We start from the raw sequence: 61,900 nt of genomic DNA on the forward strand, positions 1-61,900 counted from the left end.
ATCTGGTCCATCGTGTGTCTACTGTGTGAGTGTCGAGGGCAATCTAGAACTCCCAAGTGTGTAGGCACACTAGCAGCTGACAAAGAACATCCTCATTGCAATCTCTCAGGAACAATCACAATGGAAGTCATACTCAAAGGACTCTCGCAGTTCATGCTGTGTGAGGGGGATGATGGGAGAAATGTCATCTGATACCGTGATCTAGGAGATGGGGGGAGAAAGAGGTGGCATGACAACTGATCTGAAATTTCGTGGATGTCCACACAGAAAAATTCAATTGGAACCCAGTTGCATTCTCAGAATACACAATGTCATGAATTTCTGCTTTCATAAAGAATTAACTATACCATTAAAATGTATTTTCAAAGGATCTGACATTCAACACATTTACCGTACAACAGCAACATAGCATGGTAAATGCTAACTGTGAGAAATCTATGAAAAAACCATAGTTGATGCTCAGGTTTTGATCTCATGCGCAGTACTATCCCCTCAACCTGTCTTCTGTTGCTCTGGGTTTCTGTGGTTCACACATTGGTCATTCCGAAGTTGAAATGAGCTGCTGTTCTTTTTCTCTTTGCCTCAAACACTACCTCATACAGAGTGTTGCTTTGATAGTTTTCCTTCACCAACTATATGCTCAGAAGAAATCAATACCTCATTTTTAAGCCTCCAGTAACACTTACTAAGAATCTTCTGCCAAGACATTCAGCAGTAGCTATATGAAAACCCAGCCAAAGACCAACAGCATATATAAATATCTACTGATGCCAACGAGATCCGATTTTAGCCATAAACACAATTCCAAATAAAATGATATACAATGCAAAGACACACAATTCCTTATACATACATTCCTTTTTAGGCAGTGCTGGTCATTAAGTGACTAAGGCTCACATCTTGGAAGGTTCTTCCAGTACAAGAAGTCCTGTGACAAATGGGTTTGTAAGCCTTATTTGCTAGCTGTAATCAGACCTGATAGTCATTTACCAAATTTTCATCTAAACGAGTCAGATTGCCTTGACTGCACAAAGTTATTTTCTCTTCCTAATGAACTAATTGGGTCAGCAGCTGGAAGAGGTTGGCCCTGAAGAGTTGCTTGGCAACAGGGTCACTGTGGACCAAGCCTGTTTGAAATGGAAACCTGCAGTTGCTGTTCTGAAAGCATTCTGAGATGAGCGACATCATTTCCCCCGATACATAAAAAACACAAACTCCATCAACTGAGCTTCGCTGATCTTTGTTATGAAATGTTATTTATTGATATCACTGCTCGACACAAATACATGTATTAATAATTTAACAAATATGTTATTTTTTTGGGTGAAACAAATTAATATATTTCATGATAAATGGCAATGTTAATTTGAAAAGAGGAAAAAATAAATTTTAAGGGCTACAAAATACATAACAAAAAAAATAACTTTGGCCATGTCCAATTTATTTAGTGCAATGGATTTCAGAGGGGTGCAAGCACTTTGCATTAAACTTCAAAATGAGGTGATGAGTGTCACAGGCTTGTGTAATGCAACTAAAGTTAAAATATTAATGGTGACCTTTATAAATATGAGAGAAAAATTACATAAACTTTCAGCAGGAACTACAATAAATTAGCCTTAATGTGCCTTAATATGCTAGCTGTGCCAAAAGGCATCCAGCTGAAGGTGATGCATGCATGAACTAAATTATATCTATTTAAATTATAAACAGTCAAGATAAAAGCATGTTTTTTTAATGATTTTTTTTTTTTATCATAAAGTGATAATTTGTTTTGATATTTTTTGGTGTTGAGCTTGAGGCAAAAATATTCTGATAAGAGGTTTCAAATCATTCACAAAAAACAACAAAATGTTAACACAAAAAACAATGTATAACGTCACAAAGACCTCTAAATTTCATTGTCCATTAATGGACATAACTACTGAAGGCACAGCTTTCTCAGGAGAATATTCATCATAACCACATTGAAATACATTTAGTATATAAATAGTCTTTAGATCTATGCACCAAAATAGCTCAATAAAAAATTTGTAGAAAAAAATAAAGTGATAAGCACCATTGGCTGATAAATAGTACTCATCTCTGGTAAAATTAATATAGAACATTTTGAAGTTCCAAAATTGTGATGCCACATATGGTGCTTTGAAAACATATTATTAAAATTTATTAAAAACATCACCATATTGTGTTATGTAACATCTTATGATCGCTACTATTATTAAAGTTTTAAAGAAAGCTCTCTGAACCACAGAGCCAGCTTACAAAGCCTCTCTGGAGGCCCAAACTTCCTGACATGTATTTTATTGTTTTGGTCCAACGAACCCATCAAGGCGAAGGCAGAGCTGAAGATCAGCAGAAAAATCCATCTGCTTTCTAGAGTCCATATTAACTTGGCTTAAGCTTACACTTTTATGGTGTCAATTTGTCGACATCTGCAGCTTGTCCACCCTCTGCTTTATCCACAGAAACACTTGGTTGTGTCTCCTGGGTCTCCACAGAACAGGGCGATATAGAATTAGTGGAAGACCCAATCTGGTGGGTGTCTACCAGCAACAACATGGGAGTACCGCTCCTTTTCAGACCCGCGCTCATGGAGACGTGCACCTCTTCTGGTGTGACGCCCAAATCCGATGGCGACTTGCGTTTGATGCGCTCGTATGTCTTGTCCTGGCTCTCTGGGAAAGTCTCGCTGTCCTGGAACCGTCCAAACAGCCAGATAAAGAAGCCAAAGAGAGCAAAAGCAGCCAGGCTTGGAATGAATGCCAAGCACTTCACGTCCAGGCTGGCACCGACGTAGCGGCTGTGGAGGAACATGTCTCTCTGGACGTAAGTCAGGTTTGTGTAGGGGTCTATGTTACTGGAGCGCCAATCCCAGGTTAGTGTACTACGGTTAAACTGACCAAGAGTGTCCGGCTCCTCCACTGTGAAGATCTTTTCTCCTGGGCCAACATATTGACCATACTCATAAGGCTTATAGAAGATCTGATTTTTCCACATGTTGAGGTCAAGAATGAGAACCAAGAAGATGATGCCATAGTTGAACCATTTACCTGCAATATATATGAAAGGAGTCATCATAAAGAAATGAAAAAGTGCAAACCACTAAAAGGAAATTCATCCCTTATTAGTGACATTACAGTCTGCTGAATTGACTCACTTTTATTTGGGGCAATCAATCATTACACAAATTACAAGACAACACCTACACATACATACATACACAATATGAAAAAGAAATAAATGATCAATTCTAGCAAATAAGTTAAATGCCCATTGCATAATTCATGTGAAATGGTCATTAAACAGTCTAATGGCCTCAGGCACACAACCTGCCTCGGACAGTCCAACTTTGGGAGCAGCGGTAATGGTGACCCAAGGGCAATAGCTCAAAAGCAGAACGGAGGCTGCGGGAGGGGTCATTAACAATGGAATGAAACTGACGTGTGTGTTTTAATAGGTTGCAACTTAGAAAAATCTACTGTCATCTCTCTAGCTTTTGAGAATCAAAAAGAGAAAAAAGAGTAGTTACCATGTTTGACAGACCAAAGTGGCAAAGAACTTAACCAAAGAACTTTATCTGCATAATCTTTATTAAAATATTCTAGTGGTCTGAAATAGAAAAAGAAACCCTGAAGCTTCTAATTATGAAACAGATGGGTTCTGTGGGATTTGAAATAAACATATTCTTCTCCAGGAGTCTCCTTTTTAATAGTCTTTTTTTTTTTTTTAATTTAGTCACACAAGATTCATAAACGAGTCACACGAGGCTCATATTCTCATAAAGCTAAATTGCAGTGCAACACATTAGGATTAACAGTCAGATGTGAATTGCTGAGCATGCAACCCAAGAGGGAACTCTTGACTACAACAGCTGGCAGTGCAAAAACCAGAGTGAGCCTAAGATGGAGTAGTACATTTAAGAGTGGCGGATTAGAATCAGTTGGCTCTTGGGTAACAGTCTTTAAAACAAATGCCATGTTTAACTGAAACTAATAATGCGAATTGAATATGCAAGTACATAACATGCATTTCAAATGACATCTTCAAATGTAATTATAAAGTGAAATATCAAGTTTCTTAATATTCTTAATTGTTTACTGAGAACATCCATGATTCTTCACATAACGTTTAAATACACAGACTCCTGGGTAACAGACACACCTGTGATGTGTATATGATACTCCTCTTTGAAGATCCGTTTGCAGACTGGCAGTTTAATCTTCAGCTGGGTTGTGGACAGGCCAGGTAAGTTCATATCCAAATCACCCATGAAATGGGGAAACTCCCAGTCCTATAGCATGAAGAGCATTCATATGAACAGAGGTTGCTGCAGAGAGGTTTTATACTCTACACATAATTGAGAGTACATGTGATAGCTAAAGCATGAAACTAGTGTAAGAGCAATAAGCCCAGAGGACCTTGTAAAATAAAAGGAAATGATTAATAAAAGGAAACGATAAAAGGAAACGATTATTTCACTGATTAGAAAGTGAAGTTCTCGGAAGTCTTTTCTTTTATGTGAAGTAATAGTACTTAGAAAACCAACTTCTCATGAAAGGGTTGTGGTCTGTTCCTTGTTCATCGTTATTACATGAGATGATGTCAAATTTGCACATTCTCCTTCCCCTGTCAGCAAAAACCCAATCAAACCACACATGATCTGAAGATCCCATTAGTTGCTTATGAGCTCTGACGATGACTTTGATACATTACTGTGGATAATTTGTATTTGATTGTGGGGGAATTTGTGGGGGAATTTGGGAAAGAATAATGAAACAAAAATGATTACATATATATTTTGACTGTAGACACCTTAGAAACATTGGGATAGACCTAGAGTAATTAGAAACCTTGGGATAAACTCCCCATCCAGCTAACCCAATATAACTGCCTTGACTTCATTCTTTACATCCTACAAATTAAACATGTATTTTCAAAATTCTTTGTTTTGATATTTAAAATGATATGATGGCAGTCTCTCCCTCCTCCCTCCCTCCTCCCTCCCTCTCTCTCTCTCCCTCCTTCTCTCCCTCTCTCTCTCCCTCCTCTCTCCCTCTCTCTCTCCCTCCTCTCTCCCTCCTCTCTCCCTCTTTCTCTCCCTCTCTCTCTCCCTCTCTCTCTCCCTCCTCTCTCCCTCTTTCTCTCCCTCTCTCCCTCTCTCTCTCCCTCCTCTCTCCCTCTTCCCTCCCTCTCTCTCTCCCTCCTCTCTCCCTCCTCTCTCCCTCTTTCTCTCCCTCTCTCTCTCCCTCTCTCTCTCCCTCCTCTCTCCCTCTTTCTCTCCCTCTCTCCCTCTCTCTCTCCCTCCTCTCTCCCTCTTCCCTCCCTCTCTCTCTCCCTCCTCTCTCCCTCCTCTCTCCCTCTCTCTCCCTCTCTCTCCCTCCCTCCCTCTCTCTCCCTCCTCTCTCCCTCCTCTCTCCCCCTCTCTCTCCCTCCTCTCCCTCTCCCTCTCTCCCCTCTCTCTCTCCCCCTCTCTCTCCCTCCTCTCTCTCTCCCTCTCTCCCCTCTCTCTCTCCCTCCTCTCTCTCTCCCTCTCTCTCTCTCCCTCTCTCTCCCTCCTCTCTCTCTCTCTCTCTCTCTCTCTCTCTCTCTCTCTCTCTCTCTCTCTCTCTCTCTCTCTCTCTCTCTCTCTCTCCCTCCTCTCTCCCTCCTCTCTCCCTGCCAGCTTCATCTCATTTAAGTTAATGATAACTATCATACTTAAAAAGACCACTAAAGCTAAGAAATAAAGAACACAGAACAGAATCAAATGAAAAGTCCTGTAAATTCAGCTTTGGCCAAAGGCTGCAGAGTTTCTGCAATGACCAGGGTCAACAGTGGGAATCTCTGAATAAAGTATCAGCTGCGTCACACAGCGAACACAGACAAAGGTGACGCGAGACATTTCGGTCTCTGAGGCCTTGCGTTTTATTGAATGGGCTTGCGTTAGAAGGAGCAGATCAGGGAGAGCTACGTTCCAGTGGTAAAGGGCTAATTGAAATCGTAAATAAGGCTAATAAACATGCTAGCGAATACACAAGGCAGCAATCCTGGATGGGTCTGTCCGAATAAGTGCAGCGTGCAGAAGAGAAATCAAGGACCTGTACACTCTAATGCAAAAGAAGGTGACATGGTGTAGATAGTACAGATACTCAAGGTCGATATATAGATGTATGAGAGTAATGAGACAGCGACAGAATGATAATCAGAATCTGTCAGATTTAAAACGTTAGATGAGTCAGAATAAATTCTTTGGTACATTGTTAGGCATGCAAGAATGCACTACTGGGCTTAAGTATATAGGAGTCAAAGACCAAATAATTATTTCAGTCACGGAAAAAACAAATCAAGTTCTCTATGGAGGATGTGTCAAAAAACTACCAAAAAGACTAAGGATTGGACAAAGGCTAACGTGTAGCATAGAAACAGATTAGAGAAAGTGTAGAGAAAAAAGAGAAAGGAGCTGCTCTAGGCCAGCCAGTCAGTCACCTGACCTGAACCCCACTGTGCATGAATGTCGTGAAGGTAAAGATCCCCTGAAAGGTGCCAAAAATGGTGGCTTTAGGCCTGGCAGAGTGCCAGTGACCAGTGATGGCCGTGGGTGACAGACTTCAGGCAGTCATTAACTGCAAAGGATTTACAGCCAAGTACTGATCCTGACAGTTTTATTTAAGGCCAGTGTTGTCTGTTTATCTATGACCCACACAAATGTGGAGACTATGTAAAAAACATGATATAGATTAAAATTCCCTCAAACTAAAGCTGACATTCTGCACTTTACCCAAGTTACTGTTTTAAAAATCAGGTTGCCACAGACATTTCCCTCTTGAAAAGAAACCACTGACTATACTTAAAATAGTCAAGAATAACAGCATATGCATGAAACTTCTGATACATGTGCAGATGCATAATGACTAACATGGAAAGAAACAGTTCATTTATAATACCTTGGTAAGACATGAAAACAGTTTCAATTACATCTCCAAGTATTCTTGTGTGTGTGTGTGTGTGTGTGTGTGTGTGTGTATGCGTGTGAGAGGGAGACACAGAGTGAGGAGAAGAGAAAAAGGGAGCAAGCAGACAAAGAGAGAAAAAAGTCATATTTTTAATAAGTCATCTGGGAGGGCAATGCTGCACCTGCATGACGATGAGGAGGTCAAACACGAGGATGAAGGAGGCGAGGAAGGCCCTAGAGACTTCGTCACTAGGTAGGAAACCACGGTTAAGATTATCCCAGCTAATCCAATCCGTACTAATGACCAGTACCACTACAGATGTCAGGGAGATCAACACTGTCCTAAGACAGATTGAGAGAGATAAGGGGAGAAACAGAGAGAGACACAAAGAGAGACAGAGACACAGAGAGAAAGTGAGTCAGAGAGACACAGAGAGAGACACAGAGAGAGAAAGTGAGTCAGAGAGACACAGAGAGAGACAGAGAAACAGAGAGAAAGTGAGTCAGAGAGACACAGAGAGAGACACAGCGAGAGAAAGTGAGTCAGAGAGACACAGAGAGAGACAGACAGAGAGAGAAAGGGAGTCAGAGAGACAGAGAGAGACAGAGACACAGAGAGAAAGTGAGTCAGAGAGACACAGAGAGAGATAGAGAGAGAGAGAGTGAGTCAGAGAGAGACACAGAGAGAGAGAGGGATTAAAATGTTTTTGTTTTCTATTTCTATACATTAAAAAATATAATGTGGTAAACATTTGGATTTGTTTCAACTTGTCTTTTATTGCAGTAGTTGAGGGAGCCACGGAGTGAGAGAAAGGCTTATATGTTCTGTGCACTCTCATTACATGCTGTTCATTAAGAATAAGAGACTTGAATTAACTTTGCATGGAGGAGTCAGTGGAAAATAAAAGAAACAACAAATAAAACTTAATCTCAAAATAAAATAAACAAATAAACAAACATAGTAGCCTACTTAATCTAGAATACTATGTACAAGTTTTAATATTGAATATGCTATCAAGCAGTCCTCATTTTATAATTTGTCTGGTTTTGCATTAGCATGCAATCTTAATGATTAAATCACAAAATATACATGAAGGTTTTGGTTAAGAGGAAAGCAATCTGTGCTGTCAGTCCTGGTAAACACATCTGTACAAAGTAAATACAAACTGAATAATAAAATTATGATTGTATGATCATTTATTCATCATCGCTATACAATTGAGAGCACTGAAGGCACTACTTGTAAAGCAACCCAGACTCCAGTTCCCACACTGTTGTCTACAGTCCTCCATGCCTAGCAGTGGGGAAATGGCAAAATCAGGTTTCACACACAAGCTCCCTTCTGAGGCAGGGCAACCAGAGCAGGACGACACCGGGCGATGCCTGGGAGACAAGCTAAAGCTTTGTTCAGGAGAAACCTGGCTGTGGTGAAGTCTCTGCCTACTTCAGTCAATCACAGCTTTAATGTTCCACTTGACCAGCGTTTCCTAGCCCACAGCCCTTTAGTGCTTTCTCTGCTACAACACATGTTAACTAATGAGCTAATTACCGAGAGCTGAGTCAGAGAAAAACAGCAGGACTGGAGCGCGCTGCAAGTCGGAACAGGAGGCACCGCACCAGACTACAGCTCGACGGCAACACAAAGCCGAAGTTCTGGACTCCAGCTGAGGACCATTTAAAGCTGGGTTAAAGCAGGACAGACCTGGACCTGCATGCCATGACCCTGCATCACTGATTTGCTTCATTAATTAAAGGTCTTCACGGACAGGCATGGACGGTGCAGACCAGCACAGACCCAAAACGGTTTGTGCGGTCCTTTTCAGTTAGATGTACCCCAGCTGACATGGAAGAACACCTGCAATATCTCAAGCGCTTTTCCCATGACATGGCTGTCAGGTTTCTTCACTTCCCTCCAAATCCCCCATCTGAGGGAGAGTGACACTGTGCAGCTCACCAGAACAGCATGATCCTGTTGGTGCCCTGCTTCCAGAAGTGTCGAGCAGCTCGTCCCCAGTCAGGGTACAGAGAGTCCTGGAGCATCATGTCCGTCACCTGACAGGGAAGACAGGCATGCATCAGGAAATCTCTACAACTGTTCACAGTAAAGACAACAGCAGTTTACTCGCCTATTTCATTGCAGGATACAGGATACTGCAGATACTGGATGTTACCTGCTTCATTATTAATAACTGTACTATAATGGCAACACCAGATAATGGCATTAAACTCCCATATTAGTAATATGGCATGGCATGTCATATTTTGGTACTGTACACAAGTACAAAAATAAGAAAAATATAAATAAGAATATCTGTTGAACAGTGTTTTTTTTTTATTTTTTACATTTTTTATATTAATCCTTAAATGTAACAAACCTCAAGCACTGGAATGAGACAGAAATACTGACATCGGATCAAGCGGTGTCATATTGGTGCATCCTTCACTGAAATGCTTGCAGTATATTATATGCATTTATTAAAATCCATTTTCACTTCTTTTGCCTTTTCTACAAAGATGATGTGCAGACAACGCAGGCAGATTTCACAGTCAGAGCACGCTTCTGCTGTCAAAGTTTACTGCTGTTTAGGAGAAAAATATCACCCTGGAGCAATCAGTAAAAGTAATTAAACCCAGGCGCATTCCCATCCCTTCTTGTCCCCTTCGCTCTGTCTCTATGCAAATCTGGCCTTTTCAGGATGACACGTTTAGTCCAAGGTTACTGTGGCGATAGATGAGAGTGGCCTGTGGTACCAGCTCACCCCCTCAGCTGGGCCACAATGGGTCAGCCCATCGCTCATGCTCCGGCCAGCAGTGCAGGGGCAGCCCTGGGGCCCCGGCTTGGACCATGACATGTCCCCGCCCTCCACAAGAAGAAGAACAAACAGCCTCGTGAAGATGGGCAGGTCGTTGGGAAAGAGCCTTGTTGAATTAATGGAATGTAAAAAAGCCTAAAGTAATGTCTCGATTCAGCACTTTCAGAGTGTGTATGCCCCCTCCCCAACATTCTCTTTCCTCTCTACATCAGGCATACTAATATAATGCAGGCAGCAGAGGGTTGTCAGAGCTGGACACACACACACACACACACACACACACACACACACACACACACACACACACAGTTCAAAGTAGCAGGGCTGCTCATGCTCTGTCCTCAGCGCCCTCCCCTAGGATCGTTTGCCGACAGCAGGTGGGTGGAGGCACTGCAGCTGCGATGAGGATGGAGGAGCTGGGGGCAGCACGGCTGACAGTGCTCGGGAACTGGGGTCCACTGGTCAAATCACCCCCACTTGAGATCATGTATGAACTTTAAAAAGCATGCTAAGTTCATCCTGAGTTATTGTCTCCATCTCCCCAGCCATACTCAGCTCATCCCATAAACCCATTTTTCCCTAAATTAAGTAATATTTATAAAATCAAAATGTCTTAAAGCTTTTTTAAAACTAATGCGTCCTTTCATCTGAAAATAACCTTTCACTTCATCTTATTCTTTTTATACTATTGTATCAACTACACAGAATAGAGCGCATGTTAGAAGCATCAATGGTCCATATAAGTTCCCACAAGCAGACTCAAGAGAAGGCCCATCCAACTGTTCTTATAGTGTAAAGAACAGCTGGGCCCAGTTAAATGCTAATTCCTGATCATTCCCAACTGCTTTACTGCTGGGCTCCCAGTGGTGGGGTTCATTTTAGCTGATTAAGGGGGATGTTACATGACAGGTTCATGTGAGTAACATCAGCAGTGTACTACATTGCTCTTCCATTCTCTCTGTTGCTCTGCAGAACTCTTGCAAAAGCTTGCACTGGCTTGTGAGAGTGAATTCTAAGAGAGCAACTGTACTGTTTCATGTGCTCAAATGTGGAGAGTGCTCCAAATATGTTGGAATGTAAGAGTTTGTGTCAAGTGGTGCGGCAATGATAACAAAGACTACCAGATGCAAACTAGCAGATGCAAGTTTAATGCCACCTTACCATCCACGCTGTCACAAAGTCTCCCAACCATGTCCCGACGGCTGCCATTTTCATAAAGCTTTCATTCCGTATTCCCATGTACTCTGTGACCATGTGATGGCTGCAGAGAGAGAGAGAGAGGAAGAGAAAAGAAAGAAAGAGTGGCCACTGTGCTGTCATGATGTCACACTTGATCAATTTTTATCTACCTCTACAAGCACTGAGGCACAAACGCTTTACCTGCTGGTTCAGGCCGAGTCCCAGTCGGCCTTACCTTGACTTCACAATCCCTCAGCAGGAAATCACTTCCCATTGCACAGTGCAGGTGTCACACTATCTCTTTGCGATGAGCACTGCGCAAGGTAACAAGTTGCTAATAGCCAGGAGACCAAGCTGTAGACTTTCCTGGACACATCCAGGAGGCTCGTCAAGCAATTTTAGGACCAGTGCAGATGCTTTTAGAAACTTTAGCCCAAAGTGAATGCAAACATTTAAAGCAACCCTGAAGTTTGAAAACTTGCCATACTCCACTGCAAATTAATCTTGTTTATGAGAAATCAAGGGCTAATGAGGCTAAACTAAAGAGAAGCGGAGCTGGAGGTTTTGGCTGGATGGCTTTCGGATTTGCAGAGGTCCAAATGTGTGCGGGTCACTCTGGAGCAGCGAAATTCTGCCACCTGCACCCTCCTCACTGCCATTGTAATCTCATTATCCTATTAATGAGCACAGCCAGATTTAACGGGCTCTCATCTTAATGAATGCCACGAATCCCTCCCTTCCTTCTGCCATTAGCTGAGAGGTCCTCCTGATAGCAGAGCATTACATGCACTCAGCCATCACTCCAAGATGTGTGAATTATTAGAGCCGAGAAAGGAAACTGGGATTATTTTTTCAAATAAGAAAATAATTGTACCCATTCTCCTTCTCTTCACTCATCCGTGTGTCGAGCTGTGCAAACATCATAATGCATCAAACTATTTGGAGCAAAGGAGTGATCTAACTGGCCCTACATTAGATTCCATTTCTTGAGTGCTTATTAGTGTGAACAGGAGGGGGCATGGTTCCAGGCACTGCCCATCACCATGATAAAGGCCGGTGAGATTAGAAGGTAGATTTGTCACAACGTTAATGTCACTCCAGAACACCTTTCCGGTTTTGGAGCAATGCCAGTCACCATAACGATCTCACAGGGAGTCCTTCAGCGAGAGCGGAATTCTGGTCGATAAATCTGGGGTGCTGTCAAGCCTGCATGTCATGCTTAAACAGCACAGGAGCCAGAAGCAAGAACAGGACCTCCCTTTTTATGCTGGGCATGTCATTTCTTCATTGTCGTGTTACAAGAAAAAACCAAAGCAGACAGTCAGGATCTGGGACGCTGGTCTTCACTGTCTCCCATGAACTGTCCTTTCCTATTTTCCTTTATCCTCATGGTCCCCTTCACCTTCTCTTTTTCTCTCCACTCCTTAGAATCCCCCCTCCCCCTGCCCCCACCCATGACTAAAGTCTGGGGCTTTGACTTATTCATGATGGCTGAAATTTTAATGCTGTACAAGGCGAGTGACCTAATGAGGGGGAATATGGGGTGCTGAAACATCAACACAAGGTTTCCATCACCTCCCCCAAATCCCATACACCCACACAAGCATGAAATGGTCTTATTTTGCACCTATACTTCCCAAAGACAAACACGGCATCCAAAAGTCAGTAGCACGTATCTCCTCCTATGGTGATGCTCCTCTATGTTCCCGTGAATAGACCAAAGTCCTGGCTGGCTGGGAAAAGCCCATTGTTGAACTGTACAGCAGCTTTCTGGGGGTGGGCCAGTCGCATATACAAAACTGCACTTTGCGTGAAGCTTCTGTTTGCCACTGAATTTCTGCAGTGGCCTTTCTGTTAATTATGATCTTCAGTGGACACGCTGGTGAAGACCAGCCCCTTATACTAGAGCCCTGCAGAAAAGAAGTCACAGACGTTCTGCTTGTTGCTCCGAATCAACAACATGAGAAAGAGAAAAATTGTGTCATCTTTCGAACCTGCACATTCTTTTTGGGGGAAGGAGGTTGGGAGCTTTGAGGAGCCACCTTTTCTCTGGGGTTGACCGCGGCAGTGACAAGATTATTAATGAATGTGAATGTGTGCATGTAAGGTGTGACCAGCTGTGCTGCAGCATGGCCTGAGCCCATGGGCCTGCAGCTCTCCAGCCATGCACATTAATATGCATGCACCACTAATTCAGTCTGCACTGTATAGGGACACGGGCTCTCACTCTCAAAGCCTGACCACTGACTCCATCCACCAGCCCAGTCATGGTGACCAATGGCACCCAGGTCTCCCAGGCTGCCCGAGACTCTGTCCCACCTCTCCCCTTGATCCTACTCCATGTTCAGTAGAGATGGCCTTCGCTGGATCTCCGGGGGAGCCAGACAGCTCATGGTGAGGGCAGCACATTGTAACAGACACAGCTATGCTGTGCCTTTAAGAGATAACTTGTTTATCTTTATGGTCACGTACATCTCTCGCGAGAGAGAGAGAGAAGGTCCATTTGAGAAGAGCAACGGATATCTGTGGGAAACTCTGTGGGGTCTCCCTTCTACTAGCCCTCTCAATATTCTTTTTTGGTAATGCTTTATACTGTTTCTTTTATGAACAAATGGAATGGTAGTCGCTGTGTGACCTGGCTTGGTATGGTTGGGATAGAGAGTAAATAAGCCCCTCAGAGTGCCCATACCAGCGTTTGTGTCACTCAATGCTTACGCCACGTGCCACGCTTACCCTGAAGCACCTGCTCCTCACTCCGGGTAAGAGGCGTCACAACATCCGGCACCATGGAGGTTGCTACGGTGACGCACCACTCAGCTTCCTCCCCTGCTTCACCAGGGCAACTGCTGCAACCACTGCACTCTCAACTGCATCTTCAATCAAAGTGACACTACCGTGGTCTCCAAACCTGATGAATCCTGCTAATCTCCTTCACAGTCTCTAGAGGAGCAGAGTCATAAACTGTGTAAACTGAATAATGTATACAGCAAAAACATAGAAGTCGTGAGTTCCACAAACCCAAATAAAGCTTGTGTGAATATCAATATCTCATTAACACAGGCATCCCTTAGATTTACACTTCCAATCAACTGCTGCACAGAGATGTGTTTAACACTGTTGATGATAAACAATTAGGCAGTAAATAATAACACTCTAGCAAAATATAAATTAACAGAGATTTTTTTTACTTTGCCTCAGTGGGAATTGGAAAAAGTGCAATATTTAGAAATGTCAAGTTGGGTTTATGGAAAATACTGAATGTAAAACTGACAGTTAACAAAGCAGAAAAGGTTTAATTTATGGTATCTCCAGCTTGTGAAAACATACTCAATATGATAGGAATATTGAGCTGTAATTCAGAATCATAGCCTGAGGTAAGCACTATTTCTCTCTCTCTCTCTCTCTCTCTCTCTCTCTCTCTCTCACACACACACACTGTTTCTCACTCGCTCACCCACACACAATATGTCATTCCTGATGTATAGCACCAGCTATATGTGCATCTGCTACTCCCAGGGGACTGCCCTAGTTGTCACGGTAACAATGGAACCAGCACTCCTTTCTTTGAGTTGACCTGTGATGGAGCCACACCTCTCTTAGAACAGGTGCCGCCCACTGGCCTAGTTAGCCCCAGTAGTAGTGTTTTTAAAAAAAATCTGGGTCCCAGTAAAATCAGTCTTCGAAAACACAAAAACACTAAGAAAACGCACTGGAAGCATGCTGCCATACCACAAAGTAGCATAATTTCAATGATTGTTCAGAAGTATAAAAAATATACATTTGCATTATTTATTAAAATTGTTATTTAAAAGCACATAAGCACAACTGGTTCTGGAACACAACCAAGTTAAACATGAAGTTTCATCCACTGGGACTGTAATAGGTACAACACATCCATCATTAAAAGGGTCCTCAGTTTTGTAGGTTAAGGTCGACATGCTTCTAGATCAGAACCTGAAGGCGCAGCTGACCCTGCTGTGTCCGACCCGCTCCGACACCCCCAGCATGTGCATGGGTGAAGATAAACTGCAGACAAAACATGGTTTATTCACCCTCTCTCTCACTGTGTATTGATCCAGCGATGAGGTCTTGACACTGCAGCTTACAGATGCCACCTTCTGCAACCTTGCTGCAATCAGTTTGACATTTATCTAGAGTTCCAGATACTAAGTGTGTGTGTATTTGTACATGCAGTCTGTCTGGAAGATAGAAAGGCAAGGTATTACTTTAACCAGGTTTATAAGCAGAAATAAAACCAGAAAAGTGCTGCTGTGGTGGGGTTGTGCAGGTAGTCAAACTAGTGGCCACCCCATTCTCCCCCTACTCAGAGTGCTGCCACCTCTAGTACCTGCAATCGCACCTCCTGCTTAATAAAAACCCACAGGGCTGAAACCACACTGAGATCTCTGATAATGCAGCAGTGGGTTTTATAATGGATCACCTTGCTTCCCCCTCTTTTATCTGGCCTTGAAGAGGGGAAAAAATATGCCATTGCCCCTGTCTCCGTCCGCTCTGCCCCTCTGCCTCCACCCCTCTGCCTCTCTCCTCTCGCTATGCCTCTCTGCCTCCACCCTCTCTCTCCGCCCCTCTGCCTCCACCCCTCGGCCTCACTCCTCCTCCATGCCCTTCTGCCTCCACCCCTCTGCCTCACTCCTCTCTCTATGCCCCTCTGCCTCCACCCCTCTGCCTCCACCCCTCTCTCTATCCTGGTGGTTCCTTTGTTTCTCTTTGTTAATCACTCTCTCCCTCACCTGCTCTTCTCCTGCATTTTTAAAAATCCTCCTCCTCTTTATCGCCTCCTTATGCCCATCCCTCACACCCCTCTCAATCAACCTTTCTCTCCCACCTCCCTCCCCGTCTTCCCCGTTTTTATCCTCTCCAGTCAGTCTTCCTCTCTCTCTCTCTCTCTCTCTCTCTCTCTCTCTCTCCCTCTCTGCAGATGTGTCGCAGGCTCCCTACAGATCCCTCTCTCCACCAGGCGTAGATGCTCTGGGGCTCTAAATCGGGCGTGATTAATGAGATCGCCATGCACCGGGCGTTCTTAATTAAATAACACCGCTTAATTAGCAAATGATTTATGCCCATAATGGTCGCTTTAAGATGTCATGATAAGGAAAAGGAGATGGTCTGCACAGTGTTTTCTCCCTCCCTCTTTGTCTCACTAAAAAGTAGCCTGCGAGACGTGCCTCCTATTCTGAACCTCCTCTCTCCACCCACCTTCCCCCAATCTGACAGTCACAGAACAAACAAATGGGATGGAGACAGAACCAGCCAACAAGTGCGGGTTACTGTCCCGAGAGAATGCCCATGCAGGGCCTGACTCCAGACAGAATTACTGCTGTGTGACAGACCCAGCGGGCCTGGACACATTCTTATCAGTTATTCAGTTGTTAGTCAGGCTGGGCACTAAAGACCCTGGCATTATCTCTCATGTGCAGGGTGTCAGGCTTCACTCTTCAGTCAAATGGACATTATTTCTATCACAGTCATTCAACTTCCTGAATATCATTGCTGCCAGTCCAGTAGAATTACTGCATCTTCAGCATCTGTCAGGATTTGCCAGGATTATTTATCTCCACCTAAACCCTGAGGTTAGACTGAGCTTGGCCTGAACTGGGCTTTCTTTAGAGGCTTTTCTTTAGTGACTGAACGTGACTAGCTGCCGTTTAAGGAGAGCAACCAATTTATTATGTCTTTTTGTCAATAAAACATAAAAATTAACTTCATGCAAAGTCTGACACTAAAAAAGGGACGCATTCACACTTCTGTGGGTTAAATCAGATTTCCATGCTAGTGGCTGAGGGGTGTTTGGTGAATAGTCCCCCCCCCCACAAACTGGAAGGTCATGGAGAATAAAAGAATATCAATGAGATGAGATGAGAGGCAACAGATGCTGTTTGAGCAGAAAGACAGCAGGTGAGACAGACAGCCCTACACCTCATCCATGAGAGAATTCAGCAAGCATAGACATAGACAGACAGACACAGAGAGAGCTTAAAGGAGGGGCATCCAATCCCTCCGACAAACAAATGTATAGAGTGAAAATTAAACAATGACACACACGTGTGCAAACACAAATACAACACAGCACTGTGGTGAAAGACACTCAGGGAGAAAAAGAAGTTAACTTTAAAGAAACAGACATGATATAGGAATGATAAACAATATATAAAAGAACACGAATGCGCGGTGTGAAAATACGTGTCCTGCGACCCTCAGAGGGGTCATCAAGAGGTACTGCTATGTCATGGAAGAAATGGCAACTACACCGTAAATGTTCGGTTGGATTTTACTCAGTCACATCTACAGCAGCACATACTGCAGAGGGAAAAAACGCAAACATCTAAAACATTTTGCTACATCATTATAACTGGAACTGTTCCTCCTCTTTGCTCCTTATTACTCCCCATCTCCCTGTCTTCTTGTGTGTGCTGTTTTTTTGTTTTTTTTTACCACTAGCCCAGAACTGCCCGTTTTTTTTTTTTTTTCTCATCCTTTTCTTTCTAGCCAGCGCTTTCTCTCTCTATCGCTTTTTACTCTCTCTCACCATCTCTCACTCTCAAGGGGTTTGGGACTGTGTTGATAGACAGCCTTTTTGTCTTTGTGCCAAAATCAGATTTATTTTTTTTTTTTTGGTAGGACAAGCAACTTGCTAACTTTCTATTTGACTCATGAGAAGAAACAGATAGCAAGAGAGAGGGATCCTAAACAACCGTGGAAAGGGATAGTGGCAAATGGGCTCAGAACTGACCCGTTCTTAGACACTCCACAAAGAACAACATGTACGTACAAGAGGACATGTTAAGGACTCTTCATCATGAGAAGGTTACATTTATAGTGGGATTTAGTAGTAAAAGAGATGGAATTATGGTTATTAATGTTTTAAAGTGACCTTTTATTATAAATATGTATTTTTAAAATAAATCTTATTTAGAAGGCATGATGCCAATATTTTTTTTTTTTTAGCTGCCATCACTTTTTCTCTGCTTCTCTGTTCATTCATCTCCTGTGCTCTGTCTGGTCCCCTGCTGTAAGCACGCTGAGTTTCCCATGTGCCTGCTGTCCACACAGGTGTAAACACTAATTTCTCATGACAGAGCAAAAGTCCTCCCTGGGACCGTGACACAATAGGTAGAAACAGGGCTGGAAAGAGAAAGGGAGAAGGAACAAGACAACGAAGGAGCAGCCCAGAATAGAAACCAGTCTAAATAGGATATTCTCACTGTGAGGTGATCCAATCACCTGTTGGGCCACAGTGACACCTACTGGCAGAAAAGAGTGCCAAACAATTTCATTGTTTTGGGGCATCAGAGGGGACCTATAACACAAATGGTTTAAATGGCAGTTGGGCAAAATCTATTCACACATTTATTAAACCACAATAAAACAACTTCAGCAGCAATTAGATATCAGTACAGCTGGTGTTTGTAAAGCAAATAAAAATTTTGCAAGCTGTCTGACAAATAACACTGTGTACTCATCCATTTAATTCTGCATTCATAGGTAATTCTTCATTGACTAATGATAAGCTATGATGCATTTCCTGTCTCTCACCCAATCAAAGCCAAAGGCTATGATTGATATCACTGTCATGCTTCAGAGTGTGAGAAATGAGCTAGCCATACTTGCATGTCCCCAACAATTCCCGCTAAATGATCCAATTACTTTTCCACAATACTGGCTTTTGCTGTTCAGACTAAAAGAGTGGACAAAGATGCTACAAAATCAAAAATCCATCTGTTTGTTCCCAGTTATAAGGGAAACAGAACTCCATGGTTCTGATCACACAGAGGAAATCTCAACATCCATCCTCTTCATTCTAGATGAACACGTCTATTCAATTGTGCAAAACACATTTTAAGTGCTGATTTTACAGTGTTTTTCTTTAATTAAGTTTTATTCTTTTTTGCTTCTTGTGTTGTAGGCTTAGTTAAGTGGAACATTATAAAACAGACAAAGAACGAGCAGCCAGTGACAGCTCCTAACTAAAGACTTTTTCAAATCTGTCATCAAAGTTCTGAAAGTGTTTTTTCTGTGAGGAACAACAATGGGCAGCTATCAGGCCTTGTGCTCATAAATGACTGGTGTGTTTTCTGTCAATGCAGAGTAACCTTGGGGAGATGTATTGTGGTCATAACAGTCACACAAACACACTCAATCTTGGAGAGAAATGATACGTCCCTCTACAGTTTCAGAAACTGGAAACAACAGTGTGAAACCATAGCTGTGGTAAAGAGACAGGCCCTAAGTGGGGCATCCATCTTGTTTCCTGATATGGAGCCAAAATGGCTGCTGCAGTCTTTAACTGCTTTGATGAGTGTCCACAGTTAAGAAATCACTTGGAGGGAAAAAAAAACACCACTGCCTTAGTGTAAATGACTGTGGACATTAGTAACTAGTTTTGCTGCAGACGTTACTAACCTGAGGGAATTGAGACAGAGCTCCATTTTGAGTAATCACTCCAAGCTCACAGAAAAGTAAGCATATTAACTCTTAGGACATTAAGTACTATTAACTGCTAACCTCTATGTTAAAACAGAAGTAGAATATCTGCCTCAAGCCACGACAGAGAATACATTTGGGCAATATTTATCTTACTGGAATTTAATTGCAGCTGTTTTATGGTTCAGACATGTTAATGTATTGCAGAACTGATCACATATAAATTGGAGAATAATATGGGAACACAGAAACACAGAAACTAAATAAACAAAACACAGAAACATGTTCACCTTACCCCATGCCCCCAGTCATGAGAAGGAAGAGGTTGTAAATGTGAGAGAAGATGAAGAGGAAGAGGATGGTACTGAAGAACATTGTCATCCAGGAGCCATGGTCCTCACGGAACATCTTCAATCGCAAGCAGCGGCCTAGAACAGAGAGGGGTTTACAGTAAACACTCAGAGAGGGGTCTACAGTAAACACTCAGAGAGGGGTCTACAGTAAACACACAGAGAGGGGTCTACAGTAAACACACAGAGAGGGGTTTACAGTAAACACACTGAGAGGGGTTTACAGTAAACACTCAGAGAGGGGTTTACAGTAAACACACTGAGAGGGGTTTACAGTAAACACTCAGAGAGGGGTTTACAGTAAACACTCAGAGAGGGGTCTACAGTAAACACACTGAGAGGGGTTTACAGTAAACACACTGAGAGGGGTTTACAGTAAACACTCAGAGAGGGGTTTACAGTAAACACACAGAGAGGGGTCTACAGTAAACACACAGAGAGGGGTCTACAGTAAACACACAGAGAGGGGTCTACAGTAAACACACTGAGAGGGGTCTACAGTAAACACACAGAGAGGGGTCTACAGTAAACACAGAGAGGGGTCTACAGTAAACACACAGAGAGGGGTCTACAGTAAACACACAGAGAGGGGTTTACAGTAAACACTCAGAGAGGGGTCTACAGTAAACACACAGAGAGGGGTCTACAGTAAACACACAGAGAGGGGTCTACAGTAAACACAGAGAGGGGTCTACAGTAAACACTCAGAGAGGGGTCTACAGTAAACACACAGAGAGTGGTCCACTATACAACACAGAGAGGGGTCTACAGTAAACACACAGAGAGGGGTTTACAGTAAACACTCAGAGAGGGGTCTACAGTAAACACACAGAGAGGGGTCTACAGTAAACCCTCAGAGAGGGGTCTACAGTAAACACACAGAGAGGGGTCTACAGTAAACCCTCAGAGAGGGGTCTACAGTAAACACACAGAGAGGGGTCTACAGTAAACACAGAGAGGGGTCTACAGTAAACACACAGAGAGGGGTTTACAGTAAACACTCAGAGAGGGGTCTACAGTAAACACACAGAGAGTGGTCCACTATACAACACAGAGAGGGGTCTACAGTAAACACACAGAGAGGGGTTTACAGTAAACACTCAGAGAGGGGTCTACAGTAAACACACAGAGAGGGGTCTACAGTAAACCCTCAGAGAGGGGTCTACAGTAAACACACAGAGAGGGGTCTACAGTAAACCCTCAGAGAGGGGTCTACAGTAAACACACAGAGAGTGGTCCACTATACAACACAGAGAGGGGTCTACAGTAAACACACAGAGAGGGGTTTACAGTAAACACTCAGAGAGGGGTCTACAGTAAACACACAGAGAGTGGTCCACTATACAACACAGAGAGGGGTCTACAGTAAACACACAGAGAGGGGTTTACAGTAAACACTCAGAGAGGGGTCTACAGTAAACACACAGAGAGGGGTCTACAGTAAACACACAGAGAGGGGTCTACAGTAAACCCTCAGAGAGGGGTCTACAGTAAACACAGAGAGGGGTCTACAGTAAACCCTCAGAGAGGGGTCTACAGTAAACACACAGAGAGTGGTCCACTATACAACACAGAGAGGGGTCTACAGTAAACACACAGAGAGGGGTTTACAGTAAACACTCAGAGAGGGGTCTACAGTAAACACACAGAGAGTGGTCCACTATACAACACAGAGAGTGGAGTTCATTATACAACACACAGAGAAGAGTCCACCGTGAGTACATGGAGGAGGGTTCTCCGAAAGCACACACATAAGGGTTCATGGTGAGCAAATATTATTTTAGTCTTACTTGTCTTGACAGGGCTAAATATGCTATGCACCCATGCAAACGCACTAACTGCATGTGTCACTGAAGGCCTTCCTCGATATGCGTCACAAAACGTTACCTGCAGTCCAAAAACAAGGACAACAGTGAAACCAAGACCTGAGGCTGAAAGTTTCATTGTGCATTCAGTTCAAGCACATCACTATGATTTCCCTTTAATGATGATTCACCTTGCAGTAATGCGTTTTGGAGTGTATAAACCATTCATTGCTCGGCGGGGCGTTTTTCCGATCTAGACCACTGCCTCATAATGTGTTTGTCAATCTGTGGTTTGGGTTTCATGATGACTTTATATGATCACAGAGATTGCTCTGACACAAACAACCTATCAAGCTTTTTCTTGTCTCTTCCCTTGAGAATCAAATGATTGCAAAAAATCAAATCATCGCTGGGAAAACTCTCCCGTGCTTTCTCTCTAAGAGAGCGAGATTGATTCAGATTGCAATGCGTCTGCTTTGAATCCATAACCATGTCCTTCCATTTCTCCTCTGACTTAATGTTTCAGGAAAATTGAGCTTTCGTTTTAAGCCATACTATTATGTAATACCTTGCTCAAAGCTGAGGACAGGTGTTTAAATAGGCATGATTAATGAACTCATGACTAAAATTCTTTATATTATTATTAGATTTGTTTTACTATTGCAGTACGGTTCTGCAGTACATTACAGTGGAGATATAGATATCTCTGCCCTCTATGGATACTAACGCTGATGTTTTCCAATGTAGTTTTTTCCTGTCAAAACTATTTTCTATCTTGCAAAATGCCTTTCACGTCATTTCTTTTAACATCTATGAATTGTTTCTCCCTTTTTTGTCTTGGACCCACACAGTGTCTTATTTCATTTGAAACGGGAGGAATAATAAGGCAGAAAGAGATGCAATCAGAGGTGAAAAGTCCCATGACAGCAAATGTAAAAACACTTCAGACAGTTCAAGTGTTGTGATAGAATCAGTGAAGAAATGCAGTAGGAAGCTGAATCACAGAGGCATGAGTTCAGCACAACACAGTTCAGTTCTCTACTACAGCACTGATGATGTCTCACGGACAGGAAAACACAGTTGTTATGACAACATAAATATATTCAAGCTCTGTTTCAGGACACAATCTACACAGTAGCATTACACGGTAGAAAGCACATATGGCACAATACATTTATATGCATGCTTGCCATGCAATCCACATGCACATAAAACAGGGTTGACCATATGACACATGACAAGTATACATCTTCTAGCATCTACCTGCCATAGGTTTATATATAATGTAAAATATAAATGCAAAACTACTTGATATATCTAAAAAAAAAAATATCATAATAAATCCTATTCCTAATCTGGAAGACTTTCAATATACTGACATTTTCCATACTTTTGCTCTTTTCTGACCTACAACAGTAGCATGTTTCTCCAAGCATGTTAACCTCATAAACTTGTGAGCCTGCACCGGCTGTGCGTTATGGCCTCTTAGCCACGCACACGTGGCTGTCAGGCTATCACTCCCACACAGTCAGACCATTTATTTGCCTAATACACCAAGGTCATGCAGCCTAGACCAGCCGGCTTGGCAACAGCCTACTTCAAATCTATCACAAAGCCCTAATGGATCCTTTAGAATGTAACATACAGGGCAATTGCTCAGTTGAAGGTGTGATCAGTGCCTGCCTGTACAACGTCTCCTGTTCCATGTCTGTACCTGGACTCCATTTGAACACATTCAACTGTAGCTACAGACTCCTCACCAATGTCTAATAACTGTCAGACCAGAGAGCCAGTGATTCCACAGTCATGGCCATAGGTAGTGATGCCATAGTCATAGCCTGTGCCCAACAACCTGCAGCTCAACATTCTCAAAATACAAGTGAACATCTATTAATAGTCATCTGCCTGCTTTCCTAGGATATGAATGCCCCAGTTGTGAATATGGTTAATCCATTCAAATTCTGGAAGGCCAGTACCTGCAACCTTTACACCAAAAATCTCAGCAGAGACGAAGACAGTTCTTCTCACATTGGGTCCAAAATCTCTACCTGTCCAAGTCTAGCTCACCCCAGTTCTACTCTACCGGAGTACACGGACTACCCACTGTCCGGTTCCATTGGCTGCCACATCCCCTCCATCAGGATGTTGTGCTTCTCCAGAAACAGAAACAGGTGTGGGAAGATCTGCACAGACCCCACCCTTTCTAGCAATCACCTCTTTACAACACTGTCACCGCCAACTAATTCTTGTCTGAACCAATCTGGCTCTGGAATGAGCTCCTATACCTTGTGCATTCTCTACAGACCTTGCTCTACATTGGAGCTTGATCATTTGCATAACTGTTAGGCTGTTCACTCAGTTACACGCTGCTATTATTATATCTACTGTCTATTGTCTGTCTTATTAGCCCCAGGCTTCAAGTGCCAGCTCTCAGCTTGGCCCAGTTCTTGAACACTGCCACCGCTGAGTGGCTGCATTGTAAACTGAACGACCTGCATAACTTTTCCTATTTCCACTTGCATGCTGCTACCATCATTATTAATTATCTATATTTATTGACTCTGCTTGTGCTGTTTCAGTGCCAGTCTCTTTTAAATCCATTCTACAGCAGTTATGCTCTGCACTCTCTCATTTATCATATTTTTATTATTACATTCATGGGTGCAGTATTTGTGAGTATGTCTTAAATACAACATACTCGTTATTTCCAAGATATGAGATATCCCTTCCTGCTTTATTTTTAGTCATCAATGCATCATTTTAAAAATATGTAATATTTTACCAAATACAGCAATACACAGCACTGTATGCAATACATAGTATTTGTAACCAAAATTCCATAGTTTGAAACATTTTGTAATCTCTGAAAATTTGTTCATAGAAATGTACACCGTCTTAAATGCTTATAGCAGAACTCTTCCTGGATTTCCATTTAGTCTGTGCTGAGCACAGTTTGGGTAAGTTGATGGTCTTGGTTTCATAATTGGATTTAGTTGCATGAATGAACTTTAATTGCTTTGGTTGTTTGAAGTCTTGGCTCTGGTGGAGGTGAACGGTATGTTTCCGTACTATAGATCTGACTGATTGTTTGTGTAATTGTGTGTGCACATGTGAAAGAGAATAGTGCAAAAGGGAAGAAGCTAGAAAGTTGAATAGAGTGTGTGCTGTGGACACGTGTGTGAATGAGTGAGTGAACGTGTGTATTTATGACCATCCAGCTGATCTACAACCAGCTACATGCTACTAACGAAGAAAATCTTTAAGTATAAACTAACCAGGACATACTTTAATCTCAAGATTTTAGAGCTGTAAGTCGTTGCTTTTACAGCGGTATAAACATGCATTTATGAAAACATACTCTCCTTAAAAAGATATGTGACAAGTAGAACTGTCCAAAATTCCTTGATAAAAGCACAGCAGACAGCTCCCTCTAGTGGATATAACCTCCAAGCTTGGAAATTTCCATAATAACTGCTAATCAACATCACTCACCAAGTCTGCAAATTGAGCTTAAACATTTGCGTGCTGAACAAGATCAGCACTTGTAAATAACATCCATTCATCTTTTACTCCTACAGCTTCAGATGAACCCAGTGTGGAGTAAAATACACAGAACTGAGTACCAGAAAAAACAGGAATATATGATCACAGGTGAACACCAAGACAGATTATAGTGATGGGCGTTTAGCACAGATGGCGGTGAGTGAGAAGCACAAGAGCACACACACACATACACACCTTTGCTCTTCGTACCTGCGCTCACATATACCAGGGAAGCTTCCACAAACACACACGCGCATGCACACACGCACACACAGTGCTGACTGATGAGACGGATGGAGTTGGTAGACAGAGACGGAGTAGAGAGCAACAGTCTGTCAGCATGAGCCTTCTTCTCATCAATAACTCCTACAAGTATGGTAAGCTTTCCCCCACACATGCACTACTACACACACGACGTTTGCTCACAGTCTGACGCATATAAAGAAAGACTTAGAGTGAAATGGATACAGTACAAACATTACCTTGAACTATATTAGAACCTTAAATCTCATTTACTCGCTCCTTTGCTCTACCATCTAATGTTGATCTAACATCGACATTTGTTTTAGGTGTGGACGTGTGCGAAGGTAGTAAATCTTACAATTTTGACTGCATTTTATTCTTGGCTGCAGCATAGAAATGCAGTATACAGAAAATTGTTCTAATGCAGTAAGGCTTCAGTGAGGCTGAAACAGCCTTTTGTTTTTGTCATTAAAGCATACTTCGACAAAAGAGAACAACCATTCCACCACCGCAGTGAGCTGAACCTGAGTTCAATTCCTCAGAAATAAAGGTTCTTAAAAACAAAAGCCAACAAAAAAGTGCAAATCTGTTTTTAAGTAAACAAATCCTGAACAACTATGCCAACTACAGGAAGTAAATATATGAACAAGTGGGACATTTTTATTGAAGATTAAAACAGAAGTGGATATCTGAAAAATGTTGGACATCTATAGTGAACTGTCATTATATTTCAGATATTTTTAATTAGTACTGCATAGACTCCAAGCAACATTAAAAACATGTTTTTCTCTCCACAGAGCACTATGAGGAGTTGTTTTTGGATCACATGAACCACACCACCTTCTGCAGTCGGTTCAGGGAAGATGAGTGGTACTGTTCCATCTTGATGGTCTTCTTTGGATTTGGCCTACCAGTGGGGCTACTGGGTAACGTGGCAGCCATTCTTAACTACACTTGTTGTCGCCGTCCATGGACCACTGGGACGGTGTTCCTGCTAAACTTGGCACTGTGTGACCTTGCCTGGCTCCTTCTGCTACCTTTTACGCTTTACTTCAGCATACATCTCCCCCACTCGGCCGGCTTCCAGGTCTTCTGCCAGCTTAAGAAGGTCATCTTTAATATCAATGTCTATGGTAGCATCTTCTTCCTGGCTCTGGTAAGTTTTGATCGCTATACTGGCACTGTCCATCCAATCAGCTCACTGCGGTGGTGGAATGGGAGGAGGGCCCTGCACTGCTCTGTCTTCACCTGGCTCCTCCTTGTGTTGGGATCCATCCCTGATTTGTTTATGACCTTTGATCACCGTCGGCCTGACAACACCACTGTCTGCATGGACCAAATCCATGGCTCATTCATGTACGTGATGGGTGTCTCTATAATCCGGGCGCTTGTGGGATTCCTCCTGCCGTTTGGGGTGATGATCACCCTGTATGCCCGCATGGTGAGGGTGTTGTGGAGAATGCCATCAAGGCTGGGGACTAATAGGGGCAGGGGGCAGGGACGTGTCCCCCGGAGAGCTGGAAAAACTCTACTTCTCATCACGGCCGCTCTGCTCGTCTTCCTGGCATCGTATGCTCCCTACCATGTTATGATCATCACACTTGTCTTCATGCGATTGGTTGGACAGATAACAGCCCAGAACGTGAACATGCTCTACACGGCCCACGAGTTCTTTGAGGCCATCTGCAGTGTGGGCAGTTGCCTGGACCCTTTGCTCTATATTCTGGCCAGCAAACGCTTCCACAGGAGCTGGAGGAGGCTAAGGGGAGGTGCAGCACGGCTCTGCAGCAGGAGGGTGGGGTCTCACGAGCCAACATGATGGCTTTAGAAGACTAGCAACTGCCTTTAATTCCACCGAGCCTCACTGAATTAGGGCAATTTTACTGCCTTATGACATGAGACTTGCTAGCTTGCACTCAGACAACACTGTTAAAGGATAATTGTACAGATTTTGCTGTGCAAGAGATGTAGCTCAGAGTTTAAAAACTACAGAGTTGGATCTCAACAACTGCTCTTTTGAGCAAGCAAAGCACTAATGGAAAGCTCAGTCGATAGAGGAAGTTTTTAATATCTACTGGTCTGAGAAGGCAGCCCCAGTGAGACCATGTCTGTGCATGCCATGAGATTAAAAATGCAGGCCATCCGCTTCCTCCTGAGGTTTTCTAGCTCTGCAGGGTAAATCTAGGTGGACTGGAGCCTGGTCCTAACTACTTTTGCCATGTTGTCTGTGGACAAAGACAATCTATTCATCATGTTCTAGAAGGGCAGAGACTCAGGGCTAGCAGCAGAGATCTAGCACACTCCAGCTAACCCTTGAGATATGGTTGTCATGGAAACCCATCACATCAATTAATCATAGTACTGCATGATATTTGTATTTAACTCATAGCCAGCACATGTGCTATGTTGTGCATATTGCTTTACAGCAACCATAGAAAATCTTTTCTGAGCTATTTATGATGTATACATCAATGGGACCATGAGCTGAAAAATCATTCATCTTAAAACCAATACGTAATTTCCTGAATGATTACATTTGTTAGCTTTTTGTTTGTTTGTTTTTTTTTTACAATGGAAACAGCTATCCACTCCAATAAAGCAGGATAAAAATTAATGTTTACTCTGAGTAAATAGCCTTTCCCCACACCTCAGAATATTTCATTATCTGTGAACAGTGGTGAACTGAACCTGGAATAAATGACTGTGTCACTGCAGGTGTTGTTCAGCACTTGCGCCTGATGGGGACAAACAGTATGTTCTATGAGTTCATAGCACATGAATGATCATAAATTTTCTAAGCAGTTACAGAATCTTGGGAAAGAAAATTAGCAGTCCTCCAACAGCACAGTGTGACGTGGTGAGAACCCAGCAGGTCTTCACAAACACAGCTCCTAGTAGCTGGGCCGTGCTGGCTAGAGCGTGGTCTGTCCGGCTCCTAGAGCCAACCCACAACACTGAAGGTGACTAGTGCTTTATATCCCTTTATATTCCAAGATTCCTAGTCATATGACAAGAAACTTAATTTGAGAACGAAACTTTATGTATGCTTGAAAACTCAAAGGTTAAACGCCATATTCACAGATTTTATACTTGCGGATATATATTTTTGCTGTTTTGTCATTTCCCCCATATAGTCCTTATCCAGGTGCAACCTCCTCAAACAACACAAAACCTACAAAACAAAATTCACACTTTAGATCAGCAGCCAGCTCAGTCAGCATTACATGAAAAGTAACAATGAACTGCTTCAAGGATACACATATTGCCACCTAGTGACCAACGGATGGCAGAAAGCAAAATAAGAGCATAATTCAGCATATTATATTTATATAACCTGTTCATTATTTACATAGTTGCAAATAAGTATAAGGTTTTAGACATGAGAACATTGAAGGGCTTTCCTGAACACTTTCCAAAGTTTTTCTGGTGACAAGAGAGAGCAGCCTCTGTTATGTAAGCAGAAGTCTTTTTTTAGTTTTGCAGTCAGTAGATGCTCATAAAAGCAGACCTGTGCCTTTCCTGGTAGCCTAATGCCACATATACTTAAGGTGAAGGGAAAAGGACATTTATGGTTAAGTAGCATTAATAGATGAAAACAAGCTGATTCTATATACAGATATCCTTGCACTGCAGCCATTAATTGTAAATCCTCTAATTTCTAAAGCATCTGTTAATAAGTCTTGTCCCTGACAGGCTCTTGTACAGGAGAACGTTCAAGATCACTACACTCAGCATGCATTAGCATCTAGATATAAATATATGTGTTGGAAATGATATAAATAAATCTAGATATAAATATGTGTTGCAAATTTCAGCAGCTCTGAGTAAGCCATTTACCCAACACCAAATTTGAAACCTAAAGATACGTTTGTAATTTCTGTGATGACAGCTGGGTGAGATATTTAGATGGTGTAATGGTGTGAAATTTATCAGCTGCTTAGATAGCTACCATGTAACTGAAGGGAGACTCCCTTAAGATGTGCTGGTGTCTCTGTACCACAGCTCAGCTGCTGGTGGAACAGAACATGCATGACAAAAGTAGGGCCCGACTGATTCTGCTTTACTGGTTTTACATTTATTTAACTAGAACAAGCTGCAGACACTTACAAAAATATTAGAAATCACAGCCTTTAATTATAAATATGTAACAATCATCTAATATATTACCTTATAAACTATAATAAGTACATTAGAACTTTTATTAGGGTTGTAATTTTTAAGGATTTCTTATTTAAATGCTGACAATAATAAACAATTATCACTTCAACCATTAATAATGGATGAACCCGCAAAGCAAACAAGACAGAATATACAAAATTCAATTTTCCCCTCAAACATATTTATTTAGAATGATACTGACTGAAGGTAGTCAAGTGGTTGTTCACACACTCTGAATAAAAATAACTGTTGGTATCCAGTACTCTTCACTTCTTAACCCTTACACACATTTCAATCAGCTAAATCTACTTTCCATCAATAGTGATTCATTCAGTCATAAACATCCATAACTTATTGCTGAAGTCACAAAGAAAAGTAAGTAAAAAAGAGGCACTCCACAAATTAGTTGTATTCACTTAACACACATTGTGCATCTGAGAATAAAGAACAGTTTGGCTGACTAATGGTCCCAGTCTAAAAGTGGTCAGTTGTAATGTAAGAAGCATAGCTCCTCTACATTTTGTTCTATGAGAGCCTCATCTTCATAAATGTTCCCAGCAGTGCTAAAAATATGCTCACTGGGAACGGATGATATATATACTATATACAGGTATATTGTTCCCAAATACCTTCTGGCCTGGACAGACATGGTGTTAAAGTGGCTACAGTTTAGTTGGTATCACTCAAAAGGGTTACCCGTGTTCCTGTCCATTACAGGCTCAAGACAGTGCAACATAGTGCCAGAGATCTTCAGTGATTCCTTCAGGTTTATGCACGCCACACTGAACTTCTGAGGAGAGCAGGCTTTCATACAGAGTGTTCAAAACACAGTCTGACTCTCATGTTTTCTCTTCAGCATGTGGTGATGAAGGTCTCTCAGCTGGTTTGACCTTCAGTCTTTCTTCATCCAACCAGACTCTTTCTTTGAGTTTGTCTTTCAGTGGTCTGTTTGTGTAATGAGGATCAAGAAGGCATCCAAGGACAAGCTCCCTTTTCCTCTGTCATTGTGGAAAATCTCCTCAAGGCTGTCAAGCATTGTTTTCTTTATCGGATTTGAAGTCGGGTTCTGTCAGCACTCCAACTGCAGGGAAGCTGCATGACAGAGATGCACCTGCCTTGCTGATATCAAGATTGAGCTGCTCAAATGGGCTTAGTGTATCAACTACATTTGAAATTAAGTCCCACTCAACATGGTTTGTTCAGGTGTAAAGTCCATAATCACTAGCAGATAGTGTTGAAGTTCTCTTCTGCCTGAATCATGTGAGTTCTGGGGTAAGCTAACACTGTTGGACTTCGACTGAATGGTGGAGATCTATAAACCATTTTTTGAGTCTGCCAGTATGTCCATAACTACTCCTGTGATTCAATTCCATCCTGAAGCACCAGCTGAAGAAGGTGTGCAAAGCATCTCAGATCTGGCATATCAACCGGCCACATTCCTCTTCACATATCAGAAATACTGTCTCAAAGCAGCAGCAGCACATACACGTCAGTGCGCCACTCACCGAACATGGAGATAAACATCTTCACAATATTCTCTCCTGTATGGGCCTTGGTCTTAGCTTTCACATTTAGCCCCATTTAGTTGATAAAAAAAATAATGTTAAGCTCTTGAGTGCTTCTGTGGATCCTGATCAGTAGTCTGTAGTGAAGGAAATACTGCCAGTGTTTTCTGAGGAGAGTAGATCATGAACTCTTCTCTTCTCTAATATCTTTGTCCTGCAGTTGCTGGAATCCAATATTCCTAAATATGATGTCTGCACCATCATTTCCATGACTGTTCTGTCAAAACAAAAGCAGTCACCAAAGTATCCAACATTTGCTGCAGAGTAGGTTGATGCACTGGTTTTCTACTCTTTATCCGAGTATTTGACATAGCCTCTTCATACTTTGTCTTTATATTTAAGTGGACCCATAAGTTGCTTATGTTTCTGTGTTTTGGTATACATTGAGCCTTTTCTCCTGACAGACATTACATTTTGATGAACCAATGTAATCTTTTGAAAAATAACCAGATCTTGCTTTTCCCAGGCATTTATAAATCTAGAAGAAATTAAATAGAAACAATAATATGGGTTATGTAGAATACAGTGAACAATGTTTACATCTTACTGAGAAATAAACAGAATTTACACAAATGAGAAAAGTCAACATTATCACTCCACTTAAAAGGCTTAACAGGTTTAAGAATTATTCTAGACCTCAGTCAATCAGAAGAGGTTATTTAGACTCATACAATAACACTTCTATGGTGTAATACTGGGAATACAGTGAAATAGGGAATTACTTTGAGATTATTTGTAAATTATGTCTACGTTATTGAGTTTTTGCAAGTGTAATGGTTTTACCTGGGATGAATGACCTGTAATGGTTTTACTGGGATGAATGATGAATTTTGGAGAAATATGACAAAAAAATATTGTATCAAATATGTAAATGAATGAGGCTATTGGGCCTTACAGATGTACCTGCAAAGCTAGCACAAAATGCTAGCTATAGTCTGGAAGATACTTTTGCGCGAAATATCGCTATGTGTAAATTAGTTATTTTAAAGGAGCAAACATATAGCTAGAATTAGTAAATATCACTTTTGAAATAAAAATGTCTATTTTTTTTCTTTAACCTGATTCTTGCACACTCATAAGACAGTACTGGAAGGCAGGCTTACTCACCTCCAGACAGGTCACTGAAGAGTGGATCTTCTAGCACTCGAAAACAAGACTCCAAGTAAATTAGTACTTAGCGCTGTATTAGTTCATGATGTCCCCTGGTGTCAGAAAGTATATATATTGTTTGGTTTAAAAGAGTATCACATTCTGAATGTTTTTATCAGTGCTTTACTGAGGGGATTTCTGTCGATACCAATAAAATTAAGGAAGCTTAAAGGAGTAATAGGTCATTTTTCCTGTCCTTATCGTTATACTGACATCTTGAGGCCTGTATGTACTTGTGTTTCTGTACTAAATCCATTTAATCATGGCTGCCTCCATGTGGAAGACCCACCCTATGGCGCATAAACTGGTTCATTCAGAGACTTCATCGCAATCTTTTTCCTTCATCTCATGTGAGCTGCACTTTATAGAAAAAAATTGTTTAAAAAAATGTTTCAAAAAATCCAGAAATATTGTTTACAACTTTATGCTGGTAAAAATGACCATGATTGCTCCTTTAATATCAGCAAGGTGTATCCTTTAATAAATAGACTATAAAGCTGTTTATTTTCAAATCAACTAGTTTTTCCTATACTAGTTCCTTTACTGTAGCTAGGATCAAGAGTACATAGCCTGATGCATTAGATGATTATCTTGGTTGTTCTGGAACTGAATCAGATACATACAGTATGCAGGACATCTACTAGTGCATGCCACACACCTTTTTCAGCTCTGCTGTGCTTCTCATGGCTTCTCATTCAGCTGTGGGTCCTCTCTGGAACTCAAGAGGCTGTGATCAGACTGGTGTTAAGATACTTGACAATAATAAAACTGGCTGAATGACAGCATTAAACTCCAGCCCCCCCCGAATGTACAGCTACATTTTATTCATATTTTTATTTGTTTATTGAAAAACAGGTTTCTAATTTAGATTCTTAGTGCATCTGATCATAATTCAGATGAGTGATTGTTCTACATCATTGTGAGATGGCTGAAACATACAAATGTCAAGAAGTTAAATATGTGATTTCTTTTTTTGTTTTGGTTTGACTAGGTTTTCTCCCAGCAAAGAACTTGCTGTAGACTGAATCTCAATTCACATTCCAGAAAATCAGCTATCAGCATCAAGCCACTAAAACTAACAGACTTATTGTTTCAGATCCAAGAGTGGGATACTCTGTGAACAAGAGAATGCTGGGATTGTTTCACATCCTATATCAGTATTCAGGAAAGCACACACTGTTCTGATCAGAAAGGGCACTGTACCCTCCCACTGAATTTGAACAAGACGGTGAGGTTCACTTTGACGTGACCTCTTCCAACATGGATTCGGCCTAAAAGGCCTGGTGTAGTTTCTTCCTTCCTTGCTTACTGATATTAGTCACTATGTGATCACCGGCTCTAGAGGCTTTGTGCAAATAGACCTCGGAAGGTAGTGAGCTTGCACCCAAGGACCCGAGAACGTGACATGCCACACTGGTTGGACAGCTCGTGGGAGCAGAGAGAGAGAGAGAAAGATGTCGAGGAAGAACGCGGGAAAGAGAAAGAGGGAAGTGAGATGGGGAACAGTGGCAGTAGGAGACAGACAAAAATGAGCAAAAAGAAGGTAAGATGAGACAAAAAAGAGAGAGAGAGATAGTGGGGAAGAGGAAGGAGAGAAGGAGAAGGTTCGATAACTCGGGCCTAGAGAGCAGTTTAAAGTCCACATCCAATTCCACATCTTTCATAGTTGCACCCAGTGCAGACACAACAGCACATAAATATAAATGGCAATCTACAGTTGTGCTGCTCTCAGCAGAATAATAAGCTTGATCAAATGAACACTTGGTTTGTTCTTACACTAAAAAGAGCTGCGCTGTAATCACCATTAGCACACACGTACAAGCACATGCACGCAAGCACACAAAAACGACAGACACAGACAAGTGTACACAACAGAGGCTGCTGCAACCATGATTTTATCTCTTGGCCTGCATCGTTTCACTAAAAGCACATAGACTGTATGCTGTTACGCTGTTTAGTAGATCAAATTTGTGGCTCTTCCTGCCATGTACCAGATAAAAATTATATGCATGTTAGTTGAGCTGCCACAAACAAGCAAAACCTTGAAATAGGTGGGGGAGATAATACATTGTGAATACAGTATTGAGTACCTTTAAAAACAAAACAAAAGAGTTCAACCTTCTGAGACATCGGTAAAACATCACTAATGTCACAAGCAACAGCTCTTCCTCCATTTCCCTCTGCTGACCAACAAGACACAGTGACCTCCTTCACAGGTAACAAACTAAGCTTTCAGCATTCCAGAGAATGTACTCCATCAGCCATTATTCTATTTATTTTAGGTAAATATGGGAGAGAGAGAGAGAGAGCGAGAGCGAGAGCGAGAGAGCGCGAGAGAGAGAGAGCGTGAGAGAGAGAGAGAAAATGCCTGTAGGGGTTCAACATTGTGATTGGTAATGATGCATTATAGATGACACTGCTCTGATATTGCAGTCAGTAGAGCCAGCCCAGCACCCTCTCGACACTTCAGGATTATGAAACTTTGCCAGCAAAATGTTTAATGAATGGCTAATGTCCCACTGTGTCTCTTTACCTTACTGTGATTTGTCTGTTCTATCCACCCATCATTTATCGCACGCGTGCACACACACACACACACACACATACACACACACACACAATCTGGCACAGCAGATATCTGTATTAAAGATGCTTGGCCAAACATGGCTCTTCCTCTTCCTTTCTCCTGATAAATGATGATGGGATGGAAGTGTGCAATTTTTTTTTCAAAACTCAGTAGTAGTCTGAGTGTTAACATATGGCTCCCAGTGCCAGCCCAGCCTCACCGATGTACCTGACTCAGTACACTGGCAGCTTGGCAGTTAGCTAATCATCATTAGTGGTGCAGTGGGTTCTGAAGCCTGTGACTGTACACAACTGCTCTAACAAGTACAGTAAGAGTTTCTCCTTTATGCTCTGACACTGTACCAAAGAGAATCAAAAGGTTTCCGTGTCTTACATATTAATCATGAAGTAAACCAACTTGGACATGCTAGGCTTTCTCTCCTTCTCTCTCACTATGGTGACATGGCTATAATTATTTCAGGCGTAAAGAGCAGGTCAAGCTGTCAGAGTCTCATCTTTAAATTGTTATGAGGCAGTGAAAAGACATCTCACGGTCCTCGGCTCACAATGCACTGCAAATGATTGGACTAGTCATTACATTTATATGGGTGGGAAGAGGTCTGACTCAGAATATTAGTGAGCTGTGTTCACTGAAAAATCAAAAACAACTCCAACTAAGGACTGAGAAATCAGGATGGCAATAGCAGATTTAAGTGAGCAGACAGGGACTGTTGAAAGACAAAAGAATATACTAACATTCCAGGTAAAGGCCTTAGGTCAATATATCCACCTTTGCACTTCTGGCCAAAAAGGTGGGGGGTGTATGCCTGGAAGAACCAACAGAGGGAACCTGGACTGAGTCCAGCGTGTTCAGCTCACTCAGACCTAATTACATCATTTTTCACTGCATTGCACATAAATAATTCTGAAGCATAGGGCACTATAGTGCATAGGGTGCAAGTTGTTTGGGTGTTTGCATTTCTGCATTTGCACCATACAGACTATACAGTCAAACAAGAGAATGTTACAGCATAAAGTATGCTTCAGGTTACAGAGGTTACATTTTTAACTGCTATTGTCTCTCTCTCTCTCTCTCTCTCTCTCTCTCTCTCTCAACTAATTCACCAAACAGAAGTCCTAAATTCAACATTTAAGGCTAACACTTAAACACAACACCACCATAGCAGTGTTTGTACTGCATTTGTGTGCATGGGGATAATTGTTTTATCCCAGCACAGTATTTATTCACAGAACCCTAAAAGCCCAACCAACCAGACACACACACACACACACACACAAAATCACTACAACAGCACTGTTATACAGCAAATATCTAAATTAAAGTTCAGGCAGAATACCTACCAAACAGCCTTCGGTGAAAGAGAAACTTCCCAGCAATGAGGCCTGTGAAGATCGCTAGAATCCACATCAGTATCTTCACGGCACTCCATCCTCCGCCTGGGTACTTATTCACTATGAAGGAGAAACAGTTTCCCACCACGATGACATTGGCCTCCGTCTGGCTGTGAGACACAGGGTCCTCGGCAAAAATGAGGAAGTTGAAGAAGGTGACCAGGTAGGCCACAACCAGGCGGGACCATGGGTGCTGAAAGTAGTAGCGGAAGCGAGCATCAATCTCCATTCTGCCAAACCTGGCCATCCACTGGGGCCCTGATGGGAGGATGTGGGTGGGAGGGGGAGTGCGTTAGTGTAACAAGCATGCAACTTTTTCATATCTCTAAGATTCCCAATAATAAGAGACAGTATTAGATTACCCAGAAGGGATAATAATCATTTGGCATCGCAGGAAAACCCATGGCATATGAGTGCATCCGGACAGAGCCTTTATTATTAGGAATCAACCAACCTTTAGAGCTGAAGAAATACATTTGACTGGAGTGGTGTAAATACTTTCCCAATTAGTTCAAGAGAAAACAGAGGTATTAAAACAACTCAAATTATTGACAACGCAAATAATTACCTTGCAATATTTCTTAACTCTACATATTTTACAGAGCAGTATCAGCACGTTAATTTGCATTTTCAAAACAGAGATTTTCCCCGAGTCCACAAAAGTCAGAACATTCCACTCCAGAACAAGACACGGTTAACATATTTACTATAACATTCATTTACTAAGGTCTTTACATATACACATTTTTAGACATAGAGAAATATACGGTCACAAGGCAACTGTACAAAACCAAGCAGTCTATACATTTCAGTCGGAACTGCAAGCATGCTTAAATCCGCACTGCGAGCCCGATACCACCACCATGCAAAACAAACCCTCTACTCTTCAACTTCCCAAAATATCCGCGTATGAATGACGGTATGAAGCTCGGAATAGCACTACTGCTGGAAAATGCTGTATACTGTTGTGGCAATTTGTCTGCATGTACGTGATGGAGCCAAATATATTTACTAGAACAGCAGAAAATTTCACATTTTCCTAAGATCAAGACAAATCAACTAAAGCGACAAGCATAGATTTCACCCAGCGAAATACAAAGCAACATGCTTCGCAGTAGTCCGACTGGCTACTTGAACTTGGGGCTTACTAAATACATGCTCAAATTTCTTAGGATAACCTTATCATCTATTCCAGCTCTACGCGCAATTACAGCGCACACAGACAGACACGTTCTATGTGGGAAGCTTGGAAAAGCAAAACAGCTTGTTCGTTTCAGTGACTAATTTATGTTTAGTCATCCGAGCATTTTCTGCGAGAAAAGACAGCACATAGCAAACAAGAACGGGTTATTTTCTTACGAAGGCAGTCACAAAGCATCTTCGAGTTCATCACAACAGCGGTTACCACTGTCTAAAATGACGTTTCATTTATCCGCCTACAATTACACATCACCACTGCGAGTCGCAAATGAAGAGTCCAACTGAAACAATCAGAATTTGCCACACACAAGCCAATATTAGGTCGCTCAACGAGAAACCAGCAGAGCTAATAAAGTCTTATTAGAAAAAGACCCAGCCGTGCGTGCGGAGGCAGCCGCTAAACCCGCCCCACGCCTCTGGTCCCTACACCAGCGCCTCCCCCACACACGGTCTACCTGCTTCACGTTGCTTTGCTTTCGCTCCTTATACTGTGCACTGTGGACGCTCCCACACAAACTGTCTCGGCCTCACAGAGCACAAGCGACGCTAAACGATCGTGTTAGAGAGGGGAGGACGATGCAGTATGTTAGCACTGGAACCTGTTGGTGCCAGGACAGCCTCACATCCCTTGCCATCATTTCGGCGGACAAGTACAGCGAGGCTTTGCCTGGTCAGCACGTTGAAGAGTTGCGCGCCGTTAGTGGGCACCAGGACAGCACCGTAACGTATCCATCACACGTACACACGACGGTAGCTTCTATTGGAAAACACCTGGGCCCTACTTAATGCCAGACACACTAAACTAAATAAACCCGAGAGAACACTACAGATGTTTTCATTAGTAACAGTCAGCACTTGGGAAAACCAATTTGTGGCCAAGATCAGTAAATGATTAAATATGGTAGCCTTCCACATTCATGCAAAAAATAAAGTAAAAAATAAATAAATAAAAAATCTAAATTTACGTCGATCTTGATCATAGTGAAAAGCATCAGACGGTCGGCACAGCTACCATGTAGTGAACTCTCAGTAGAAATACGGCCACGCTTTAATCTGGCCTACAGTTTCGGTGGAAAAAAAAAAAAAAAGTTTTCCACAATTTCTCTTCGCTTTAGTGACAGGTGTACATTCAGTAAGCACGAAGCATTCGAATAAAAATCCGATTTCAATTCCTAAAAAAACAGAACAGACTAAACCAGTCTGGATCTTTGAAATAAACTGAAACACTGATATGGCTTTACAATAAAGTAGCGACAAGTAACTAACGTTGTAGTTACGACGTTATCGTAAACTAGAATCCCGTTTCCTAAAAGCAGTTCGACAGATTTTCGATAAAAACCCGTTCCACTGCACGCGCAGAAAGCCAGCAGGCCCTCAGACCGTGACGTCACAGAGCGGAGCCCGTCACCTGACCACAGCTCCGCTTCCGGCTTTCTGAGTCTTCTCGCCCTCTGAGATCTACCGCTTGACCAAAAGAGATAATGTCCCATCAAACGGGAATTCAAGGTAAACGTATATATATTTTTTACAATTTTAGTCTTAAAATGATAGTTCCCCTCATCAAACAGTGCTTTTAAAAAAAGATTATTATATAGAAAGTGCCACTGAAAAAACAGCATTGTTTTAGACTGTGCACAAACAGTAATCAAATCGTGGTAGCTAGTTAGCTAACGCTAGCTCACTGGGTTCTTTTGAACGATACTATACTGGTTTGCTTTGAGTATGCAGGCGTTGTACAACAGTTTTAAGATCAATAATTCGTACATGTTGGGTTTACGGTGTGCTGACAAATAGCTACCTCATCCCAGTCCGTGTGCCTCGCCTCGTTTCTCCACAAATTTCGTGTTCCTGTATTGCAGTTGCAGGATGTTAAAGCGCCAACGCCTTGGCTTACACCTGCATAGCTGGGCACCTGGTGAAAGGCCACAGTTAAAGAAGCTATTGGCCAGGTCTCTTATAAGACGGTGAATTAGTTATTCATAATGTGAATGACAACGGTCTGACTTTTATCCTAATAACAGCAACTTGTCTTTTCAAGGCAAGGCTTTTTTATTGTACTGCGACCTCTACGTTTTCCCGCGGTGAACTTGGGTTTAAAACCACATATTCATTTCGTCTTTTAGCTTTCGTTCTACTGACTCATTCAATTATTCTGTGCTGCTCGCGTTGTTTATGTGCAACGTTGTCAACCTCCGCACGTCTTTTCATGACTGACAAGTATATTGTATGGAATGACGCTTTCTTTTGGGTTTGGCTGTTTTGGAATATAACGCCCTGGGAGGGGCTAAAATGGATATTGTTCTGCACTTCATTTCACAGATGTGGAATTCACCATTCAGCTGCTGTAACAAAAGCTGTTGGTCATACACTGTGTTAGAAAAATGAAATGTATTGGCAGTATTTTCTTTGTTGTTCAGTCTTGTACCTTCTTGTCTTTAAGCTTCTAGGCAGGTAAAAGATGTCTTTGCCAATGCCAGGAATGGAGATTATAGAGTTCTGAAGATTGTGATTGAAGATGGTAAGGAAACCACAGGTTCCCTTTCTGTGTACAGTGAAAGACTAGTACTAGGATCATTTACCTGAAACTAACAGGGTAAAGCTCATATAGCAAAGAGTTATGGTACCAAAACATACTGCTCATTTAACTGCACTGTACATAATGCTCATGCAATAAACCTATATAAGTACTGCATAATTGGTACAGCTTTAATTTTAGTGAAATCCCCACAAGCACAATTTTACTATTCCTCATTTTTTGTACTTTATAGAAGAGCTAGTACTGGGTGACACCAAGCAGGCATCTCGGAGCTGGGAGGAAGATTATAATTCCCTTATCCTTCCTCTCCTGGAGAACAACTTGCCATGCTATGTTTTATATAGGCTGGATTCCACCAACAGTATGGGACATGAGTGGGTGTTCATCGCTTGGTCGCCAGACCACTCTCCTGTAAGCATGCTTTTTTGTGATGTGTTAAATTGATGTAAAAAGATAAAGGCTTTTTATCTTTGAGTTGTTTTATTTTGAGTTTTTATTCTGTGTTTTTTAAACCCTGTCTTCTGGCCAGTGTTTGAGAGTGTGAGTGTTAGAAAGCTGGTTCTCACATATTGGTTTCCTCTTACATTTCTTTTATGAAGGGAGGCTGTAAAGCACCTGACATCATCAGTGACTGGCTTAGCAAGAGAATCTGTTGCCTGAAGCACAGTGCTTTAGCCAGTCAGAATGCAGGGGAGTTGCAGCTTAGCATTTATACTCAGGAAATTGCTATAACAAGTTTAGACTTGCCACCACAATTCTGAGTGTGTATGAGGCAGTACAGATTTTATCAAGATTTTATCATAGCTGCATTCAGTTTGCTGTTCCTCTTGTGTTGCTGTATCCAGAATTTCCCATAAGCAGCATTACTTTCCAAACAAGCGAAGTCTGGGCTACTAGACATCTTTAATGCTGCACATAAAAACAAAGAATCCTAGATGTAGCATTTCTGCAGTGATTGTGTTCTAGGTCTTCTGCCCAGACATGCTCCAGTTTCAGTTCTTTTTCAGCTAAATAGCGTGCGTTAAAGCAGGAGCTGTTTTACTTGACTAAAGAGCATATTGCACGAGCATGTTGCATTTCTGTTTTCACTGAAGAGTCAAAAAGGTTTTTGCAGCTCTAACAGAATCTGTATTCAGTCTAGAGATGATATAAAACGAGTAGAAGAAAGATGTCATTAGTTGCTATTCTGATTTCACGCATGATGCTGTGGTAGAAGCCTTAGGGAATAACTAAACCCACAGAGCACTGTAAAGCACATTTGTCTATAAGATATTATTTGTGTTTGCTTTCTGTTTCATTTTGATTTCTTTGTGTGGCTCTCAATAGGTGCGCCACAAAATGCTTTATGCTGCTACCAGGGCAACTCTGAAGAAAGAGTTTGGGGGTGGCCATATTAAAGATGAAATTTTTGGCACTGTGAAGGTATGTAAATTAGATTATGAAATAAACTCCAGAAGTCTTATTTAGAAATCATAGAAATTAACTGATTTAGTTTTTTTTATTTTTAAAAATTTTTTTTTTTACAGTGGACATTTTCATGTGCCAAAGCATGTTTATGTGCATCTGAACAATGAGAGAGGCAACATTTCTTCCCTCTTGTTCGTTTTAGGATGATGTTTCTCTCAGTGGTTACAAGAGATACATCACTTCCCAGTCTGCACCTCTCCCCCTTACTGCAGCTGAAGAGGAGCTCCGACAAATCAAGCTGAGCGAGGTACACATGCATGCACACCCCTCACTGAATATCTCCTAAAACTCAAATAATGAACATAAGTTAAAATGATTAATTATGATACCTGTGGTTTGGGCTAAACCCATATTGGTACGCATTTGAAACCAGAGCACTCTTTAGGCAGCAATATCCCAGGTGCTTTTAAAGGGAGCAAATAATAATTTGCTGTAAATGCAGTTCAATGTTTTGAATGGGAATTGTGTGTCTTTATCCATACCAAATAAGGAAATGCACTGAACATGCTGAGCTGTGACTCTTCCTCAAAGTTACTCAGTCAGAGAAGTTGGCTTGCCTTGTCTGTCTAATAGCCATCTTTAGAGAATAATGCCCCATTAGTCTGAATGATGTTCAAAGATTTTAGTTTTTCATGTGGATCTGATGAAGCTTGGTGTTATTAGTTATTGATATAAAAATGTTTGTTGTTTGCTAAAATCTTTTTTGAATTATAAAATATCCACGACCAAAACTGGTCTGTGTATGCTGAAGAACAGTGTCTTCAAATTTATAGTCAGACTGAACTAGCAAATTGATCCCACAAATCACAAGTTCAAAAAAAAGTGCAAAATTCAGAAGCTCTACTCAATAACCTGTAGCTACTTTTCAAGGAGATCATCAAGAATGGTTGTTTGTGTTTTTTCAGTGTTACTTATTAGTGAACATTTGAGGATTATTACTGTGTGCGCGTGCATGCATATATATATATATATATATATATATATATATATATATATATATATATATATATATATATATATATATATATATATATATATATATATATATATATATATATAAATATTGAGCTTTGCTGAAACTAGCTACCTGTGTGCGCAGGTTCAGACTGACATTGGCGTGGATACTAAGCAGCAGACCCTGCAGGGTGTAGCTTTCCCTTTGCATGGGGATGCCATGGAGGCACTGCAGAAGTTTAAGGACAGAAAACTCAGCTATGTGCAACTGGTAAGGTCACTACATACACTTCCTTTGGTTCATCACTAAATATGAGTGATGCATGGAAGTTCCCACAGCCTTGCTGTGCAAATTCTCTAAAAGGTCTGCAGAGCAGACAGGAAATGATGCATTCCTCTTTGGCGATAAATGTTGTGCTTTAAGCCTCTCAGCACGATTCCTTGTCCTGAATCATCATCCTTTTTTTCCACCTGACGATAATACATTTTTTAGTTTATGAAAGAGACACGTGTAGGGGATAATTCACTCTGAAATTCTAGTTGTTGGTTTTTTGTTTTTTTTTCCTACATTATCACACCTGAGTTAATTTGTCAAGTAATTTTCAGGTCCCTCATGAGCTTAGTGAGGGGTGAACAGGCACAAGCAGACACAGCATGATGCCCCTCCCTCTGGCACTGCAGATCCTTGCTGAATCAGACTCAGCAACAAAAAATTACTCTAATTACATATTGTATAGTCTTCCCCAGAGGAAGGCTAGGGAAAGGGCTATATTATCTATCCTGATGGATAGAGTGGCTGTCATATGTATTAGAAGACATTTCTAGAAAAAAAATCTTAATCACTCTTTAAAATCTAAAAAAAAGGTGCTCTGTCAGTGTTAACCATGCTTATGCATTTTTCATTTCAGAAAATTGATTTTGAAAAGGAACGCATCATGTTGTCAAACACTGACCCGGCAGAAATAAGAGATTTGCCCAAGAGGATTCCTAAAGATGCTGCCCGCTACCACTTTTTCCTCTATAAACATTCGCATGAGGGAGACCACCTGGAATCTATAGGTAAACATTTTTGGTCATGTTTTTGTTCATGTAAGTTAAAAATGTTTCTCCAAACATGGAGAAAACCCTTTTTTATTTTCCTTATTGCTTTCTTCTTTATCATAACATTTTTGCCTGCTGCAGTGTTTATATACTCGATGCCGGGCTACAGCTGCAGTATTAAAGAGAGGATGCTTTACTCCAGCTGTAAGAATCCTCTCCTCGACATGCTGGAAAGCAAACTGCAGATGGATATTGAGAAAAAGGTATGAACTTGGAGAATAATTGTATTTTACTGGTGAAAGTAAGTGATCACTTGGAGATAATGGATTCTTCATCTTTTTTATTTATAGATGCCACACTGAACATTTTACAGGAATCTTGTTTATATTAATAAAAGTAATGTCTAGCAGTTCCTGCTCTGGGTTTAATCTTAAATTGAATACCATTTTTCCATTTTATATGGGACTCGTTGGATAGATTATCCGCCTCTGTCTCTTGCTATCTCCACCCCCCCCAACACAGATTGAAATTGATAATGGCGATGAGTTGACCGCTGACTACCTGTATAATGAGGTCCACCCCAAACAGCATGCACACCGGCAGGCCTTCGCAAAGCCCAAAGGTCCCGCTGGAAGGAGAGGGGACCGCAGGATCACTCGCCAGCCCGGTGACGGCGACGAAGCGGACGATTAAAGCCCACATGAACAAAGCCCTTCTGTGCTCCTCTGGAACATTCCAAACGATGTTCACATAAAGCTATCCCCCTTTATAAAATATATCCCCCTGTCCCCAAAAATAGGCACAGCTACAAGACAACAGCCTCATGAGCTATGCATACATTGGAACACTCTCACATGATGGTTTGACTGCTGTAGCCTGAGTTGTTGTAGAGAAGTAGTAGGAGAAGAGTTTCATGCATGGCTATGGTTAGGCCAGTAATCAAATCTCAATCCAAGTGAAGATTTTTAAAACATATGTGGTGTAGATGTACAAAAAATATTCAAATCAAGCATAAAAAAATGTAAGCACCAGCATGAACACTTGGTAGTTTGTAATCATATTAGAAATTTGCCATTTGCACAGTGGGATTATGCTTTGATGGTAGCTCATGAAAAATATGAATATGCATTGTGGAAAGGTCAGCAAGTGCTGTATGAAGTGTAATGTCATGGTTACTGTTTAGCTTAAACATGTGAGCTCTTAAATGTGAACAAGAACAAAAAGACCTCCATAAAATCCCATTCCTTCCATTCCAACTTTAGGGTCTGTAATATTTCTGTATTTTCATGAGACCTGTATGTCTTATTCACCACAAACAGCTGTAAGTTCACACTTACAGCCTACGTTTGGTCAATATAAAATCCAACATTGTTTTTTTATAACAAAATAAAAGTCCCATTTTTGATACAACTGACTGTCACATTCTCATGTGCCCGTTTGCCAAGAAAAATATTTTCCTATGCAAGTGATAGTTGTTCTCTGTTCAAAGATTTTCATCTTGTCATGATTGTACATGCTGTCTGTAGCCTTGACTTGGGTTGGGGTTAATTTCAATGACAAGTGTCCAGTTAGTAACATACAGTGCACCAGCTGGGGAAAAAGAAAATCATTACAATGACACATTTCACTTTGGGTGGCAATGAATAAAGGAGAATACCTGGCTTCAGAATCCTCTCAGCTGCTGGAACAATCCTCACTGTAATTTATATTTTAGCATTAGCTCATTTAAAATGAAGCTGGATTGAAATAACCCCAGCCCTGCTGTCCACTGGTCCCTAAGCTGCTAGTCACTGAAGAACTGCAACAGCTACTACTGCTTTTTAAAAAGCACTGGTGCAAATGCTGCACTGTAGCACAAGGTGTCTGGAAAACTAGTAATGTCACAAAATACAAGCCACTACGGACACTCACATGTACTGAAAATTAATGAAACTTATTTAAACATCTGTTATCTGTACAAAGTGATGCCATTCCCATGTTTACTGAACTGGATAATGATTTATGTCTCATTGGTGGGCTTGAGAATGCTTTTCACTGTAAAGTGTTTTTTAAAAGAATAAAATATTTAAATCACAAATGATTTCTTCATTGCATACCATCAGTCTAATATATGATGATGTAAACATTCTTTAATAGGGAAGTATGGATTAACTAAACATTTTTTAAATGTGCAAAAATATTTACATACATTTTGATTCCTAATTATACACTTCACACAAGTACAAGTTGTGTCTCGTAGTTCCACTGGTTGGGTCTAAATAAAATCCTCTAGTTCAGTGAGTACCTACCAAATGAAAAGAAGAAAGTAAATACATGCATAATGAACATTCTAGTCAGTGCTTTATGATCCATACATGAATTATTCACTTCATATGCGTGATAACACTCCATTCAAAATGTTAAATTGATACATATAGTAACCACAGAATAGTTTTGTAGCACAGCTCTGCTTTGTCCTAAAGCAGTTTTTAGTTTCTTAGCTAAAATAATGCTGGTCACATATACCCCTTACATTAGATTCAGATTAACCTGTGACTGTGAAAAAGGAACATAAGATAATCTATTTTTAAAGTAAGCACCCATAATATAGCTACAGCATAGAAAATAAAAACAGAACAGACAAGACAGCTGTATAGGCCAAAGTAGCAGGACGGACGGACTGACGGATGGACACACACACACACACACACACACACACACACACACACACACACACACACACACACACACACACACACACACACACACACACCTCCTTCAGCAGAGGCCTTCTGTTCTTCCTTTCACTCAGACACCTGCTGGCCACACTGTACATCTTCTCCACACAGTCCATATCCCAACCCTCCATTTTGTTATCTATAAACTCCTGCAGTGTAATCTCTTCATCGTCTATCTCATCCTTCATCTCCATCTGAAAAAAGACAACAATTGTGCTGCTACAGAGATGTACAGAACTTTATCTAGAGTAAGAGATAGTGTTGATTACAGAGCACTGACCAGCACTGACCAGCACTGACCAGAACTGACCAGAAGCTTTGGATCCCGGTTTTCATCAACTGGAGGAAGTCCAGACAATATTTCCAGCAGCACCTGAAAGAATCAGCACGTTGTGTTGAACTTATCCTAGATGAACTAAACACATGCTGCTTCTCGTTGGCTCTGTAAGCAGCCATTAAAGGCCAGCTCCACGGCCCCCTACAGGGGCAGGTTGGCTGCTCTACTGTTGACAGTGTAGCTCACTCTTGCCTTGACGTCTCAGATGGTTTCACTTAAACTATCCATATGCTGCAGGGTGTATTCATTTTATAAGTGTACAATTAAAGAGTACATTGCATCTGTTTTCATGCATATTTATGAGCTACCCTCTATCCTATTCATTACCAGTCAGTCTCTGTCTGCAGTACCACGGCTGATATTATGTGGGTGTTGGAATGTTCCCAACACAGCAATGACACTATCTCATAGTGCTAGAGGTTCTTGCAAGTGTCAGCATCACTGCTAGTTTGATAAAAAAATTATGTTTGAAAAGTGACATAATAAAGGATGACAACACAAATTTTGGCCATGGCTGAAGTTTTTAATTGTACATATACAAGATGTTCCTAAATGTTTTTAATAAAGTGTAATAATAAATCATGATAATAATAAATAAATAGCACCCAGTAGAACATACCACTCCAAAGCTGAAGACATCTGATTTAGGTGTGATCTCTCCTCTTAGAGCCTCTGGTGCCATATAAGCTGTTGTACCCACAATTCTTTCAGTTATTACTGTCGTGCACGAGCGCTTAGATGAGGCACGTGTTAAACCAAAATCTGAAATCTTCGGAATGAAGTCTTCATCCAACAAGATATTCCCACTTTGCGGAAAACCACAAAATCACAAAACATTATTTTCTTAAAATTATATTACTGCTTATTATGCTAATAAGTCAGTAAAGGTATTTGAATGGAAGCTACTGAAACAGTGCTACTGAAATTGTGAATAATTTGTGAATAATAATTAGGACAGTAATAGAAAAAATAGAACAGTGATAATTATGCAATGCTAGTACTGGGAGCTCATCATTCAAAAGACTATATATGTAGCACTATGCAATGGGCACATACATATATAAGAACAAGCTTAAATAAGCAGAGCACCACAGTCCTCTAGGAGTAATACCAATGTAACTGAACTGTGATGGTGAATACCTTTTTACATCTCGATGTATGTGGTTCTGGTGGTGAAGATATTCCAGGCCCCTGGCTGTGCCCAGGGCTACGGCACACCTCACCTGCCATGGGAGAGGAGTACTGCCCTCCTGTAAAGAGATTTAGTCCGGGCATTTATTCTTGGCAGTGTCTCTTACCTGCTGATAACTATGTGCAGTCTAAATTCCATGGTGATACAACGATGACACAAAAAATATTAAGATATCAATGGCCATAGCAGAGTCTCTAGGAGGGAAAAGGTTTTTTTAAGAGTTTTGAGTTGGGCTGTGGTATTCTGGATGTATCAGTTTAGGAACTGTTGTAACTTAAATGGTATAAAAGTACTGTACAGTTGGAAGAACCATAGCAATGACAACAACGGCACCTGGAAACATTAAATTTGGTGTTACATAGTAGTAAACTACTTTAAAGGCAGTAGTGTACAACTGAACTTTCAGATTTCTTCATTCTACCCCTCATAGATAAGGCCAAATGCCAGAGAGTTGTAGGTCATTCTGTTCCTGCCTTTCCAACGTACATTGACTGCCAAGTAGAACCTTTCCAGGATTAACCTTTACAAAACCCCTAGAAGGGTTTTATATATATATATATATATATATATATATATATATAAATAAAAAGCGCGCACACACACACACACACACACATACATACATATATATACATACATACATACATACATATATATATATATATATATATATATATATATATATATATATATATATATATATATAAAATTAGATGCTGGTCAAAACATAAAGAAACTTTACTCACCAAACATGCTAGTCGATCCAGTAATGAGCCGTTAGACATGTAAGCATAAACTAAACACGAGTGCTGGCCATCACTGGAATAACCAACCATATTTACCAGATTTTTGTGTTGTAACCTGAAAACAATACACAAGAAAAACATAAAGACACTAGAAAAAGAGCCAATTGTAGGAAATCATACAGTAGAAAGAGTGCAATGCATACAAATAGAAAAAGAATCAGTACTTAGCAGAACTAATATTAGTTGTTGCTCAAATAAATGCATCATCCAGCACGTAAGTAATTGGCATATACTTCAGTTCTATAGACTGTGAAATTGCCTAAATGATCTAATAGCCCTTTAAAAAAGTGCCAATACCATTAAAGCTGGCACCCAAAATATTCCACCCAAGTGCTATAGTTTTATTTAAAATCAATTGAAATGAATGGTATCAATTTAAAGCTCATGGCAGATGGGCTATGGGCTCTTACCCATAGCGACTTACATATTCCAGTATGACAGTATGTGTGTGCTCCCTTGGTAATTGAACTCATAACCTTGGTATTGCTCTATCTGCTCTAACATGTAACCTATGCAAATATTGTCCACATTGTCCAATAACGTACTGACTATACAGTGTGCACTTACAATGATCCCCTCTCGTCAATGTCACATTACACATGGCGGTGTTCACCACATTTCTGTGTGTTTGTTGTCTGGTTTGTATTGTCGGTTCTAATATGTGTATCTTCCTTATTTGTCTTTGCCCATGTTTGCTCTGTTCACCATTATACATAAATTCTATGTTCTCAAAAATTATCAAGATGATTTAAATGTTAACCGTCAATATGAGACAGAGATATAGAGAGACTAAAACAAAGTTAGACAAAGGGATGGATAAAGGAATGTTTGATACTATCATCTAACCTTTTCAACGTTTGAATCTCTTGAATGAACTGAGTCTTCAGGTCCTCAGGAGACATGTCATCTACCTGACATAGGAGAACAAAGAGAAAAACAGACACTTTAAAAACACAAATAACTGACCTCATTGCACAGTGCTCACGTTCGCATGTCTCACTGCAATGGACCTAGTAGATTAGCAAAGAAATAAGAAGCAGCCTGCAATTTATTAAGCCTAACGTCTTAATTTTAGTTGCACTTTAGTTTTATTCAGTGTTAGAAGGGATGTTAATTTTGGGACCCATGTGTCAGACAAATACAGTTACTCAATAAACAGAAAATTGAAATACACACAGATTTTATTTAACATGGGTTTTCCCCCTCATTAACGGTACCAAATACAATTTTTGTTTATATAAAATAAATATAAATACATATGTTTACAAATAAATATTCAACCTACTGTATAATCATTATTCACTTACTAAATTAAGTTTTTTCACTGCTACAGGTGTGCTGTTGAGGAGCCCCTTGAAGACAGTTCCGAACCCTCCCTCACCCAGTCTGCTGCCCCCTGCTGACACTGGACGGTCATCCCAGCTCTTTGTGATCTGTGTCAGTTCATGAAACGTGAAGGTGTAGAATCCTGGATTCAGGGTGAAACAGAGCAAAATTATTCCATGTGAAATATTACTTATAGTGTTGTGCAGATTATTTTCTCTCTTTTTTTGCTTAATGGTTTCATCATATGGAGTGTGCCTGGAATTTACGGAATAGAAACCATAATAGACTATATGGTACATGAGAGAAGAAAGTTTTAACTAAAACTATGCAGAATTGATGGCATGTGCATAGCTAACATGAAAGGCTTGCAATGCAGATTATTATGTATTTAAAGGATTAGCAGGAAGGTTTGGAGATGATCTGAAAATACCCCTCTTGAGGCCTGTTTCACAAAGCAGGATTTTTACTTAGCTAGTTTTAATCTTTTTAATATATAATTACGGATTTTCTGTCTCAAGATGGTGAAACATCACTTTTTTCTAAAGTACTTCGCCATGGAATCTTATGATACTCAACTAACCCCCTTAAGGACAGGCTAAATTCAGAATTATGGCTCATAAACAGATGATGGACTAATCAGCTGCCATATTCCTGGTGGACCAAATGTATCTTTCCCAGTATTCTGTGAAAATGACCTCACCATTCCTTGAAAATCCCATGAATATATGGGGGCACAAATTTTGAGATGGGCACTTTGCAAAGATACTTAAGATAAGGTCTTCTTTCACCCAGATTTGTCAAGTCTGAATTTGTTTTTACAAGTGACATTTTATTTAGTTCTTACACATTAGCATTGCAGCTGAAAAATATAGTGTAGCCTACAAACCATCAATTAAAGACAGTACATATAAATGTTACAGAGTTATTATAAATGACCTATTTAGCGTTTATATAACTTAATTAAGAAAGCAGATATCCAAACTAGCCTACACATCATTAATGTTGATTATTCCCCTCCAGCATTCAGTAAGCGATTGCTTTTTGCAGTTGTACACTAATGTCATGTTTCTCTGTTGAAACCTAACAAGTCCTGTTTATACCATTGGCCTTCCTTAACATGAATCCACCACAGACTTTACCCCACCTAATTCTGTCATTGCCGGAGCACAGTTGTGATGAATTACTGGAGAACAAAGTGTATCCAGTCATACCTTCATCTGTAGGTTCCCGATTCTCCTCTGGTCCTGTACTACTATCAGGTGCTGTAGAAGGTGCTTCTCGCTCTACAGCTACTGTGGTCAGTGGCTGAGTCTCATTCTTACAGTATGCAGTGGGAAGATCAGTTTCTGCTCTCCAGTTTGTGCAGTTTGTAACTATATCTAATTTCAGACACACACATAATAACCAGTATGCCACATCATAACATTAATTACAATGATTCTTCTTTCCAGTAACTCAAAAACATATTTATGGCCCTAAACGGTCTGGAGTATTTAGAAATCAGTCTTGCCATTGTTAAACTGTTGTTTTAATTGTTAAGAATTTTCTTGCCTGGTAAAAGTATTCTTGCAGGTGCAAACAACTTGTGTCTGTTAAGGATCTCAAATAGTTCACCTACAGTGCTGTCTGTGGTTCCCCAGTCAAACAGCAGCTCCACTGTAGGACTTTTACCTTGGGCCACCAACCTTTGAAATCTCCTTTGAAAACAAAAGTCAGCTCTGTAAAATCCATTCATCTCACATGTGAAGTGTACATAGTAACAAAGCTGAAATTTGCGATTACAGTCAAGACAATGAATCTGAGAGAACAGGCGAGGTGTCGTTCCCACTGAAAGCGTAATCTTTCTGGATACTCTATCACAGTACACCTTCCGAGTTGAGAGGTTGTGTTTGTGTAATTACGGAGCACTTTATGAACAAATCCCTGCTCAACCTCAAAGACATAATTTAAATGCTTCAGTGTTTTCTTCTGTTTGATAATGGACCCTAACAGGGAGACAACAGCGCTACTAAATCATAAATAAGCGTATTTTTCTCACAACCTTTACTACTGCTTTAGCCTTTCTATCGCAATGATATAACGGCAAAAATAAAATTTGTTTAGGGATAGGCTTAACTATTATTATCATACCTGACGTGCAACTGAGTGTACCTTGGCTCCCCCGTCGGTTTCTGTATATCCATCAGGACAGTCTTCCACTCATCGTGTGGGTCCAGGAAATCAGATAGATTTTTAAGAACAGAGTGTTTCAGCTTCCGAATTAATGTTTCAGATGTTACAGGGTTGCTCATGTTGAACCATAACAGTCAGGCCGGTTCTCAAACTTTACACCACTTTTATCGCTTTGAAGACCAACGTTAATAAAGATCCCGCTTACAAACCCAAATACTAAGACATTATTACGATGCTACTGTTGTTGCAAAATACTATTTGTGTGTGGGATTTCCCGAAATTAAGAAACTTCCTCATTTTAAGTCATTTCCCTTTTAAGCAGATATGTGTAGCAGTTATTAGATAACGCCCCCTAATACGGAAGCAAACTCGTTCAGAGTTTCTTCGCGTCGCATATGCGGCTCGAATGACCCCTTTCCAGACTTGAAAAGTGAAATATGTCAGCTAAACATAAATATCCCGAAGGGCCTTAATCACCACTTTCAGATATCGCCTAAATGTAACGTCGATGGTTTTATTCAATGCTCCATTTTGCCCTCTAATGGTCATATTTTGTACTTCGCCTCACGTCGCCCCACTGCCAGCCAGGAAATTCTTTTGAATATCAAAATATTCAAGAATATGAAGTCTTGGTATTTCAAAGTGCAGTTAAGTGTAATAAGTGCTACCTGTTTAGTAAGTAAATATGAACCTATATATAGAGTGACCAGTAGTGTAAAATGTATACGTCTTTAAATGAGATTTTCTTCATCTTATGGTTTTTGTGCTTTTCTTATCCCACAACACACTCTCTCTCTCTCTCTCTCTCTCTCTCTCTCTCTCTCTCTCTCTCTCTCTCTCTCTCTCTCTCTCACTATTCTACAGTAAATCTATCAAAGGCATAATTAAGCAGCTACTACTACTACTACTACTACTACTACTACTACTATATCCAGTGCCTTTCCATAAGATTTGTGTATTGTTCCTAAAGCACCCATTTGATCACCTGTATAGATGTATTTATTTAAAGTTTCTTCAGTTATGAGAGAGAGAGAGAGAGTGAGAGCGAGAGAGAGAGAGAGAGAGAGAGAGAGAGAGAGAGAGAGAGAGAGAGAGAGAGAGAGAGAGAGAGATTTGTTTATCTGATAGCAGGTTGAAATACTAAAGTAGTTTATTGGAATTAATACAGTTGGGGGATTTAATCATTTTTCTTTTTTAAAAGGTGCTACCGATATATGATAAAGCACAATATTAGCTTTGCAATAAATAGTGATTTAAGGCTTCGTGGACATGATGTTTAGGTACTGATTACACATCATTAATTCATAAGCAATATCTCTCCTTGACAACGGAGGGCAGTGTATGACTGTGAGTCCTTGTTATACTCACAGTGTTCCATAATTTAATCAACACGTTTCAACATGTTAGCTTTCAATTAGAGAAATGCTCTGAAAATGATTAATGGTGTTATGATGCGAAAGTCTGTATCGTATTGCAGCACTATACTATTCGAATTCTTAGTGGAATAAGGTATTTCTGTCCTCCCATATCTCACCACATGCCCCTGGGATGCAAATGCCATAGTGAGCCTTAGTAGAATTAAAGCTCTTTGTTACCATTTCACTTTGAAATATAATTAACCGTAGAGACTGTGAGAAACTGATCACAGACCAGAACTCTTATTTAGTTACCCAATATAACATTTAATTTGGAAGCATTAAAAGACATTATACAGCCAAGAAATAAAAGGCTGCGAGATGAGTGATTTGTAGTTTGTATGTCCCACATGTGAGGCATCTGTGTATTCACTACTGAATGTAATAAAAAGACCAACTTAATATGTTTTATGCATGAAAAAGGAGATGGAATAAGATATAGAGAGTGTTACAGACATAATTGTTTCATTATAAGTTATCCTCTGATTGCTTTGGCAATGCTACTACAAAACTATCATGCCAGTAAAGCCCTTTGAACTGAAGAGAAATATAGAGACCTTTAGTGCTTATATAGAACAAGAGGTCTAATGCAGAGATGCCAGAGCACCAGAACTGGTCAAAGCAGGACATATGATTGCCAGGACCCTACTGACAACAAAAGGGAAGTGTGTCGCACCAGCCTGTGAAGCAGTAACCAAAGCAACAGCACGGTGAGCCCTGTGATACATACTCAGACTGTGTGATGTGCAGCTGTCCTGTGATATTTTTCCTGGACCAACAGCAGTATTTCTGTATTGCACTTTTACTTCTTTTGCTCATTCTAAGAATAGTTAGTATAACTGAGACCGACAGTGAAGGCTTTACTAAGAGGAGTGTCGGAAACCTTGGCGTTTTTGTAGGACACCCTGAAAAAAGATAACTTTCAATATAATTTGATTTATGCTGTTGGGTTTCATCTTATAGCTAATATAAATGGGATCAAGGAGAGAATGTGCCATGAGAGAAACAGACTGACAGCCAAGAGAAGGGGCTGGAGTCTATAGCCATTATTTGTCTTTTTGTAAGACTCTTGCCAGCTTCCTCCCCCTCTCATTTTGACAGACAGGGTTAGCCGGTGGGGGGGGGGGGGTATTCTTTCTATCACTCTATTCTCCCTATCTCTTGATACTCTCCAAGCCATGTGTCAAAGGAACTGAAGACACACTATGCTGTTGCATTAAGCATTGTTATGAACACAGGTGCAAGACTGTGGCACAGTTATTGATTGGTTTGGACTAGGCCTGGAGTTTCATGTGAGAATTTATATATATATATATATATTTATGTGTTTGTTTAATTAAAGAGACACACAATAGTATGCCATACTAACTCACAAAAGGCTTAATCATTCATATAAGGAATATATACGCTCCCAGTTAGACCTGCTTAAGAGACTAACAGACGTTATATTAAATTATATATTATATTATATTTAGTGCATTTTAATCTGAAAAAAAAAAATCATGATGATTATTTTGTGTGTGTTTTTCACATGTTTAACCCAAATTAACACAATTAATTACAGTTAATTTACAAGCTATATAATGAATTGTAGTGTGCAGCTACCTGTAATTTATTAAATAATAGGATTCACTTCTCATGTTTCAGTTTTACTGCACAGAAAACAGTGGTGGCTTGTAGAAAGACTGCATATCACAGAAAAGCTTCTTGATGGAAGTAATTATTGTGCTATATGGTAAAAACATCAAGTGTGAATTTGTTCACACATGGTCAGCTATATGAAACTAAACTGAACTTGACTCAGGCTGTTTAAACATTCAGTAACCCACTCAAAGCCTTGTAGCTAGGTTTTAGGGCTACCACAAGCTCTAGCAGTCAGCGTTTGGGGACTGAATGTGTTGTCTTTTAGCTAAATCTTAACTAGAACACCCTCCTACTCAGTTCAGCCCTTTCCATTAGCTTTAAACTTTGACCAGTACCTTTCAAATGATTAATTTGGGTAGGAAGACTAAAACCCTTCTACAAATTGAAGTTTTACTTTTAATTTGATTTTCTATCTTATTTCTACTATTCACTAGGCTTAGAAACCTTCATATCACCATAAAGGGATAATCCACCAGATTTTAGAAAGCCTGCTCTTAATTTCTTCTGTCCTTTTGTTCAGGTACTGACAGGACACAGCCTTGAGTTAAGGCCTTGGGAATCTGAGTTCAGTTGGAGTTCAGGTGCAACATTTGATTGGTGGATAATCTTTCTCATTAGGTATAGTGAATCATTAATGAGAACTACCCACCACTAGTGGTGCTCTTTGGCTTAGAAGGCAGTGTATAAATATCTACTTTTCATTGAAGTTGCCCTTCACCTTGATCTGAAATCAGCTTTGCTGTTTCATAAGGTGAAGATTAAGACAGGGCACGTAGATTTTACACCAAAGGGTAATGTCTACTTCAAACTGGAAGCGGAGGGGGCCTGCCAGCTTGTTTTATATACCAGAATGGCCTGTATAATCCAAGGTTCCTCAGTACTAATCCATGCATGATTAAGCTCTAATGGCTTTTATTTTTTAATAAAACTAATAAACATCCTGTTGTTTCGTCACATGTTACATAAATTTAAAGAAAAGAATTAGATTTTTGTTATGGCTGAATATGCTATCTATGGAGTTTGATCAAGCCCAATATTGTCTGAAACGTCACAACACTCAGAACAGCTCCAAAAGACATTCTTACCTAACTTCACTCAAAGTTTCATGGCCAGATTCACTGAGACTTAAATGAGTAAAGTGAGAAATGAAAGATTAATTCATGATGCTTGTTAGCTTCTATTGTCTACATGTATGACCTAAGCCTTAACAGTGGGATGAGCAAATGTGATTCCACAGAGCAATTATAATAAAACCTTTGAGGATCTTCTTACCTGCTGTAATGACTGTGTAGCAGCCCAGGACTGTTTCTGTATCTTGGGAACTGTTTAATACACAGAGAGGCAAAAGGACATATCATCAGAGCGTGTAGCGTAGCGCATGTGCTGAAGAGCATGTGCTTTTTACAAGAGTGAAAAAGAAATGTATCTGGTCCATCAAATATTATACTCTCAAGAACATACACATACAGTGTGTACGTACTCAAGTGAAATATCCTTTGTTGTTTCACTAGAAAATCCATCTCACTTTCTTGACTGTATTATTTCTTTTTCTCTTTTGTTAGCTGTTTCCTCATTGTGGAGTTTGGTCTGACAGTGTCACAACAAGAGTAGCAGCTGAAAGGGAGCAGATACTCTTGCAGCTATTTTCCAGCTAAATAAATAACCCAACAGGCATAGCATTAGTTACATTTAGGTTAGCTGCAAGCTTCCTGAATGACTTCAAAGCACAGTATAAAACTCAGGTTAAATGACAAACGTAAAGAGACAGCTATTTCATTTTCAAAGTCCTGGCCATCTGGTCCCACACATTCTCTAGTAAACCAGTACGGACATGTATTGTAAAAGGATAGAGCTACTCAGGTGTTATACACTGTGTATATGTCTTTACATTCATATATCACTAACTTCAAACCATTGCTTTAAACCATCACACGGCTTCCAGATTAAGTTTAAAAACAAACACAAAGTACATGTACTATTGGACTGTATGTATTTCATTAGCTTGAATATAGTTTGAATATAGAAATGAAACTTCAGCTATGTTAGATGTAATGTCTTCAACAGTAGCCTTGTTTTTGACTTTTTACTCTTTTATTCTCCTGTGGCAATAGAAGAGTAAAAAAAAGTCAAATTGTGACAATATCCATTAATCTGGACTCTCTATTTACATGTCCACGTTGTCCACTGATTGTCTATAGAGCGACCAACTTATTTTAAATTAAAATGTATTTACGCCATTTCATATTTCATGATGTTGATACTGACATTAACTGTCCAGGGAAACATCCTCCACTGTTATGCCTGAAAGCATAACATTACTTCAAACCTACTCTCTCATCCATCTTCCCCTTCACAGCCGGTGGATAGTTTAGACCCTTAGCGTCTGTGGTCAGTCAGACTAAAAAACGGAAACATTCCTCAGTCGTTTACTTCGAGTCTCCGGGATAGCAATGTCATGCCTCAGCTCCCGTGCAACATAACTTCAGTCAAAATGTTCTTGGACAAACAGCTGTCTCATTTTGCAAATGTTATAGTGGCTTAAATTTTATATGGAGAATGCCCAATAAGATATAAATATATGCAGTACTATTGTATTCTCGACCAAGCAGTTTCATGTGCATGTGTTTGTCTAAGAATATGCTAATTCACAGTTCACATAAATGCATGCTTATGTTTGAACATAGCTGTTTACCTGTTGCATTTGGTGAATTTTCTAGTGTTTGCTGAATCCAAAAATAATTTAGGATAAGAAAACAAACAAACGAAAAAATATTACTTGAGGCCCATTGTGCAAAATGGAAGCCCAATTTCAATTCAAAAGTCAATTCTACGAGTCACTTTATTACATGTATTACTTAAAAATTACTCTATGTACACTTAGAGTAATAATGGGCATTATATAGATTTACTGATCTCCCTACCTACCTATCCAAAATGTCTTCTTCTGATCCCCCAGATAATTGTATAAGATCAATAACGCTTTATGCCCCTTACAAATTTAAACTGAATTAGACATAAGTTGCTCACATGATGTTCAAGTCATTTGGTTTGGAACACCAATCCTTCATGTTTTTATGGTTGCACACAGATATTTTGAGAACTGACTTACTCTGATATGACATTCTGTTTCAATTTAAAATCCCAAATTCTACTGTAACTTCTTGCAGTGGTATGGAAAATGGAGGGAAATCCAAAAACATGAAGGCAGTGAAGTGAGGAGACCATGCCTCATGTGGGGATAACTCCGAAACCTCCTGAGATGCACTTCATTCCATTCATCACCTGCCACTGTCATCTGAGTTGGGTTGGGCATGGGAGATTATCTCAACCCCCCACCTGAAATGGAATACCATGACTTAAAGCTCATTCCTCTTTCCTGCTTCTTTAAATGGTTAAAGCATCTTTCAATGCTGCCTGATTAGCTTAAACATATTACAGTGGACACTGTGTGCAAGGCTCTGTCAAGTATTCCAGTGATGATTTTCCCTAGACAAGACTTCCTTTAGTGGGAGTGTGAACTGTGGACTGTAGCAGCACTGGTTCTGGGTCCAAGGCTGAGCCTCTTTTTGACCTGCTCTTCAATTACTGACCGTGGCAGTCTCCTCTCTGCTCTAACGATGGTGCTGCTGAAGTTAGAAGCATATATATATATATATATATATATATATATATATATATATATATATATATATATATATATATATATATATAATACATACATAACTCGTGAAAATGTTAAGATAAAAAACTCAAAGAAAGAGCCCCAAAAGAAAAAAATATTTTATGCAATTAAATAGTATACATCTGTCTTAAAACAGAGGCTATACGTCATTTAAGATACATTTAATCAGACATATTGTTTAATGTGTTTTATTTCGCAAGGAAGGAATAGTTTTGTGCAATTTAACAATCTTGCCACCATGAGTCAAATTAGTACAACCAAACAGTTGTCTAAACCCCCATTTCATGAATTTGTTAGAGGTTGTGAGAAACATCACAAACGTTTTCCAAACGTCACATTTGACAAGTGAATTTGGTAGATAGTAAAGATTGTTACACAACTTAGCCCAGAAAGCACCAGTGCTTTCCAGGGGAAATATGTGGACACACTTCATCCATCAAAAAATCTCCCACAGCCCACACAGACATGAAGAGGAAGACCAGCCATTTTTATCAATGGACAGATAAAGCTAGTCTCCTGACTTATCTCCTACAGATGCCTTCCCAGACCCTGTGGTATTAGGGATATGTTCCAGTTTCTCATTGGTCCAGTGGGAGTGTGGAGATGGTATCGGTGTAGTGTGGTGGCGGCCGGCCCAGAAGGCTTTATTTGCCATCTGTGGTGTAACCATCTCCCCTGCCCATAAGACAAATGAGCAGTCTGGATCACCACTACAGATCTTAAAGGCAAACAATTAGGATAGGCCACCTGGGCCCCTATTCTTGACCTGAGTGATACCTGAAAGTGCTTAAATTTGGAAAAGGAAGCGAGTAAAACACCTCATAAACTTTTATTAAGCCTTGTCAGTTGACTGTGAATGAACAAAAGCACTTACCTCTAGTCATACTATTTTAAGTCTTCATAGAATAGTGCATAATAATAAAACAATAAAACCTGGCAATTTAGGAAGTCACAATGTAAAAGGGTTTAAGCAGTTCTTTTCTTGTGTGTGTGTGTATGTGTGTGTGTGTTTAATTTTTCAGTAAAAGGGTCATTTGTCTTGCTTTGCTGAAAGGTGTCATTATTCAGCGATGTCTTAATCTGTCAAGGGAAGGCTAGAGATCAAACTACAATTTGTTCTCTATGTACTGATCAGCCAACAACAGAGACACAATCAAGTCTATGCACATTATTCAGGCAAACCTACATGTGTATTTAGTCATTTAAAAAATCATTGTTCTGGCTCCTCCTGGTTCACTGGTTCACAATAAGAGCACACATGGAATGTAACTGGTTTGAGCAGGGCACTCATTCTTAACCAGACACTCACTCCGCTCACCACTGAGTCCTAACCATACACTCACTCCACTCACCACTGAGCCTTAACCAGACACACCTTAACCAGACAGTCACTCCACTCACCACTGAGCCTTAACCAGACACACCTTAACCAGACACTCACTCCACTCACCACTGAGCCTTAACCAGACACACCTTAACCAGACAGTCACTCCACTCACCACTGAGCCTTAACCAGACACACCTTAACCAGACAGTCACTCCACTCACCACTGAGCCTTAACCAGACACACCTTAACCAGACAGTCACTTCACTCACCACTGAGCCTTAACCAGACACACCTTAACCAGACAGTCACTCCACTCACCACTGAGCCTTAACCAGACACACCTTAACCAGACAGTCACTCCACTCACCACTGAGCCTTAACCAGACACACCTTAACCAGACAGTCACTCCACTCACCACTGAGTCTTAACTAGACACTCACTCCACTCAACACTGAGTATTAACCAAACACTGACCCCACTCACCACTAAGTCTTAACCAGACACTCACTCTAATCACCACTGAGTCTTAACTAGACACTCACTGCATTTACTGGACCTAGACATTCCTGGGATGCAGCTTTGGAGGTCTGACTGACATATCCCTTAGTCACAGGCCTTCTTCCATATTGACACCAGAATCTCATATGTATGCTTTTGAAATAGATCCAGATTTTTTTTAAAGATCAGGTCTTCTAAACTCTCCTGATACACTCTAGACTGGAAGTGAATGCTCATGTATATCTGCCTTTTTGTTTTCTCTTTCTATTTTTTAGATTTTAACATTGCATGGAATTCCCCCTGTATCTAAATCCAGTAATTATATTGTGTAATATGTCAAAACAGCTTCCACTTCTTTCTTGTTTTTGTAATCCCTCCCCTTTGAATGATAATACTGTTAACATATGCTTCGGATTTGCTGCGGTATATCTGTCATGTCAAAACTAATAATCATACGGCTTTGCCAAGAATAATATAACATTCAAATTTTTTGTAAGCATGAGAGATATTCAGTACTCATGTGTTTTCAGATATTCAGATATTCATGTGTTTTCCTCAACATGGACACATTTTTTTTGTTGCCAATTTTTTATAGGTCAACTGTCAATTCCATGAGCTGCACAAAGAAACTGTCCAATCTGGGACAATTTATTTACAGTTGGGGTTAACAAAGCAACACCATTCACTGTTGTTTTTGAACAGCTTTTCAGATTATCTTAAATGAAAGCAACCTTCTGATTCTGAAGTACATTTTTGATTCTGAAGTACACCCCCGCATTACACTGCTGAGACCAGAGCACGAACACAAATCCTTGCCAAGTTAATTTTGACCCTGCCTCCACTGTGCTTAGCCCAGAGTTAATGAAGCACTGAGGCACATAAGTGGCCTAGCAGCCCTTAAATGTAGTACTTACACATTCTGGGAAGAGCAAATTCAGTTTGCAGAGTTTAACAAAGGCCCCAAGGCTCTCTATGAATAGACTCCCACCAAATTTGATGTCCAATTAGTACCTTGCCATAATCCCCCAGTCCTTTCAGTGCAATAAAAGTGAAGAATGGATGGGAAGGGGGCAGAGGAGGGCAGCACTGCTCTCTACTCTCTGTGGCCTGGTGAGAAGAGTACATTCTCTGGAGAATGACTGTGAGCTCCTGTACCTACAGCCTCAATTCCTGTGAGTATTCAGTTCTCAGTTATCCCTCTTTTTTCTTTTACAGTTTGGTTAAAACCTGACTGAGACCCTTAAACTAAACAAGCCTCTGATATCTTCTTTTCCATGTGGTAGTGAATTACACATCTTCTTTGAGAGGCACAGTACAAAAAAAATAAAGCTTTGCTTTAAAAGCTGAACACACGCACGCACGCGCACGCATGCACGCACGCGCACGCATGGTCTCGTCTGACCTTCTCTCTGTTCTAGGGTGTGCATG

General features: G+C 40.6%; 4 protein-coding genes across 18 annotated transcripts; 2 read left to right on the forward strand and 2 right to left on the reverse strand.

The window, feature by feature from the left end:
- Positions 1 to 1,251: 1,251 nt before the first annotated feature.
- tmem117 (transmembrane protein 117) lies at positions 1,252 to 39,253 on the reverse strand. 13 transcript variants are annotated; one of them, XM_081712177.1, is made up of 9 exons: positions 36,725 to 38,732; positions 36,519 to 36,618; positions 36,106 to 36,414; positions 19,661 to 19,793; positions 10,906 to 11,005; positions 8,886 to 8,983; positions 7,114 to 7,273; positions 4,162 to 4,291; positions 1,252 to 3,050 (listed from the first exon to the last, which is right to left on the reverse strand). In XM_081712177.1, exons 3-9 carry the CDS (start codon positions 36,401 to 36,403, stop codon positions 2,410 to 2,412), a joined length of 1,560 nt encoding a protein of 519 aa, XP_081568303.1. In that variant the 5' UTR covers positions 36,404 to 36,414; positions 36,519 to 36,618; positions 36,725 to 38,732; the 3' UTR covers positions 1,252 to 2,409. The 13 variants fall into 13 exon arrangements, with proteins under 13 accessions (XP_081568303.1, XP_081568305.1, XP_081568304.1 ...); XM_081712179.1 differs by lacking the exons at positions 36,519 to 36,618; positions 36,725 to 38,732 and adding an exon at positions 39,155 to 39,253; XM_081712178.1 differs by lacking the exons at positions 36,519 to 36,618; positions 36,725 to 38,732 and adding an exon at positions 39,121 to 39,237.
- Positions 21,625 to 29,629, forward strand: LOC145657457 (P2Y purinoceptor 1-like). The gene has a single exon (XM_081712187.1). It carries the CDS (start codon positions 26,133 to 26,135, stop codon positions 27,123 to 27,125), a length of 993 nt encoding a protein of 330 aa, XP_081568313.1. The 5' UTR covers positions 21,625 to 26,132; the 3' UTR covers positions 27,126 to 29,629.
- Positions 38,733 to 44,764, forward strand: twf1a (twinfilin actin-binding protein 1a). The gene is made up of 9 exons (XM_027001073.3): positions 38,733 to 38,862; positions 39,797 to 39,874; positions 40,125 to 40,303; positions 41,219 to 41,314; positions 41,502 to 41,606; positions 42,459 to 42,584; positions 43,222 to 43,372; positions 43,496 to 43,617; positions 43,877 to 44,764. Exons 1-9 carry the CDS (start codon positions 38,838 to 38,840, stop codon positions 44,045 to 44,047), a joined length of 1,053 nt encoding a protein of 350 aa, XP_026856874.1. The 5' UTR covers positions 38,733 to 38,837; the 3' UTR covers positions 44,048 to 44,764.
- Positions 44,765 to 45,463: 699 nt separating this feature from the next.
- irak4 (interleukin-1 receptor-associated kinase 4) lies at positions 45,464 to 52,428 on the reverse strand. Of its 3 annotated transcripts, none has more exons than XM_081712186.1 (11): positions 51,863 to 52,428; positions 51,284 to 51,426; positions 50,944 to 51,111; positions 49,714 to 49,874; positions 49,253 to 49,317; positions 48,347 to 48,461; positions 47,549 to 47,658; positions 47,028 to 47,214; positions 46,352 to 46,444; positions 46,107 to 46,265; positions 45,464 to 45,638 (listed from the first exon to the last, which is right to left on the reverse strand). In XM_081712186.1, exons 1-11 carry the CDS (start codon positions 52,021 to 52,023, stop codon positions 45,609 to 45,611), a joined length of 1,392 nt encoding a protein of 463 aa, XP_081568312.1. In that variant the 5' UTR covers positions 52,024 to 52,428; the 3' UTR covers positions 45,464 to 45,608. The 3 variants fall into 3 exon arrangements, with proteins under 3 accessions (XP_081568312.1, XP_081568311.1, XP_026856871.3); XM_081712185.1 differs by having other exon boundaries at positions 51,284 to 51,429; positions 51,863 to 52,424; XM_027001070.3 differs by having other exon boundaries at positions 46,382 to 46,444; positions 51,284 to 51,429; positions 51,863 to 52,420.
- Positions 52,429 to 61,900: the final 9,472 nt, after the last annotated feature.

The sequence above is a fragment of the Electrophorus electricus genome, chromosome 4 (genome assembly GCF_041902795.1).
Source record: "Electrophorus electricus isolate QZ-2024a chromosome 4, ASM4190279v1, whole genome shotgun sequence".
Classification (NCBI taxonomy): Eukaryota; Metazoa; Chordata; class Actinopteri; order Gymnotiformes; family Gymnotidae; genus Electrophorus; species Electrophorus electricus.

Excerpts from the sequence above, each read along its gene's own strand:
- tmem117 (XM_027001061.3), bottom strand. The coding sequence starts at position 37,546 with ATGAACTCGAAGATGCTTTGTGACTGCCTTC. Across the intron at positions 36,415-37,515 it reads GATGCTTTGTGACTGCCTTC|GGCCCCAGTGGATGGCCAGG; the intron begins GTAAGAAAATAA and ends TCCTCCCATCAG. Across the intron at positions 19,794-36,105 it reads CTTTCACCGAAGGCTGTTTG|GCCGCTGCTTGCGATTGAAG; the intron begins GTAGGTATTCTG and ends TCTCTGTTCTAG.
- twf1a (XM_027001073.3), top strand. The coding sequence starts at position 38,838 with ATGTCCCATCAAACGGGAATTCAAG. Across the intron at positions 41,315-41,501 it reads AAATTTTTGGCACTGTGAAG|GATGATGTTTCTCTCAGTGG; the intron begins GTATGTAAATTA and ends TGTTCGTTTTAG. Across the intron at positions 42,585-43,221 it reads AACTCAGCTATGTGCAACTG|AAAATTGATTTTGAAAAGGA; the intron begins GTAAGGTCACTA and ends TTTTCATTTCAG.
- irak4 (XM_081712185.1), bottom strand. The coding sequence starts at position 52,023 with ATGAGCAACCCTGTAACATCTGAAACATTAATTCGGAAGCTGAAACAC. Across the intron at positions 47,659-48,346 it reads TGGATCGACTAGCATGTTTG|GAGGGCAGTACTCCTCTCCC; the intron begins GTGAGTAAAGTT and ends ATCTCTTTACAG. Across the intron at positions 45,639-46,106 it reads GAAGGCCTCTGCTGAAGGAG|GTACTCACTGAACTAGAGGA; the intron begins GTGTGTGTGTGT and ends TTCATTTGGTAG.
- LOC145657457 (XM_081712187.1), top strand. The coding sequence starts at position 26,133 with ATGAACCACACCACCTTCTGCAGTCGGTTCAGGGAAGATGAGTGGTAC.